General features: G+C 39.7%; 2 protein-coding genes across 2 annotated transcripts in view; both read left to right on the plus strand.

Annotated features, from left to right (window-relative positions):
- Positions 1–9,823: 9,823 nt before the first annotated feature.
- Positions 9,824–46,555, plus strand: CRISP2 (cysteine rich secretory protein 2; the record flags this gene model as incomplete). The annotated part of the gene is given in 9 exon segments (XM_058020863.1): positions 9,824–9,949; positions 9,951–10,014; positions 13,325–13,386; positions 14,721–14,840; positions 15,326–15,413; positions 16,524–16,669; positions 17,403–17,497; positions 19,081–19,169; positions 46,428–46,555. Coding segments are annotated over 9 exon segments (918 nt in total), but the record flags the coding sequence as incomplete, so codon positions are not given.
- An 11,993-nt stretch (positions 46,556–58,548) lies between these two features.
- Positions 58,549–72,089, plus strand: part of RHAG (Rh associated glycoprotein) — a 14,079-nt gene continuing 538 nt past the window's right edge. The window contains exons 1-10 of the mRNA XM_058020621.1: positions 58,549–58,681; positions 63,153–63,336; positions 65,098–65,248; positions 65,531–65,678; positions 66,433–66,590; positions 67,830–67,967; positions 68,192–68,313; positions 69,010–69,095; positions 69,952–70,025; positions 70,693–72,089. The exon at positions 70,693–72,089 is cut by the window's right edge and continues 538 nt beyond it. Of these exons, the coding sequence (XP_057876604.1) occupies positions 58,549–58,681; positions 63,153–63,336; positions 65,098–65,248; positions 65,531–65,678; positions 66,433–66,590; positions 67,830–67,967; positions 68,192–68,313; positions 69,010–69,095; positions 69,952–70,025; positions 70,693–70,770 (1,272 nt within the window). The 3' untranslated portion in view covers positions 70,771–72,089. The remainder of the gene's footprint in view (positions 58,682–63,152; positions 63,337–65,097; positions 65,249–65,530; positions 65,679–66,432; positions 66,591–67,829; positions 67,968–68,191; positions 68,314–69,009; positions 69,096–69,951; positions 70,026–70,692) is intronic.

A 72,089-nucleotide genomic window follows, 5' to 3' on the forward strand; every position in this document is an offset into this window, starting at 1 on the left:
TTCCTAAAATAATTCACTGTTACATTGCAGCTGAATGACACAAGGTTGGGCAAATAATTAAGTGCAGAAAGTGTCAAGAACCTCAGAAGAAAAGAGGGCATTTATCAGTGCTGGCAGGACTGGCATGGAAATGGTACAAACAGTGATTAGAAAAATGGTGAAAATGTTTCATTCCACCTGTAAATAACTATAAAAATTGTTGTCATTATTATTTAATATGAATGCGATTTTTCTTTGTTTCTCTGTTTACAGATTGTTTCATAACCTTGTTCAAAGTTTTAATTGATTACTCAGGAAAAAAAATTTATAAAAAGGAGTTTCATCTGGGTTTAGCAAAACCAAACAAAAGTACAAACAAAACCTCCCCAAACCTAAGTAGAAGGAAAAAAAATTCATTTGAAAGTTAAAATTTTGAGAGTTCAGAAGAAATTATGGTCTTTTACTTCAGTGATTTTTAAGACAGACATTTGTGTCCAAGAGCTCTGCCATCAATGTAGCAGTGCAAGAATTTCCAAAAGCAGTAGGTCTGGTCTTTAGCTGTCCAAGTGGGTTAAATCCTGCTTTAAATATGTCTTTTTCAGTCTTATCACTACAGGACATCTATATGATTATCTTAGACCAGACACCAGGCTTTAAAATAAGAAAGCTTCGTTGAAAAATTATCTCACCATTCATACCTAAATATGGTTATGTTATCCTTTGATATAAAAAAGAAAAATACCATCTGTTTTGCATAACTCTGATCAGTGATAAACGCTGTTCTTTTCTAAATGGAGCGAAAACTAATATGAAGAAACAATTTTCAGTGCAATTGTAACTTATTTTGAGTAAGGTAATTTTGGGCTGCATGTGCAGGTCTGATCAGTACAAAGAACCTATTGAATGGTGAGACAACAGCAAGCGAGATTACAAAAAAATTAATAATGAAAGAGCACACCTTTGTCTATAATTCAAGTCCCCAATATACAGCTATGTAGCAACATTAGGGCATGGTGAATGTGCTCTGTTATTTGCTTCACGGTGGGCTTTGAGCCAGGGAGTCATTCTGCCCGAGAGACAAAAGACACTCTGTCTGCACAGAGATCCTGCATCTTCCCGACACGTTTCCTCATACATTTTGTGAACTGTCTTTCCCCTCCCCTCTCCCTCTGTTATGAGAGCTGTGAACTGCACTGAAAATCTGTCTGTGACAGACACTTGCAGTACTTGGTCAGCTGTCAGACAAGCATGAGGTGAAAGACTTCAAATATGGCATTGGGCTCACAAACACACACACACACACACATAGAGAAACAGCCATCACTGGCTACTGCTCATGTCCAAGCATGGAAAAAACAACAGAACTCACCAAACCCCCCCAAAAACCCCAAGGGAGAGAGTGCTTCTATATAAGTCTGAGATCTTGCAAACAAAGAAGGCACATTTTAGGTTTTTTACAGAATCACAGACACAATGGGTGAGGTTGGAAAGGGGCACAATGGGTCACCTGCTCCAACCTCCCCAATCAAGCAAGGTCATTCCAAATCACTTTTTAGTTTGTGCTCCAAGTGAAATATCCTCTCTGGGCCCTGTACAATAACAAAAGGATGCTGTCTTCTCCTACAGCACCCTGCAAACACAATGAAATACTCAGAGAAACCAAAGGAAAGTTGCCAGGTTGATCCAGTCTGAGATCAGATCCTGAAAAGCTTTCTTTGTTAAAAATCTCACCAAACAGACCATTTGGGCTGGAGTATACAAGTGACACAAACTCCTTGGTTTCTTTTTGACTCTGAGAGAGATATTTTTGTCCCCTGGGCTGCAAGACTCTTTCAGTGTAATTTATAAATCTAAACAAAAACCATGGCCCACATGAGTATGTCTAATATTCAAAGCTATTCCTAATGTCTCTGGATGCCTGTAGAAAACTGAATTTTACTGTCAGAGATTACAGGAGTCAGGATATGTTCCTCAAGTGTGGACATTTACAATTAGGCATGTGAATTTGAATCCTGCCATCAGCTCACTCCCTGCCACTGCAGAGTTTAAGGCACCTGCAGCGGGTGGCTGATCCTTTTTTAAGATTGAGAAAAAACATGTCAAATATAAATTTGATAGAATTGTCTGAATTTCATCTTCATTGAGCCCTAAAGTGGACTAAATGGCTGCCATTTAGACAGCTGAGTGTCCATTCCTCTCCCTCAGGGTTATTCTTGGCTCTCTGAGATGCTCTGTCAAATCTGAGACAGCCACCCAGGGCTGTCAGATATTGCAAAAACATCAATGGGAAGTTCTAACTTTCTGAACCAGTAGCTAATGTTGAGGCAGAATATTTTACAGCATCTCAAGACAGCGCCAGGCACTGAAGTGGAGACAAATGAAATCAAATTTGTAGGAAAGTGACTGATTCAGACAGTGGGCTAAACTCAGCTGCCCAAACTTTGGTGTTTAGTATCATGTACCCCAAAAAAAAAGAGGAAGGAGGCAAAAACAGCAGAACAACTAACTCCTGGATATACTCAAACAGAAAAAGGAAGCAATTGGCAGACAATGCCTGGTAAATCCCCAGAGCTGGAAGCATTTGACTTACCACAATGAAATAATGGGAATGCTATTCATTTACCTCCACGTAGACATTTAGGGTTATTTTAAGTACTGCAGAATGTCCTACCTTGCCTCCATCTGACACTCCAGAAGGGGAGCCTCCCTGAAGTGCTGTGTAATACCTGTTAGTACCGTGCATATGTCTCAAATATGCTGCAGCAAAATTGGCAACAGACGTCCATGTTTCAGCAACAAAATCCTCCCTTGCGCCTGCAATTCCAATTTCCCGGAGCATTTGGAGACCCCCACCTTGCAAGTTGTCACCCAAATAGCACAGAGGAGTGTCAGCCAGTGATGGCACAGAGCAGTGCAGTCTGGTGTGCCATCCAAGATACCCTTGTTCCCAGGCAGTGGGAGCACATGGCTCCATGCATGGAGACACTTGTTCCTTCTTTTCCAGCCATGAGGGGGTCGGTTTCTTCTCCCAAGTAACCAGCAACAGGACAACAGCACATGGATTCAAATTGTGCCAGGAGAGGTTAGGATTGGATATTAGGAAAAACTTCTGCATTGGAAGGGTGGTCAGGGCTTGGAACGGGCTGCCCAGAGAAGCTGTGGGGTCACCAGGCCCAGAGGAATTTAACAGAGGTGAGGATGTGGCACTGAGGGACATGGTTCAGTGCTGGTTGTTGATCTGAGAGGTCTTTTCCAACTTCCATCACATCAATTCTGTGATTCTATGATTCTTGCAAATAATCCAAGCTTAATCAGTGTTCTCTACACCTGATGCTGAGGACACATCCAGAGAGGATGCTCAGACCCTTCTGGTGCATGTCCAGCATACAGGTTGAGATCTGCATCATGCAGTTCCCCATAATGACATTTTTTTCAAGAAAAGGTGAAAGGGAATCCTGGATTTGTGTGCAGAAGTTGAGTTCCATCTGTGACTGAGCCACAACCTTCCTGCATGCGACAACCAACACTTTTCCTCTCATTTCCTTCCATCTCATCCTGTAATGAACATTACTTCCCCTTTTCTGAGATTGCTTGGGTAGGCACATCCAGTGATTCTTGTCAAATATGTCCAGAAATGTCTTTGCCACTGAAATTTTTAGAATCCTTAGAGTTCTTGACAGAGAGATAACAATCAGTTTCCTCCTGACAGTGCTGAACTTCCTCACTTCTCTCCACCTCTCTGTTCCTCATTTTTCTTTGTGATGAGCACCAAGAAGCCCCAGTTCATCTCCACAAACTCAACCTTCATGTAATAATAGTTTGCTTTCTCTTCCACAATTTTGCATTTAGTATTCTCTTCCCCTTGCTCTGACTCTGTCTGAATTCTTATTTTTCTCAGCCTGCCTTTAAAAGTGATCACAGAATTTAAAAGTGTGTCTTTCCCCAGCCTGAGAAACCATACAAACCATGGAGAAGCTGCAGAATTTCTCTCTGAAGAGAAGAACAAAAAAGATGGATTCTCCAAGGATGTTCATGAGTTATTCCCTTCCTTCACCAAAATTTCCTCAGCTTCTGCTATACATTTAGCCCAATAAGGTGAGCTTTTAGTATCCTTTTCATTAATAAGTCAAATGCAAATAATTAAAATAAAAAGACAGAATTAAAAATATGTGGGACTTTAAAAAGGCCATTCAATAATCATAATTATGATTATAGATACTTCTAAGACAACATACAAATTTGTTTAGATGTTGACTTTGGGATCAAATGAAACATATCCCAAAAATACCTGTTAATTTTCAAAGTCTGTAAAAGGAGCCTTCCTCAAATGTAGATGCCCATGGTTATTTAAATTAAATCCATTTCAGGTGCATAAATGACCTTTAGAAAGTGGTCTTGATGGTCTTTGCAATGTTCTTTTCTTCAGAATGTCTTGTCATCTTTCCTAGCAATATTTGATTTTAGGTGGATTCAACAGGGATGTGACTATATAAACTATCAATGTAGGATATGACCACAGATATAGATTGCAAATACTTACTTCTTAAAAAAATCAAAATGCACAATTTGGTAGAATTATCTCTATTTCTTCCTTACATTGTAACCACAACTTAATTTTGACAGAAGTTCTTTAGATCTGTAAGTTGATAAAGTTTATTGCATTTTGTGTGTCTGTTAACATGGAATACCTGACCAATAAGTTTTATCTTTTGTTATCTTCATATGCATAGGATTTAGCATGACAATATTACTTCAAATATTACTTGGGATTATGTCCAGGTACTTGATAGCAGGATATGATTTCAAACTTATGAGAAAAGGGAATTAGTCCCAAATATTGTGGGATTTCTCTATGAAACTGGCAGTACATTATTCATAGAAATAATTATTAAGCTCCCCAACAGAGGAAAATTTGTGCATTAACATTTCCTGTGCATGGTGTTAAGGCAAGGCCTTTTTGTGGGAGGCAGATCAAAAAGATTTTGGGGGTTTCCCTTCCTGTAGCAGGCCACAAGGTGTAATTCTGCATTGGCATTAAGGAGGACCTAAATGTGTTCAGTGCCTGGAGAACCACAAGTACTGGGGGAAAACAGATTTGCATTGTGAACAAAATTCCCCCTGTTCAGTGCATTTTCTTCTCCAAGTCAAGGAGAGTTAAATAAAAACACACTGGGATAAAGCAAAACAGAAATACAGCTTGGCAACAAAATTTTCTGCCACTTAGACACCTTATCAGAGTAAATTTTTTAAATCTAATTCTGTTTTCTTTATAATGTACATCACTACTCTTAAACACGAGACACTGCTGCTCCTGTAAGGACTCTTGTTTTAGACTACCTCAGGGTTTGATCAGGCTAAAGACCTGAAAAATCACACTGGAAAGAAGAGAAACAAGGACTCCACTAATCCAGTGCAGTAATCAAATATGAAACTGAATTTTGGAACTTTTCCATGGATGTATTGCAATGATCCATGCTCAAAAAAGAGTATGAAATATACATCAGACATTTATAAAAATCCACAGAATGCTTCTATTCTATCTTTTTTTTTTCAGGCCCAAAAACCTTATCATAAACCTTGCCTTCCATGACATCTAACATTTTCTTCTTGACATTTTAAAATCAGAATTGGTAACAGCAGGCATGCTGGGAATTAACTGCATCAAAGATCTAAAGGAGACATTATAGAAAAGTGTGGTATAGTATAAGGATGTTACACAGCCTTGCTATGCTGCTAAGAGAGTGGCAAACAACATCTCACCCTAAACACAGAGACACTTCTTTCAGATAAATTATGCAAATTTAATTACATTTTTAGCTGCATTTCTCTTGTGATTGCCTGGTCGAGTCTATCCTTGAAACAGAATCCTTCTAAATAAATGCACTGTTGCTAAATGCATTTGCTATGGCAGAAATCTGAAAATACTGAAAAATTAATCTTCAGAGTCCTGCTGGCTTACAGTTACTGGCTCTGGGAAGAGCTACAGAAGAGCCTGGGGTCTGTGCCCTCTGTTGAAATTAGGGATGAAAGAGCCATTGACTCTTGGGAGAACCAGTGTAATTTTTAGGATGGAAGTACCAAACCTCAGTGATTGACTTTGCAATCTGTCTATTCCTAGAGATACACAGTGGAGCCTCCAGACTGCTGTTTTCCAAAGTTTTCAGTGTTTCCATCAGTTTCCTTGGAGAATTAAAACCCTGGGAAACACAAAACTGAGATAGAAATAAAAGCCGAGGCATTAAGTTTCTTTAAGGATTATTAATATAGTTTGGAATCTCCATAATGGACTCAAAATATATATCAAGCCATGTAATCTGAGGCTGCACTGAATTATCTCCCTGAGATAAATGCAGATGATACACAGGAAAAAAACACACTTTTGTTCAGACTAATAAAAAAGTGATATGCTCTAATAATTGAGAAAATTCTTATCATATGGAATATGAGAAAAGAATGTGGCTGATTATATCTCAAATTCCAGTGGGAAACCTGCCAAGAAAGTCTTTAAGAGCAATAAATTTATTGACCATCCCATTTGTGTAATAGGAATGGAACTCCAGCTGAGTATCTGGGTTTTCAGTTTGTGGTGGACAGAAAATGAGAAAACTCCACCTATTTAGGACTGAGGAACAGAAAGGAAGAATGCTGCTGTGAAGGTAAAATATTTCAAATGTTTTGGCAAACCTTTATTCAGGTTTCTGCTTTATTTAGTGAATGGGAATGTCACCCAAGGTTAGTCTCTAAGATGAACCTGGAGGTTACCCACCACTTTAAAGACTTAAAAATAATTTTTAGATTGGTAAATTTAGTTTAGCTTTATCCTAATCTATGATAAAAATTATTTTTTTCTACACTGGAAAAAAGCTGATTTCTTCTACCTCTAATTCTCTGTCTTCAGCCACGAAGCAGAAAATACCAGGAGCATTTAGATATCTGGAGATTGCCTCCCACATACAAAAATAAATTGTCAGAGTGGAGTTTCAGAGGCTTTTGTGACATTTATTGTAAGTCAGGGTCACTGCATGGCCAACAAGAACAGAACAATGCTTTCAGAAGTTAATTTACTAAGATGGAACTCTAAGACAGGAAAACAGAAAAGTGTCTCTGTCTATTGAATATTGAGGGAATCTGAACACCTATATTGTGTTAGATACATATCATTTGGATATCTAAAGATAGAGGAATGTAAATTGTTTATATAGTTTATTAGTGCTTTTCGTTCTTGCTGTGATAGGCTCTGGGACCCTGCTCTGGGAACTCTAGAAAATGCTGTAAAAATAAGAAGGAGCAGATGATTTTTCTCCTAGATATTGAATGGCTGGGTACAAAAGAAAAGAGGGATATAGATAAATAGGGATAGTAAATGGAGAAAATAAAAACAAAATAGGTTTGATCTTATATAAGACAATAACCACAGACTAGATCTAGCTTACTCAATGAAATATTTTGTAGGCATCAAAACTAAGAAAATACAGAAGAAACTGCAAATGTTTATTGATCACTTTCCCATAGCAAAACTAATGTTGAAAATATACCAGTTAACAGGTTAAATTCATCACCAGGTGCTGAAGGAGTCATGGTCAAAATCTGAAAACTGGGTGAAAGATGAATGTCAGGAAACAAAGAGGGGCTCTACATACCTGAGAAATGGGAACAGTAGCTTATGACTAATGAGATGGAGTTGGCATGAAAATTTAAAGACAAGGAATTGTATTCTTATTAGCAATGCCAGACAAAAAGAGTCACTATAAATGCCTGATTTATGCTTAATGGGATTTGCTGGAGGAATGAGGTTTACATAATCAGCCAGTTTGCAGGTGATGCAGACCTGAAAGGAGGGGCTCCTACAGCAGGTGGTGGAGCTGCTGCTCATGGGGACCTCAACAGGCTGCAGGAATGATCTTTAGAGGTCCCTTCCAACCTGAGATGTTCTGTGATTCCATGAAAATAAACTTAGGAGGTGTCATGACAGAATATTCACAGAAATGTTGCTGGGGGATAGGCTGTTGTTGTGAATCATTCTCTTGGGTTTTTAGGCAGCTCTTACACTTGAGTGGGGAGCTGATTCACAAGGTCTCAGTGTATATTAGGCAGAGGAATGACTGACAAACATAATAGGATACTGTCTTTACCTTATGATCCATTGCTCACTGATCACATGCATAGAGATTTTCATTAGCTATGGTTATAATGATTGTGCTAATTACACTTGTTTTCTCATACAGCAATTAGAGGTTCCCACTGTAATGTGTCGAACTGCTGTATCTGTCAATAAATAAAATAAGACAGGTCTCTCTTTGTTCCTCTCCAGTGTAAGCACCATAAAAATCACACAACCTTAGAAAAATTTTGGTTGCACAGGATCTCTGAAGCTCATCTGGTCCAACACCATGTTCAGCCTCAAGTCTGTGTTGTAGAAGAGTCAATCTCTGCCTTCTCCCTTTCCAATACAGCAGCCCTTTGCTGGGCTTACTCTGCTGAAGCCTTTCTTGTACTGGGGACTCTAAAACTGGCCACAGCAGTCCCAACACCATTTCAGAATTGCTCAAAATTGGGTTTAATCACTATTTTCAGTTCATGCACTGTGCAGTGGCCAATCCAGCGCGGTTCATTGTTCGTGATGACTCTTGTGCAGCTTCTCATAGAATCATTTACACTGGAAAAGACCTCTCAGATCATCCCTGCCCATGGTGGGAGGCTCAGAAGTAAAAGATCTCCAAGGTCCCTTCCAACCCAAACCATTCTATGATCAAGTCCAACCCCTATTGTATTTTTGTAGAGCTGTTCCCTCAATAATTGGTGTCTTTAATTGTTTGCTTTCAGATCTTATCTGTCAAACCACAGCTCTAGCTTTTTGGGATTCATCTGAATGACAGCCTTTTTATCCAGCATGTGGACTGCTCCCTGCAGTTTGGTGTCAACCCCAAACTTGCTGAGGGTGTGTTTCTCTCCACATAATTACAAACCATCAACCACCCCACAGTCATTTCATCTGGCAGAGCCAAGGTGCTGTTTTCCCAGGTGTGGAAAAGTAAAGGCGTGTTCTGAAGGCACAACCTGAGTTCTCAGGGAGGAGCTGAGTAACTAGGAAGACAGGAGATCTGAATTTAAATTTAAAAAAAAAAGAAACATTTGATATAAAAGCAGACAATGACAGCTGCTCTGGTCAGCAATTACTGGAGATTGAACATGGACACAAGCAATCAGTGCACACAGAAAATCCCTTCTGATCTGGCAGTGTTCCCATCCATCCCATCTCACCCCATGTACCCAGAAATGCCAAAACAAATGCAGGTTTTAATGTTAATGCACATGGTAATCTTTCAATCTTTATCCAATATTCATTAAAAAGATAAATTACAGAAACATCCTTGTCTCCTTTTTTGGCTTTTACACTATAGGACCAATGTAAAGAATCCATGGAATGAAAAGGAACTCGGCCCAAGGCTTTTTAAACTCCCATGGAAAAATCAATGGGCAAGATTCCATCTTGGTTACAACAATGTCAGTCTGGAGGCATTGTTAATTAGTAATAATAATAATAATAATAATAATAATAATAATAATAATAATAATAAAGTCAGTAGCTAGCTGAGTTTATTTGCATTGCTGGAGATCAGGATCAAATGTTACCACAACTGGTTGTGTCAATCATTAGCAGAGAGCATTGTACCTGGCCTCCCCATTGACTGCAAATTTCAAATTGAAGATGTAACACTTCCAAAAATAACTTCAGAGTATTCCATGTATTCCAGTACAAGAAGTAAGAGGAAATTAAAATGGAAGACAAGCAAACAACTTCCTTTTTGAATGAATTTAAGCTTGAAAAATATGCTGTTGTTCTATCTGGTCACTACATGAACTTTGTAATACTTGTGACGTTGAATCACTTTGTCCTATCAGGAAACAGAAGAGCTATAAATCACCCTCCAGTGAAGAATTCCTGCCAATTCTACAACTACCTGATGAAGGACTATTGGAATTAATACCACAACAAAGGACAGAAGAAACTTCTGATCTTCATGGAAACAAAAGGTAGGATTCGCCTTGATTCGTTGGCTTAAATTATTTTTTTTTTTCCTGTATAAAATACAACCTGTCATCAGAAGACTTCTTGAAAAATTTAGACAGAAGAGGATTTTATTCAGTGAAAAGTAAGGATTATATAGGCAATAGTGTAACACAAGCTAAAACAAAAAGATGGAGAAAATGGATGAACTATCAAAAATACTAGAAAAGCCATCTGTATCAAGAAAGCAGCATCTTAGTAAATTATTTATACATAGAGAAAGGGACAGAGAGACAGTCAAACACATTGAATGGGATATAGATTCAGTTTAGTAAGTTCTATTGGTTCATGTTTCTATCACCACCTATTTTCAGAGTGGGAAAATTACCACCTTGTTTAATTGACTCTTCTTCTACAAAGTAGCTGCTAAGAAGCCTTTGTGCAATAATGCTTTACAAGTGCAATGACAGAGACTTAATTCTATTTCAGGTCTTTCTCAAGGATAATAAAAAATAATTGGGATTTTTTTGTTAATGGTTATCCAATTAAATGAATAATTTAGGATACACCTTTTTATTTTTTTATTTTAGAAGGAGAGACTGGAAAAACATATTCTCATGAGTTTGCCAAACTCATACAAACTAGGGATGCTAAAGCACCATCTTTCAGTGGCAGATCCTGGTATACAGATGGATTTGCAGGAAAGTCAGTAAGACTTGGCACATGTCCTGATTTATGTTTGATTGAGGGGGAGCAGGGGAGGGGGAGAGAGAGACTGATTTTAGGACCGGTGCCTAGAAATTAATGCAGAGCAATTAAATTTACATCTCATAAACTGTAAGCATTTGGTTGAAATCAGTGGGATTGCCAAAAGTATGTTAATATCTTGGAGTGGGAAACCCACTGGGTCTTAGAAAGCATTCCAATGGCATTTTGAAACTCGTATCATGTATTAAATTACCAATTATATTTAATTGTAAGTTAATTCATAGAAAATATTACAGTGAATGAATACTTTGCCCATGTCTCTAAATCAGCTTCTTCAGATTAGTTTGCAAACTAGAAAGCTTCATCATTTCAGTGAATAATTTTTTTCCTTTAATATATGTTTTATGTGCAAAAAGGGTTGCCTTATACTTGCATCTCATAATATTTTGCATTCAAAAGACATATTTTTTGCTTGTAACTTGAGTACAGCTGAAAAGAGTCCAAATTCTATTTACTTTCTAGTTAGAAATTAAATGAAAACCATATTTTTAATAATATTGGGAGCATAACCTTTTGTTGCTAAACACCTAAGTCAGACAAAGTGCAAAGTTTTGTAACGGCTCTGAGAAATACGAATTAGAGAAATTAATAAGAAAAACATTCTGTGGTTCTAAAGCACTTCAAGGAGGCACAGGTGATGTTAAAATCTAAAGTAAGGGACATAAAACAATACTAAGAACAGGAGATAATGACTTACTCTGTTAATCATCCATATGTTTTCCCCTGGATCAACTGGATCTTCCCTCAAATACAAGTGCTTGGAATAATCCACCCTATTTTGAAGGCTGTGAGAGTTTAATTGGACAGAAGTGACCAGTCTTTCCGGTTCTTTGGCCTCTGAGCTCCAGCTGCCCACAGTCACAGTCCATGGGTTTTGTTGTTTAGCAGAGCTAGAGCAGCATCCCTGCCTCAGGCTGGGCATTTGGGTCACCCCCAGAGCAAGGTGAGAGCCTGGTGAAGAGCTGGGGCCTTGCTGTAACACCTGGAAAAGCATATTTATTCTTAACCACGTGTTCTCCACAAGTACCAATGCTCTCCAGAGCACCCTGTGTTTTATATAAACTGGTTGCCTCCAGGCAAAGGGGCTTTGCTGAATATGAAAGGATCAGCAAGCCCTACTGGCCTCTCCCCAAGAATAATTTAAAACTAAAATCAGCAGCCCCTCAAAACCAAACAAGGTAAGCTAATAATACACCTCTGTGGTAACATGCCCATAAATTCCCTCAGAGTGGGAGGCTGGGAAAATTGCCAGGACAAGTAAATTCCACTCTAGTCACCTGCTTGCCTGCCAGAGGTAGGTGAGCAGAAACCAGCTAAGTGTAACTCGTGTGGCTGATTGCAGATACCTGAACTTTGCAGTGACCTCCTTGGTCACTGGAGTGGTGTTTGAGCCTCCCAGGCAAGTGGAGTCTTGGAATCCAAGGTCTGGTGGATGCTTCTTCAATTAGAATGAGATATTTGTAGAATAACCTGAGTTGGATGGGACCCACAAGTATCATCAAAGTCCTACTCCTGGCCCTGCATGGGAAATACCAAGAATCACAATGTTAGAGAAGGCTTTAATTTCTGTTGTCATTTCTTATTATTGTAATATAGTCAAGACCTGTCTTAAAACAAATAAAAGCGAAAAAAATCTTCCTGAAACAGGTCTTTCCCAGTTCTGCCCCAGCTCACATGCAAGATTTCGTAGTGCTGGTCACTAAGCTTTGAGCAGGTTTTGAATATTGACTCCTACACCCAACAGTAGAGATCAGATGGGCTCAGTGTCTAATTCCCCTCTCAACCAAAGCACTCCAGTCAGAGCAGGCAAAGGGGAGCAAGGGAATTTTCAGATTCACTTTGACACAGAAACAGACTAAGAGCAGCATCCCATGCCATTCTGCAGTTTGAGAATGAGCAATAGGCTTCCTGCAGGAAGGGCAGCAAAAATACCTGTGAACACCTGTGGGGATATTCCATCAGTGTTAATCCAGGAAGTATGAGATGTAAAAAGCAGCTGATTCATAGAAATTTGGAAATAAAGAGGGAGAATTAATTTTATTGTCATAGTTCTAAAAATGAATGGGACGGAGGGAGGAGGGAAGGAGGGAAGGAGGGAAGGAGGGAAGGAGGGAAGGAGGGAAGGAGGGAAGGAGGGAAGGAAGGAAGGAAGGAAGGAAGGAAGGAAGGAAGGAAGGAAGGAAGGAAGGAAGGAAGGAAGGAAGGAAGGAAGGAAGGAAGGAAGGAAGGAAGGAAGGAAGGAAGGAAGGAAGGAAGGAAGGAAGGAAGGAAGGAAGGAAGGAAGGAAGGAAGGAAGGAAGGAAGGAAGGAAGGAAGGAAGGAAGGAAGGAAGGAAGGAAGGAAGGAAGGAAGGAAGGAAGGAAGGAAGGAAGGAAGGAAGGAAGGAAGGAAGGAAGGAAGGAAGGAAGGAAGGAAGGAAGGAAGGAAGGAAGGAAGGAAGGAAGGAAGGAAGGAAGGAAGGAAGGAACTTGAGCAAAAGCCGGAAAACATACAGGATTAAGATGTATTTTGTATTCAGAGAAATGAAAACTGTAAAAAGAAAATTAATTCCTCATTCTCACTTTTCAGAGATGATTCTGCCAGCAGTGTTCCTGTGTTTCACAGCTGTGCTGCCTCCGTCCACTGGACAGGTAGAATTTTATCTCTTATTTGTAAATAAGAGATATTTGTAAAATTTGGGTGAGCCCTGAGGCACTTGTGGACCAACTGAATTTGGCTTTTCCTATGCACACCAAACATATGCTGAAAGAGTCTGATGAGATATTTAGGATCTGGAAAGCATTTATTCTTGAAGTAATAGATATAGAATCTGGAAAGCACTTATCCTTGAAGTCTGCTTCATTTCAAAACAGTTTTCTGGTTCTACATTTGCACAAAAAAAAACCATCTAAAGATGTACTTGTAACTTGGCTCAGAGATAGCTGTATTTTCCAGAAGTTTCCATACACAAATCCAATAATCTGGACCTCCTAAAGATCAAGCACTTTTCCCATGAATTCCACACAGGTTTATAGATATCATTTACTTACCTCTCTTCCTTTCTCATCCCACAAGTCCTGAGGTATTGCCTCTCTCTTTGCTCAGAGTCCCATCCACTCAGCCCATATCCCTGATTTCCCTCAAACAGCTAAATTAACACCCTGAATGCACTCACAGAATGGTTCCTCCCAACTCAAACAGTCTGAAATCTGTAGTTTGCTACTTCTCCATCACATGACTGATGGCTTGACTGCATTTCCTCCTAATCCTTCAATTTCTCCTCTCAATGCTGCAGTCCAGACTAGTTGAGAATGGATGTAAAGAGGAGGCTGAGTTCCTCACATGGCTATTTTTTAATTAGAGAACATGTGAAAACCATGATAAATTTTGTCAGAATTATGACAGAATTGGGAGAAGATCTATGGCATGAAAGGTATAAACATTTTCTGTTCAGTGGGATGTCCTGATGAAGTACCGCAAGAAGCCCAAGATGATCCTGTGATTAAACAACAGATTTCTTCAATAGAAAAACATTGATAAAGAAGTTTAAAACTAGAAGAGAAACATATCATAAACACAATTAATATATTCTGATGATTTGTAGATCCTCTTTACACAAAACCTCATTAGGAAATTATAATATTGGTAAATAAGTCTGGTTCTGTTGCCTAAATGTGAGTCTACAGGCATAGAGGCATTCCAGAATATCCCAGTCCTCCACAGAGGGTTGGGAGATAAAATACAGGAATCTGTGTTATTATTGCTTAGCTTTATGCTGTGGAACCACTGAAATGCTGCTCCACATGGAAGAGACACTTAGGAGACAAAGAGGACCACAATCCTTCCTCCACCACAGGCATTATGTCCTTGGTTGATAATAAAATTTTGGTATTTCAATATTTCCTACACATGAAGCAGGATTTAGTAAAATTCAAATGAAACAGAAATATAGCTTTTTTTCTTTTTTTTTTTTTTTTCAATTTAGGAAACTGCAGCTCTCAATGCTCTGTCAAGCAGCAGAGCAGAGCAGCAGAAATTGATTGTTGACAGACATAATGCCCTCAGGAGAGGAGTAAAACCAACTGCCAGCAACATGATGAAGATGGTAAGTTGTGTGCTGTAAATTTATTTTTAATGAGTGGTGGACTATATGAGAGATACAGGACTGTATGCGGGGTCACATTATTTTATTTAGCCACAAATTCCTTCTCCAGACCTTTCCTAAGGATTGAGCACAGCCAGCACCAAGAGAAACATAAGGCTGGGCAGGTGGAAAAAAAAAACCTGGAAAATGTGGTGGTGTATTAACAGTAATGTCTCTTTTGAAGTAAAATTAAAAGGAGAAGAAAGATCCATAGCATAATTAATTTCTTTCTGATGCATTCTTCATCAGGCTTCACAGTTTCCATTCCCTTGGTGCACAGTAACTTTGCTCCTACCTCCCTCTCCCCTCAAAAAATGGGATCAAAAGGATTTTGCATTTGACTTTTTTCTCATTTAAATGTAATTTCTAAATGTTGCTCCTTTATGAGGGGTATGCATGAGGGGTTATTCATGGGTGTGTGACAGATATTTTCTTCTTTCATTAAGGAATGGTGTCCTGCAGCTGCAGAGAATGCCCAAAATTGGGCCAATCAATGTAATTTAAGGCACAGTCCTCCTAACCTGAGGAGAACCAGTAAGTGCAGCATGAGTGGAGCTGAACAACATCACAACTTATTGATGTGGCTACTTTGGGGTTTTGCTTGTTTGGGGGGAAATGAGATGCAATTTTAATTTCATACTGATTTTTTTTTTTGTCATGTGACAAATGGAAATTTCTAGGTAGAAATCTGCCCAGTGAGCAAGAAAAATTCAATCCCATTCTCATCCCAGTTTTACATAGTATATCCCATTTCTACAGCAGACGAAAAAAATTAAATCATAGTGATAAAGCATATTCTCCTAAAATATCCATCAGAAAAAAGGGAATCTAGAGATCTAGAGCCAGCTAATGCAGAAACCAGTTCACTTGTGCTGGTTTGAAATGTCTGGGAAGAAAAGGGCAAAAGGCAAAGGTGTAAAACTGGCTGGTGGTGCTAAGCATGGTTTCTCAGACCAGACTTAAGAGTTTTTAAATCCCCTGGCAAATTGCAACCTAAAACTGAACTGTCTCTGAGGTTCAGATTAATACTTAGTCAGTCACTGGATATTGAATTTACAGCTGTACCGTGTTAACAGGCCAGTGTGCTGCTGATTGACCTCTACCCGCACCACATATAAGATGTGGACAGTCCTGTCAATATTTTTTCCTAAAATACAAATCCTCTGATTTTTTGCCAGGGTGAATCCCATTTGAGGACCAATGCAGTGGTGTTAGAACTGAATAAAAACAGAAGATAAGGGCAGTAGAGACACTTTCTTGTGTGCCAGGAGTAAAATTTGGATTGTTGGGATTTTCCCAAGATTACTGGGTTGTGACCTGGATAATTATTGTTGGCAACTTCCAAATAGCAAAATTACAGCCATGAACCTACAATGCACCTGTGCAGGTGTTCCTGCAGTCATGCAGAATGTCTGCAACAACCAACCACTGGCCAAACAGGCCATGCTGCAAACTGGCCAAGTGACACCTTCGGTATTTAGAAAGGGTGATGTCACTCAGCTGGGGAAAAAACATCCTGCAGCCCAATTTAGGATGAGAATTTCTATGAAAATCATCCCACCTTTTGCTGGTTTGTTTTTTTGGGGTTTTTTTTTTCTCATGTGTGTATTCTCTGTGGATTTCTCAGCACCATTCTCTTTTCAGATGTTCAATGTGGTGAAAATCTCTTCATGTCCTCTGCCCCGTTCTCATGGTCAGATGTTCTTCAGACCTGGTACAATGAGGAGAAAAATTTCGAATATGGAACTGGGGCAAAACCAAAAGGTGCTATGTTTGGCCATTACACTCAGGTAGATGTGTTTTTAATATAGATATTTATATTTCAGGCTGAACAAATAAATGTTAGCTAAGCAAGTTTTACCCTCTCATCTTTAAAGGAAATAAATACAATGGAGACATGAGAGTTATTCTAACAAAACAAGATGAAAACTTTCAAAGGAACAGAATTAGAATGAAAAGAATATGTAAAGTAACAAGATTAAAATGAAAATAATAGCCTGAGTATATGTAGGAGTAAAGAGTAAAGATACTGGTATTTCAAGGCTTTAGGAAGCAGCAACTTGTTTAACATCTGGGAATTGCCCAGAAGGTGGAAAAACAGGGTTATTAAAGTATCAGCAAGGAAATATAAATAGGTTTGCTGCAGTCAACAGAGCTCTTTTGACTCAGAGGAGTTGGGCAATGGCTAATCCTTAACTTCTACAGTACCTGCACAAAAAACAGGATACAAAATTTTACATCATCATTCCTACATTAACAGTTGTAATTGAATGAAGACATAAATGCAAAATCAAAGTTTTTATAAACATGTGTCTTGAATTATTCTTGTTATATCCCCAATATTCTTTGGTTGGATAGGGGTGAAAGCAGATTTTCAGTAACATGGGGCTCATATTTTTACTATAAAGGGTAAATAAAGTGACTTAATCTCATTGCAAATATTTCTGTGATGCATATTGTATTTAAATGATTTTCAAACGTATATTTTCCATACTCCCATTATTTTTATTCTTATACCTACAGATGGTTTGGCACAATTCTTATAAAATTGGATGTGGTTTTGCTTTCTGCAGCAACACTACGTACAGTTACTTTTATGTCTGCCAGTACTGCCCCGTGTACGTATTGATTTGATTTTAGTACTTGTTACATCATCAAAATTAGTCAGGAGCTAGAGATATTTGTATCAGGGAACATCACCAATAGCTGAGAAACAGGTTGGAAGACTGTATTAGGAATATGAAAGGACAGAAACACACTTATGAAAAGAGTTGTCAAACAAGAAAAGCATAAAATATATTAAAGGGACACTGATTTTAAATTAAATGTCTCTTGCCTGAAAATCCTAATTTTCATAATAGTTAATTAGAAATAAATATTTTGCACATTCTACTTGAAATGTCAGTGCAGAAAGGCATACCAATATGTACAGTGAAGACTATAATTAATTCCAAAATACTTTAATGTGAATGTTAAAGTGATGATTTCAAAGAGTGCCTAAAATTAATTTCCACATTCACTATACCTTATTTTAGGTTGAACTTGACTGACCATCAGTAGCTCACCCAGCCTCTCTGACTCTTCTCCCCAACAGGATGGAGTAATTAAAAAATATTGCAAAAAGTTCATGGGTCAGGATGAGGTCAGGGGAGTTCACTCACCACTTACTGTCATGGGAAAAAGAGACTCAGCTTAGGAAAATTAGCTTAATTTATTACTAATCAAATCAGACTAGGATAATAAGAAGTAAAATCAAACCTAAAATAACTTCTACCAGCCCTCATCTTCTTCCCAAGCTCAGCTTGACTCCTCGTTTTCTCTGCCTCCTGCCCCTCAGCAGCACGATGGGATGGGACTGGGGACTCTGCTCAGTTCATCTTGTGCCATTTCTGCCACTCCTTCCTCCCCTTGCTCTTCCCCCCCTCCATTGTGGGTCCTTCTCACTGGAGAGACCTCCATGAACTTCAGTGTGGGTCCTTCCCACAGGCTGCAGTTCCTCCTGAGCTGCTCCAGCATGGATTCCTTCCATGCTTCCATTCCCTCAGGATTGGACTGCTGCAATCTGAGTCCCCCACACTGGTCACAAATCCAGTCAGGAGCTTGATCCAGTGAGGGTTTCCCAGGGGATCACAGCCTCCTCCAGGCATCCTCCTGCTCCACAGGTTGCAGGTGGATCTTTGCATCCCCATGGACATCCATGGGCTGCTCCTGGTGCCTCTCCATGGGCTGCGCCAGGGAACCTCAGCTCAGGTGCCTGGGGCACCTCCTCCCTCTCCTTCTGCACTGACCTGGGTGTCTGCAGGGTGAATTCTCTCACATATTCCCTCTCCTTTCTTCTGGTTGCTGTTGCATGCAGAATTTACCCTCCCTTGAATGTGTTATCCCAGAGCCACAATCTCCATCAGAGGGGTCCAACTTGGAGTGGCCAACACTGGCCCTGTCTGGAACAGAGACAGCCTCTGGTGTCTTCTCACAAAGGCCACCCCTGAAATTCCTGAATTCCTCCCCCTTTCTGCCCACTGTCAAAGCATTTCCAAATAAACCCAGCACACGTGTAAAAATTGACATATAACCCAGCATAAATGTAACAGTAAGTTACAGAAGTAACTGAGTGTAAATCTAAACATCTTTATAATTTATTTTTCCTCTTCAATATGGTGTAGTGACTTCATAGCTGATGTTGGTAACATTGATGTTTCAGGGGAAACCTAATAGGTTCAATGAAGACACCCTACAAGGAAGGAGAGCCCTGTGGGGATTGCCCCAATGCTTGTGAGGATGGACTATGCAGTAAGTTCCAAGCATTTTAATTGTGACATGGATAAAGTTGATGCTTAAAAAAACCCTAAACAGCAATTAATTTATGCAAACTAAATTAAAAAAAAAATTACTGAAGTACTAGGGCCAAAGCACTATCAGAAATCACATTTCACCATGCTGTCTGCTTTATCTAGGTGAGATAACACCTTTTCATGCCCAGGGGAGATAAATCTCATCCTTGAACCTAAGAAATTCTAGGGAAGGAGGGGACTTCTTTACCTTTTTCTTACTTCTTCATCTTCTAAACAATGGTGGCAGATTAAATGGAAGTAGCAACGCACTTGATAAGAGCAAGTGGCAAACCTGAGATTTTAGAATTCTGATAGGAAATAAAAACTTATGGGCTGCATCTCACAATGCAAGATTTAATTAATATCTTCTGTTATTGAATTAACCAAATTCTCATCACAGACTGTAACATAAAGAAAGAAAACTTTAAAACACCTTTATGGATAAGTAAGAAATCTTGAAAAAGCCACTTATTTTCTGTGTGTGGTCAAATTAATGGTTGGGATGCTGCTGGGGAGTAAATGGCAACAGAGAAGAAAACAAAGAGAAAATAATGTTGATGAAAAATTATTCTGAAAGGACATGATGCAGGTTTTCACTTCCCACTCATGATTAATTTTGTGTTTCAAATCGTTTTCAGCCAAACCTTGAAAGTTTGAAGAGACTTTTGTCCAACATTCCTGGCAAAGTGTCCAGTGTGTGCCCAGAGCTTGGTCAAGTCCAATGCTCTGTTCCTGTCAATGCAAAACTGGAATAAAATAAGAGGCTCAACATTTACCTTCCTGGATATTCATCTCCTTAATGAATTCTTCCACAAACACAAACTTCCATCCTGCCTCTCCAACATATACAGTAGGACTGACTTCAGTACAGTGACTCATACAAAAAAAATCTGTAGGTGATGTACATATTCTATTTATATAATGGTCCAGAACATGGTAGAAATCGTAATTTAAATTTTTTGTTTCTTTGCAAGATATATCTAATATATATTAGCTATTATTATTAGCTACTTTAGATAGCTAACAGATAGCTAGATATATTATTAGCTTTTATCATCTTATTAGCTTTTATCTAGCTAATAGACAGCTAGATATATTATTAGCTTTTATCATCTTTCTTTTCCCAAAATGTTATCGAATAAACAATTTTTAAAGGTCTGTCGTTCCATATGTTTATTTTGTTCTTGGAATAGATGGATAGTGCTTGGTCATGTAACTGCTTTTAACTTGATTGAAAATTTAAACTATTGTACTGTTAACAGGACCAGAAGATAAACAGGATTGCTTGAAATATGTAATTCTTAAAAGAAATTAGGAGAGCAGAGCAGTTTCCTGTAGATCTATTCTGGTTTAGAATCTGTTGCTGACATATGTTCTACTGTAAAATGCTCAGTTGTGAAAAAACCACAAAAAAATACCCCCAAAAAACACACCAAATGTAGTTAATTTAAATTAAGAATCCTGTTTATAGTGTAAGATTGCATTTAAATACAGGTAACCAAACCTGCCTTGTAAAGAAAAAGGACTGTCTGAGAAAAGAGCTTAATTCACAGTAACAGATAGTCAAAAGGGGGAAGGTCCCTGCATTTGGGAACTTTCTTTTTCATAACAAGTAGACGTGTTTTAATTTTTTTTAATATGTTCTTTCACTGTATCAGTCATTAAATTACTCATTCCTCACTGACCAGTTCATCGTAATTTTCATTCTTTCTTATTACCATGAAATAAAATTCTCTAAACTTCACCAAAGTTGTGACTTTATTAGCATTAGGTGTTGAAGGGAGCCTAAATATTTAGCAGCATGAGCAGAATCAGGTTATGTGAGAAGATTTCCTAAGCAAAAACAGAAGTCAGGCAAGCAAGCCTCCATCAGACTCCCTTTCAGAGAGAAACAACAATTAGCATAAATAACCTGCAATCCCCACTTGGTGTCCTTTGGGATACAGGTGTTTTTCTGTGCAGTTAACAATGGGGTTAAATATTATTTCAGTCTCACCTTAGAAAGGTTGCACATTCTAGTCCCCTTTTAGTAAGGAAGCTGCTGTCATAATTAGGATTGCAAGTCCCAGAGCCCTTGGCACAGAATAATTTCATCACACATTTGACTGCTTCTAGTGGCGTTTCTTCTAGTGTGAAAGACAAGTATTAAGTTAAAAGTTCAATTTCACAACTCAAAGGGCTTATTATTGGGGTTGGGATTTTTCCTCATTCATCTCCACCACTTTTTCCCCTCCATGGCACACTGCCTTCTCAGCTGGAGACAGCTCTAAAAGTAAATTAAGCAATGCCAGGGCAGAGGTGTGAGTGCTGGAACATGACTTACTATGCTCTGAAATAATTAGCACAGGTCCAAGTAAGAATGATTATGTTGCAATAGTTAGTCCAGGGTTGTTATCAATAAGGAAGTGGGCAAAAACATTGCCCTCACTCACAAAAGACTCCTTTACCATGAATGATGGGTCAAGAAATCATAGAATCACTAAGGCTGGAAAAGACCTCTAAGAGCGTCAACTTCAAACATTTACCTATCACTGCCAGGTCCATCACTAAACCACATCCCTAACAACCAGAACTGTGCATTTCCTGAGCGCTTCCAGGGGTGGTGACTCCAACACTTCCCTGAGTAGCCTGTTCCAATGCTTGACAACCCCTTCTGTGGAGAAATTTTTTGCCAATGTCCAATCTAAACCTCCCTTGGCCCAGCTTGAAAGCTTGAAGCCATTTCCTCTTGTCTATTGTTTGTTACATGGGAGCAGAGACTGAGCTCCACATGGCTACAATATCTTTATAGGGAGTTGTAAAGAACAAGAATATCCCCCCCGAGCCTCCTTTTCTCCAGGCTGAGCCCCTTTCCCAGCTCCCTCAGCTGTTCCTCCTCAGACCTGTGCTCCAGATCCTTCCCCAGCTCTGTTCCCTTCCCTGGATATGCTCCAGCCCCTCAATGTCTTTCCTGCAGTGATTTCTGCAAGCCAAACCACAAGAATTCATTTCTCAGTCACTCATAAGAGGAAAAAAGTAGTGCAATAAGGTAAAAATCAATAATCATACATCTGACCCAGGGCATAAAGGTCCATAAGCCTAATTTAGATCTCCAGGAAGATAATTGAACAAATTTCTTCCCGGTCATTATGTAACCAGTAGAGTATTAAATATCAGCATGGATCCTTCATGAACTGATCTTGCCAAAGAAAATCTCATCAGAGAGTCACTCAGATGAGAGGATGTTGTGATGGCGTAAGTAACAAACTTGGGACGTGTGGTACAGATGAAACTACTGAAGCATGGCACATCCATGCAGCTGGACACACATCCATGGATGCTCCTGAGCTGGGGGAGGAGACAGAGACCTCTGGCACCTCAGGGTCCTGGTGGATGACAAGATGTCCATGACCCAGGAGTGTGCTCTGTGAGCAAGGAGACCCAGTGAGGCACATCTGGGGTGCTGTGTCCAGTTCTGGGCTCCTCAGGACAAGAGAGACATGGAGCTCCTGGAGTGGGTCCAGTGCTGGGTGGCAAAGATGATGGAGGGACTGGAGCATCTCCCTGATGAGGAAAGGCTGAGGGAGCTGGGGCTGTTCAGCCTGGAGAGGAGGCACAGCTGAGAGGGGCCCTCAGCCCTGGGTGTCCCTGTGTGCAGGGAGGGGCAGAGCAGGGCCCAGGCTCTGCTCCAGGGCCCAGCAGTGGCACCAGAGCCACGGGCAGGGACTGAGCCCAGCAAGTTCCACCTGGACAGGAGGCAGAACTTCTTCCCTGTGCAGTGACCAAGCACTGAACAGAGACCAGAGAGAGATGGAGTCTCCCTTGCTGGAGATATTCCATAAATGTGTGGAGACACAATCTTGTGCCTTATGCTCTAAAACCACTGCTTTATGTGAGGCCCAGCTATTGATGTTTCTAGGGCATGAGAAATAGTTAGTGACTGACTATGACACCAAAGGGCCATGTTGCAATCAGTGCTGATAAAAGACTTAAAAGTCATTATAACATACACTTCCTAACATATTGGAAGGCAGTTTTCCTTGTCTCTGACAGCTCCTGTCATCCCTGAGATCTGAGAGCAGTTTTCCTCCTAGCACATCCTGTTCCTGCTTCCTTCCACCTTTCTAGGAGAAACCTTTGATAACCCTGCCTACCTTTAGCAAGGATCCAGAGCAAACAAGGGCATGACATGGGAAGGCTTCTGGAAAGGGATTATTCCTCCTTCCTCCTCACCTACTCCTGAGGGAGCTCCTTGCAGAGAGCTGGCTGCTCTGGGACAGGGCCTGAATTATGTCCTGCATGATGGACTTCCTGGTTCATTGTGGTAAAGAACACAAGATGGATAGGATAGGATAGGATAGGATAGGATAGGATAGGATAGGATAGGATAGGATAGGATAGGATAAATTCAGTTAGAGAGGGCCTGACTGATGCAACTTCCTGACCAAAGATTAGTTCAGAATAAGTTCTTCTCTGAGTGCAAGAAGCATCTCACTTGTGCAGTGGTTTAAGAGGAACACAGTGATATAGACAGCTCAGCCAAGGCAGTGTCCTGTCTCTTGCCATTACAAAGAGAAGGTCCCTTAATGGCAGCTGGAAAAATCTTGTGGCAGGCAGACCTGAATTTCTTCTTCCTCTAGATTTGGTGTCCTTTACAATGACCTTAAAAAAATGTGACTGTTGCACTTGAAATATTAATCACCTGAGCAGAAAGGTGCTGCCTTTTCTACTTGTATGGAGATAATCCTTATTGATTTTCTCTGCAGCATTTAGCCACAGATAAGCTTTTCAGACATGTGTTATACAATGAAGAAATGAACATTTTACTCACTCTAACTGGGCCATTTTCAGATGAATTCCCTGTTCATCTGCTCTGCTGTATCAGATTGCTGAATAGGTAAGAAAGATAACATTTAAAGGAAACAGAAATAATCTATAGATAGTTTTATATGTTTGTAGCTTATCGTTTTATCATTTTGTAGCTGGTAAAGAAAACATCAGGTTTCTCAGGAGATGCATGTCAAGATCATAGAGGGGCCTAAGAACATTTGTGCCCCAGCTGATACAAGAAATCCTTCAGAACCTAATGGTTTGCACCCTGAAATCCATCTGTGGCACCCACAATCCTCTGTTTGGCACCCAGGCTGCCCACACAGTGATTTACACGTCAGGAAAGTGTCTCCAAATTAGATGCTAATTGCAACAAATGACTGAGCAAGAAGTGACCTATTTCAATTTAATAAGAATCAAAGTTTTAATCCTCCTCCTCCTTCCATGCTGGGGTAGACACAAGGGTTAAAGATTTCCCTAGGCATGGCAGAGTGCTATCAGAGGCATTTAGGACCACACATTTGGATTTAAGCAGCTGTATTTCTCCCTGAGCTGTCTGTAGGGATCCTTTAATCTTACCCTCAGCCTGTCCACAAACCAGCACTTGCTGTAATATGTTAATAAAAACCCTCTTACTTTCTCAGCTTAAAGTGTCAGGAACTGCCTGTTTATTACTCTGCCTATAACACATTTGCCCATAGTTTGCTGGGATTATCATTTAGTATCAAAAAATTGCTCTCAAATTTCCCATAAGTTTTGCTGTTATTGCTCACCATAGAAGTGGAGTTACCTGAGGTATGTTGCACAGGTTGGAAGAGGATCATTGCCAGTGCCACCACTACATTTCCTCCTTAGTGAATTGATCTCACTTCCTAACCTGGCAGAAAATGATCCCCAGCCTGGCTGGTACTGAGGCAGCCAGCCACAGAAAGAAATAATTCAGGACAATTCAGGACAAGAGCAAATGTTGTCAAGTTGTACCAGGGTAGGTTTAGATTAGATATTGGGAAAAATTTATTGACTGAGAGAGTGGTCAGGCATTGGAGGAGACTGCCCAGGGAAATGATGGAGTCACAAAAAATGTGAAGATGTGGTGCTTAGGGTCATGATTTGGTGGTGAACATAGAGCTCTCAGGATCAAGAGTACAGCCTCCAGGATGAGGGATATACCTTGAGTCTTTGGCCACACAAGACTCACACCGTTGCCACCAGTACTAAGAAGATGCTACCTTTCCCTAATCCACCCCTTTTCTCCCTCCTCACCAAATCCATATCTGATGGATAAGTAACCAAGGCAGTTTTATCTATCTTCAAGAAAAGTGTCCTTGTATCTCATTAACTCTTGCTGACATAAACCAGGACACTAACCCAGCAGAAAAATATTCATCTGGTCAGTTTTCTTTTAGAGTGGGTAACTGCTCTCCTCTCATCACAGCATCAAAGCTAAAAACAGGAAAGAAAGAAATAATTCAAGACAATTCAGGACAAGAGGAAATGTTAAGTTGTAGCAGAGTAGGTTTAGATTAGATATTGGGAAAAATTTCTTGACTGAACGAGAGGTCAGGCATTGGAACAGACTGCCCAGGGAAATGATGGAATCACAAAAAAGTGTGAAGATGTGGTGCTTAGGGCTATGGTTTGGTGGTGAACATAGAGCTCCCAGGATCAGGCACAGCCTCAGGATGAGGGACAGACCTTGAGTCTTTGATCACACAGGACTCACACAATTGACACCAATACTAAGAAGATGCTACCTTTCCCTAATCCAGCCCTTTTCTCCCTCCTCACCAAATCCATATCTGGTTGTGATAAGTAACCAAGGCAGTTTTGTTTATCTACAAGAAAAGTGTCCTTGTGCCTGATTAACTCTTGCTGATATAAACCAGGACACTAACCCAGCAGAAAAGGGATTATTCTCCATTCCTCCTTCTCATTTACTTCTGAGTGAGCTCCTTGCAGAGAACTGGCTGCTCTGGGACAGGGCCTGAATTATGTCCTCTGGTCAGTTTTCTCTTTGAGGGGTAACTGCTCTCCTCTCATCACAGCATCAAAGCTAAAAGCAGGACCTTAGGCAACTGGATGTGCTTGACTTTCCTGTATCATATAGCTTCTGGAATTAAATACCCACATTCACACAAAGATACACTTCCTGAAGTACAGGGAGCAGCTAAACAAGATTGTGTTTCTGGTTTAAACGTGCCTTAAGATCTGCAGCTGCAACGCTTGAATAAAATAGAAAGCAGGTCAAAAAAGCACTCGTTAGATGAAGCACCTCTACAGAGCTACTGCTAAGATTTTAGTGCCAGGGGAATACATTGCAGGGTCTGTCATGTGTTTATCTCTCAATTTATCAGAGGAGGGTGTCAAAGGAAACAAGAAGTAAAAGATCAGCTAGTTTGAGACTGACAAGACCATGTTGTCTAGGTTGCCTGAACAGCGACACAGCAAAGTGTTAACCAGCATCGTTAGCAAAATCAGGGATGGGAATTGCACGTCTGATGGCACTTGTGAGGAGCAGCCACCATCTAATGAGTGCCACGGGTCTCTGCTTAGTGCTGAGTACTGCTGGCTACATCTGTGAAACAAGGTGGAGATAAAATATAAGGAATAATAAAGTGGGATGTCATTAATCGGCTTCTACAGAAGGAGCGTAGCAGTAGATAGCATTTAATAATGCATCGCCCCAAGCAGCTCGGTGTCTGAGCCTGATCTTATCCTCTGCATAAAGCATCTCCCCTGAGCCCCTGCTGGCTTTGTTCACTTCAACAACTGCAGCATCAGACCTGGTTTGCTGCCAGTGGGTGGGAGCAAGAGGCTCAGCCTGCCAGGAGGAGATACACAATGCATAGGATGCCTTTCTGCCCAATTTAAGGAAATAGCAGCAAATGACAAGGCCATTTAGGCTAAACCATAATTGCCATCTAGCCCACCCATTGCCAGTTAACAGGAATGAAACAAGATTGTACAGGTTGAGCACTGGAGGCTCTGCTTAGCCAAGATGGAGCACACAGCTGCTGGATTCAACCAAAGCAAATGAGTTTGCCCATGTGTCACCGTGATATTTTATGAAAAATCCCTTCACCAGGATTTCTTCTCCTGGGAAGCTGGGAAGCTTCAGCTTCTCACTGTTTTGCTGCTTTGGAATGTGATTTGGAGAATTTACCTTGCAAGTGAATTGTTTTAACTTAATGACCAATCCCAGTCCAGCTGTGTCGGGAGTCTGGCCAGTCATGGGTTTTTATTATTCATTCTTGTTTAGCCTTCTGATGTAGTCTTTCTCTTTTCCTTAGTATAGTTTTAGAATATAATATAATATAATATAATATAATATAATATAATATAATATAATATAATATAATATAACATAACATAACAACATAACATAACATAACATAACATAACATAACATAACATAACATAACATAACATAATATAATATAATATAATATAATATAATAATATATCAGCCTTCTGAGAACTTGTCAGTCAAATTTTCATCTCTCATGTCATCTGGGAACCTCACCACACTACACCCATGAAAACCTCAGGAATCTCAAAATGAATGAGTGTCTCCACTCATTTCTGGGGAAGCAGCAGGCACATTTCAAAGACAAACCAGCAATTGTGCAGCATGCTTGAATGTTCCACATATATGGAATACATATGGCGTGTGCACTGTTGACCCTCCTCATGACCAGAAAACAGGTCCAGGATTTGTCTTGTGGGAAGCTGAGAAGCCTCAGAGAAAAAGGAAAAAAATAATCATCTGATTTGCTTCTCCTGTATTTTTCTGCTTTGGAATGTGTTTGGACATTGTTTCCCAATGGGTGATTGCAGTAGGACATGTAAATGCTTTCTTCACGGCATGACCTGAATCAATTCCTAATTTCAGGCTTTTTTTAATAGGTTTTCCTCTGAAACCTTTCCATCCATTCTTTTTTTCATGTCTGTCTGTAGTGACAGGTTACACAGAGTCAGAACACAGGTCTGAGCACTGAAGAAGTTTTCTGTGTCTTTATAATCTTAGTCCTTGACACAATTTTGTCTTAGACCAAATAGCATTGCCTTCCAGAAAAGCCTTGGTATGTCTGACAGGTTAATAATGCCAAGGGACCTTTAGCATCTTTGAAAACATGGTTCAAGAAGCAGAGTTCAGCTCTCCTGATCAGAGCCAAACCAGTGGCCTTAAGACCCAAAAAGTTATCGTAGACAAATTGTACCATCCATATTATTACATCTCCCCCAACAACTGTTTTCCTCAACCTTACCTGGAAAGACATATAGAAGAGTGACTGACTTGACTCATATAATGCTTCTTAAAAAAATTCTTGATGATGTCAAGGCAGTCATTTGCCTTATCTGCTCATCCAGCCTGTCTCAGGTATCTGCTCTAAGAAGAAAATGTGAAATATAGAGCTACAAATGTAGAAGTACCTCTATTACCTCTAAAGGCAGCATAAGGAGAATGGCTTTGAAGCAGAGCTTTGGTGAGATGAATGCCACTCTAGCAGTCTGGATCATGCTCTGGCAGTGACAGTTTTTCCTCACCATCTGCAGGTTCAAGAGACCTGTGGCTATAGTGAGGCTGGTTTTGATGACAGCAGGCCTGGCTGGGGTGGAGCTGGAAGGTGAGGGGTCTGCAGAGAAAAAGGGTTCTGGATCAAAAGCCAGGAAGTGAATAGTGGAGATGCAGTCAGTTAAGCAGTGAGACATTCTCTGCAGTGGGTCAAAAGAAGTTTAAGAAGGATTTAAGTAGTCACGAAACACTGCAGAGAATTTAAGTGACTGGTCCCATTAGATCAACCAGTTTCCCCACATTCAAAACCTGAAGGCACAGAGATCATTTGCTACACCACATATTCATAAGAGATCCATATTCTTGATCTCTGATTACATTAAGAATGATGGATTTGGCCAGAGAAGACAGCGGCTGATGAATTTGCTGGAGCACAGGGGAGAGGAGTCACCACAAAACCAGGCAGGCAAAGTCACCTTTATACAGCCATGGGATGCAGAGCAATAATCAGCTGGAGGGGAAAAAAACCAACTGTGGCAGACAAGGACCATGCCAAAAGCATCCATAGGAAAAATACAAGTGAGAAGGAAGGATTGAAAAATGACACATGCTTACACCTGAGTTTGCTCAGCCTGGTTCTGCCCTGAGTTGCCTCACCTGGTGCAGTTTAACAGAGATGTTTCCTTGGAGCAGAGCTGATTTCAGGCTGTTCCTCCTCTCTGACTTAAGAGGAAGGGAAAAGTGTTTACCTGATCAGTTTATGAGTAGCTGTGAGAATCTGTCTCTTTTCACATGGTGCTAGAACCTCTAAACTGCTCAATGCATCATAACCCCAATCTCTGTTTACCCTGTTCATCTATATTTTGGTCAGATTACCAGAAAATCTTATTTCCTCCTTAAACTGCCTTTTCCAATTATTGCAGTAATTAAAGAATGAATTTGACTAAATACATATTTAGGAAGTAATTCAGACTTGAGAGAGCCTATTCAGAAATTTGGTTCACTCTGTTATGCATAAATAAAACAAACTAATAATTTTCTGAAACATTTTATTCAGAGCCTTGGTTTTTTGTTATTATCTCCACAAAATCGTGCTTCCTCTTCTTTCATCAGAAAGAAAGAGATTTCTTTTCTCTTCTTTCTCTTTCATCAATAAACAAAGTGCTAGATTTTCTTCATTTGAGTACATTACCTTAATTATCAAAAATCATTCTAAGAAAGCTTAAAAAGGGGTTAAAAAGCCCTGTAATATATGATAGGAATATATACACACACGGGTATACATATAATATATATGTCTGACAGGGACACAGTCCAGCATGTGAAACCAACAGATTCTTCAGTTTTTACAGATTTGACTGCAAATAGTTTTTTGCATTGCATTTTGATGTAAATTCCTGAGTACCAAAACCACACAATCAACCCAAGCACCATCAGCTGTGGATATGATTTAATTTTTATAACGTGTATTTTTATGAGTGAAGATAAAACCACAGGACTGTGTATGGGATGGAATATCCCATGGAAAATACTGAAATCTGGTATCAGATCTGGTGACACAAGTGGCCTTGTTGTTCCTCAGGAGGAAGACACAGGTCTGAGCACTGTGTCTTAAATCCCTTAACTAAAACTGGGCCATATCAAACACTGTGTGTGTGAGCTGGTTATTTATTTTTTGTGCATCAGCCTGACACACACAGAGGGCTCTGAAGCCTGGCTGTGCCCCATCAGGTGGCACTGGAGGGTCCCAGATGATGAACAGTGCTGGCAGATGTGCAACAAGGTCATTCTGATCCTGCATTTTTCCCGTTGTCCTGTCACAGCTGGAATTGTACTGCACACACAAAACTGCTCAGTCCTGTTCCCAAAGTTGCCTTCATTGAAAATATAGGAGTGCCCTCTGGTGGAAAACTGAGCAGATGAAGCTCTGGTGTCACTAAAAATAAGCAATTTCCTCAAATGAAAATGCCAGCTTCTTGCTGGTACACCAAAAGGTCTTAATTACATAACTGAATATTCCTAGGCCAGATTAATCATTTTGTGCTTTGCCATTCTGCTAGGAATTCTTCAGAGCCCTGAGGCTCCAGGTGTTCCAGCCAGGAGCGGTGGTTTGGTGAAAATATCAGAGGAATGGTTGGGGTTGGAAGGGGCCAGGAAGATCACCTTGTTCCAACCCCCTGCCATGGGCAGGAACACCTTCCACTGTCCCAGGCTGCTCCAAGCCCTGTCCAGCCTGGCCTTGGACACTGCCAGGGATGGGGCAGCCACAGCTGCTCTGGGCAACCTGTGCCAGCTTTGAGTTTTCCTCTAAGATTGAGTTTAATTCCATTGCTCTGCAATCTGGAGCTCCATCCAGATGTGGGTCAGAGCTTGGCTGCCTCTGTTGCTGATTCCCAGGGCTCAAGAACTCACACTTGACTCCTACTACAGGGAAGGAGAAGATGGAAAGTGTGGCATTCGCATTTTCTGGAAAAATCCCTTTGCCCAGGCTTATTCTCCTGGGAAGCTAAGAAGCCTCAGAGAAAAAGGAAAACAATAATTATCTCATTTGCTTCTCCTCTGTTTTGCTCCTTTGGAATGTGTTTGGAGATTGTTTACCACAGGTGATTGTTTCATTGTTTTCTACTGTGAGTTGTTTTAACTCAATGGCCAATCAGTGCCAAGCTGCATCAGGACTCTGGAGAGAGTCACGATTTTTCATTGTTATCTTTTTAGCATTCTGTAAGTATCCTCTCTGTATTCTTTAGTATAGCATCCTTTAAAATAATATAATATCATAAAATAATAAATTACCCTTCTGAGAACATGGAGTCAGATTCAATCCTTCCTTCATCTGGGGGGAAACCCAAATACAATAGAAAAGTTTGCGGAGGGTCAGCAAAGTAAAAACAGAGAAATTAAGTACTGTTGAGATTTGTGTATTAGTAGCTCAATGATTTAAAAAGGAAATGTAGAAAGGAAAAAGAAATATTTTAAAAGCCATGAAATTGGATTAGGAGCTAATAGGGAATCCCCAGGTTTTGGGGTGTGTTATCAGAGCCATGTGTGTCCACAGAGATGGTAAAAAATGGTATCACAGCAGAGCTGCTAGAAAGAGAGAGGGAAGAAAAAGAGGAGAGGAGAGGAGAGGAGAGGAGAGGAGAGGAGAGGAGAGGAGAGGAGAGGAGAGGAGAGGAGAGGAGAGGAGAGGAGAGGAGAGGAGAGGAGAGGAGAGGAGAGGAGAGGAGAGGAGAGGAGAGGAGAGGAGAGGAGAGGAGAGGAGAGGAGAGGAGAGGAGAGGAGAGGAGAGGAGAGGAGAGGAGAGGAGAGGAGAGGAGAGGAGAGGAGAGGAGAGGAGAGGAGAGGAGAGGAGAGGAGAGGAGAGGAGAGGAGAGGAGAGGAGAGAAAAGAAAAAGAGAAGAGAAGAGAAGAGAAGAGAAGAGAAGAGAAGAGAAGAGAAGAGAAGAGAAGAGAAGAGAAGAGAAGAGAAGAGAAGAGAAGAGAAGAGAAGAGAAGAGAAGAGAAGAAAAGAAAAGAAAAGAAAAGAAAAGAAAAGAAAAGAAAAGAAAAGAAAAGAAAAGAAAAGAAAAGAAAAGAAAAGAAAAGAAAAGAAAAGAAAAGAAAAGAAAAGAGAAAAGAAAAGAGTAGTAATTTGCTAAAAAACTTAGGCTCTCAGATGATGACGTTCTTTCAAGGTAAATATACATTAACTTGATTATTTGATAACCTAAACAGAGCTTTTGATTTGTTGCTTGGCACTAAAAGTATCCTTGGAGCTGATGAAAAAATGTCCTGCTTTTGCAATATGGAATATTAAAGAAAAATTACTTTGGCAAATGGCAAGTTTCCTGGTAAACACTCCCTGGCTCTGTGGGAGTGGTACTTCACTGACCCAAAGTGTTTGCTTTCCACAGAGCCAAGGACAAGCAAGAAAAAGGTCTGTGAGACTGAAATCTGCAGGTCTGTCATATGAGAATGCCACAATGTAAAAACTTTTTAATATTTATCTTCTAAAGCCACACAGACATGGAGATAATCCAGGCAGTGAAATTTTAACCTCTTTTTATACACAGGGAAATGAAATAAACATCCATGTAAATGGTTTTCACTACAATAGAACAGTGGGATGACAGAGGGGGAGTCAAGGCTGATGAAATTCTCCACCAATACTTAAAGAAGCAATTTAATAAATCTTTGAACCGTGATCAAGGTTCAAGGCAAGGCTGGATGAGGCTCTGAGCAGCCTGTTCTAGTGGGTCTCATCCCCGCCTATTGGAACTATATGGTCTTTAAGGTCCCTTGAAATTCTGTGATTCTGTGATTCTAACATCCACCTTCATGAGGACAATCATCACACAAAAGCCATTTAGAGAACTGGGACGATGGATATGGAACTTCTGCCCAAAAAGGGAACCAAGGGAGCATTTAAATTACGGACCTCCTCTGATCCAGGGAAAAACTGTGGATCAAATTATTGAAAAAGTAATGCATAAATCCATGGAAGCTGTGCTGATGGCAAAACACATCCAATATTTCAAACTTCCATCAAGCAAGCCTGTGAGATGAAAAGGCCTCATGGCAGCAAAGTCCTTAAAAGGGAACTTTCACATTTCTCTTTACATACCCAAAGCAGAAATGTGAAACTGTTACTCTGCTGCTCTAGTATGCAAACTGCTGCCAAACTTCTTGTGTTCAGCTGAAAGAATCAAGGCTGAAATAGAATAACTGCATCAATTGGCTGGGTATGGTAAAGTAAATAAAATAAATATGGCATGGAAAATGGCAGAGCAGGTTTGGGTTGCAGTGACTCACACTTGCTGTGCCAGTAATGCCATTTATGGACAGGATTGCCACAGGAACACTCAGAAATATGATGGTTTGGATAGACTGGAAGCAAAACTAGGTTCAGAGGGGGATATGGAATTAGGAAAGGAGATAATGGGATGAGAGGGTAGGGAGGGGATGGGCTGTAACTCAGAAAATGGGAGAATGAGGAATAGAATCAAAGAACATTACGAAATTAATCATCTGGCCATAAGAAAGGGGACATGCACAGATACCAATGATGCCAACCTTTGGACAGCTGAGGGTCACCCACTGTGAAATCCAACATCCTTTTCATAAGATCGGTGTCTGGGTGAGGGGAATAGAACTGGGTCACAGTATTTATAGAATTGTATTTGAAAGTGGACCTAAATCTCAATTTACATTTCAGAGATATAATTAATAGCTTCATGGTTGCACATAAATGCCTGCATAGCAGCAAATTAATACATCAAGAATCACAGAATTGCTGAATCACAGAATGCTTTGGGTTGAAAAGGACTTTAAAGCTCACCTCATTCCACCCACTGCCATGGGCAGGGACACCTTCCACTATCCCAGGTTGCTCCAGCCCTGTTCAACCTGGCCTTGGACACTTCCAGTGATGTGGCAGCCACATTTCCTCTGGAGGCCAGGGCCTCCCCACCCTGAGTAAAGAATTTCTTCCTAACATCCAATCTAACCCTGCCCTCAGTCAGTTTGAAGCCATTCCCCCTTGTCCTGTCACTCCCTGCCCTTGCCCAAAGTCCCTCTCCAGCTCTCTTGGCTCCCCTTTAGGTGCTGAAAGGTCTAAGGTCTCCCTGGAGCCTTCTGTTCTCCAGAGTGAACAACCCCAATTCTCTCAGCTTTTCACATTCCTCAAAGCATTTAGTTCAGTTGTGAGTCTGCAACTTCCTGACATTCCCCAGGGTATCCTGCCAGGGCTCCAGATAAAATCTGGAAAGGCACAACTCTTCCACATGCACCTGCAACCTCCCTGGCACTGCAAAGGTGTCTTGGTTTATATGAGGTGGTGCCAAGTGTCTCTTTATGGACTGCTAATGTATGTAGAAAATGTAGGAAAAACCTACATTTCAGGTACCCTCTTTTAGTTAGAAAACAGTATAATTCAGTTGTGTTTTATGACTTACCTCAAAAGAGTTTGTTCATTGATTCATAAAGAACAGCACTGTATTTGCTTTTCCCTGACTTGACCACAGAAAAGCACCAACACAGGCATGCATACTGAGATACCATTGATACTCATGTGAACAACTGGATACTTTCCAAAAGCAGAAAGCTGTAAAAGTTGTGTATCAGTTTCAACCAGGAAATATTTTTTTCCTTAGCAATCATTTTTCTGCTGGTCATTACAGAACAATGTGTTCTAGGTTCATCTTTCTGGACTGTGTGTACATTTTCTATCACATCGCATCAATCTCTCTAAAGGGAAAAATATTGCAGGATGCAGAAACCAGGAATCTGTGTCTGCCTTTGTAACACTTTTTTCTCAGGGCCTTTCCCAGAAAATAAATGCCCCCTCTTCCCTTTGTTCCCATCCAGCAGCTCTGGAAGACAAGCTATGGAAAGGCTCAGCATCACCAAAGTGTGGGGAAAGCCCTCTCAGTCAAGATATGCTTTGAATGGGTATTTAAAATACCTTCTGGTTGTGTAGCTTCAATTCATCTTCTATCAAGCAATTTCCAGCTTCAGACTGTAAAAAAAGTGAGAAGTCACTCCACAAAGAAGCTTGGCTGTGGCCAATGGCAGCTGGTTCAGCAATTATTTTGAGTCAAAATGCATTTAATCAGCAATATAAATCCCAAATGATTCTTCAAGCTAGGAGTTCAAGTAGAGTTTCTACAAAAACCTCTTTTTACAGCTCCAAATATTTCTCATTTACTTACTGCAGACAGTCCAATAGAATGTTCTGTGTGAGACTCACTGACTTGGAAATCAGGATTTCCTGTTTTCTAACACACTTTAACATTACTTGTTGCAACAGGTTCAAAGTATTTTTTACCAACTGGACACCATTACAAAAAGATCAACCTTCCTTCTGCATCTTCTACAACTCTGGTTTATTTTTATGCCAGATGCATGAAAAGACTAAAATGCTCATGTATAAAAATTTAAGAAATATGAGCATTTTAAGGAATTAATTTCACACCCACACTTTTTAAAATATTTCACAGTAAAAGGCCCCACACTGTCACTACTGCTAAATTACAGAAAATCTTTTTCCAGCAAATACATGCAGCAAACAAAGGGGTGTTCATGAAAAACTTCAATTTGTGTAGCCTGTATTTCTCAGACAAGTATGTCTGAAGTTATTAACCATGTAAATTGAACATAAAACCTGTTTTATCCATGAGTAATAAACAAATGCCTCCAGGTGATCATTACATTTGAGATATCTGTGATAGTTTGAGTCTGCTTTGCTTTGTGTCTTTCACTGTTAGTTAGAGAGGAAGGGGTGTATTCTCACTTCCTTTAAATAACAATAAAAATTAATAAATCACCTATATCAAAAGCCAGTTTGAATTCTAAGAGAAGTCATTATGGTTTGTTTGCTCTGTTTCCTGTTGGCCAGATTTAGTTCAAATAAGGAATTTGTTCTAGAGAATCAGCTGGGCTTTGGTTTGGTTACACCTGACTCTCACAGAGAAAGACATATCTGAAAAAAATTGTGTTGTTCTAAAGGTTTCCACAAAAAATTCTTCTCTGTTCTTCTCTGTTCACTTTCTATATATCTTTCCACACTTACAACAGGCACTGGTTTATTTGATTTATGGGAGAAATATGATTGGAGGGATAAACGTCATCTCTCTCATGGACCTGTATCTGATATTTTCTCTTATTCTAATCTAACATTTTAAATATATTAGATATGTTGCTTCCCAAAGGTGACTTCAGAGGTGTGTTTTATCTATTTGCAAGAAGAACATGAGCTGAAATGCCAGTGCTTTCACTATTGGGTTGTCCCAGGAGATGGAATGAAATTTACCCCAGATTTCTTTTCTGGAGTCAGAGTCTTTTGTTCCATAGCAGAGATTTAGAAAATGTTTCTAGTGACTTACTAGATCTAAAGGGAAGCTGAATTAACAATTCCTATATGCTTAAAAAAAAGACAATTATGCATTTTTACAGTGCTCAGCTTTTCCACATTTCTGCAAAGATTGAAAAGAACACAGGCACGTATTGAACTTTATGAGAAGTGTATGAATGTTCTGATTGAATTATTTGCTAATCCATTTTGGGCTTCATGAGAATGACTTTCACACAGATACACAAAATCCCTCCTGCAATTTTATGTGTTAGACTTTAAAAGCTCTCTGGAATAATAGTACCATGAAAGAATGATATTCATCACCTGAGGAAACCATGAAATCTCCTTGTTGCAAACTTTCTAGAAACATATAGCAAAACAACTCTAAGGAGCAGCCTATCTTTTACAGATCAATTTCTAGGACCACAAGAGAAGGACTAGGCCTCTAAAAGTTTCTGGATGACATTTTTTTTTTCATTATTCCATTGTACTCTGCTTATGTACAGTCACTCTGACAGCAAATTTTTGATTAATTGACTCTGTTGCTTCTCTCTCTAATAATAATAATAAAAATAAAAATCTGAAGTGAAAGATGAGTTGGGTTGTGTGGAAGAAATCAGTAATGTTCCTTTTAGCCAAACAAAGTTACATTTGCAAACTGTTCTGACAGCCAAGAAAAAAATCTGTTCAAAGTTCTGAACCACACAGAACTGCATGGATTTTAATCTAAAGTGCTGCCTCTACTCTCATTAACTTCAGTGGGAATAAAGAATTGAAGAAAGTGGATTTTTGTCTTCATGGTTTGAGATAAATCAGATTCCTGCAGTTCACAAGGCCTGGAGGAGAACTTCCACTGTCAAATTACTCAAGCTGATCTTTTTTTAAAGAACTTTCCATAGATTTATCTTTGAAAATATACAAACATTTGCAGAACTTAATGGAATAAATTCTTAATTTATTTTTTTAATTGAACTTCCCCACCCCTTCAGGTAATCCAGATGAGGAAGTGGGAATTGCTATGCTAAATTGTTCTTTGTACCATGGATCCGGATGTCAGTTTTATTAATCTTTTCTTTCTTCCCAATTATTTCACCCACAGACCATGAAATGTAACATATCTGACAGTCATTCTTTAGAGAACAAATTGTTTTTCACTATTCAAACAGGTGGGGCACGCTTTAAAGAAATACTTTAAGTATCATAATTTCATTTTAATAGTACAAATAAAGCTCAGGTGACTGTAGTGAATGAATGAATGATACTTCCATTCTTTTACCTCATCCAGCCTACTCAAATTGTTGAGTAGGGTGGATGAGGTAAAAGAATGGAAGTATCTCCCAGGACATTGGGAATCTGGAGATGCTAGACTGCCTCCTCTCAATATAAATGCAGTCAATAGCTATGGTAGGTGTCTCATGAGGCTTTCTGGTGGTGATAACCCTGGTCTCATCAAAATTCAAGTGCCACAAGCACTTCAGATAAAAATCAAGTGCCACAACACTTCAGATAAAAAAGTAATTGTGCCCTTATCTCAGAACATGGAAGGATATGGGAGACCTTATCAGAAGCAACTTCCCGTGAGTGCTGCCCGCTGTACAAAGGAAGAACAAAGGCAGTTTTGTTTTCCAACAGGGGTTATAATACAATATTGGAGTTCTGGCAACAGCAGGCAGCTGCAGGAATTCTGCAGAATTCAGGAAACAGTGAGGCAATATTGACTTGCAGCATGGGCAGCACCCTGCACCCAGTGTGGTGAGGAGGGTGCTCAGTGTGCAGCACTCCACAGCAAAGGCAAGGATGGGGAAGGGAACCAAGACAGGAATAAGGGATGTGCAGATGCTTTATGCCTTCTGATAGCCAACAGACTGCATGGAAGGAAGCAAGAAAGGTTGTATTTGAGCAATGGGGACCTGTAGAAGCTGCCTTTGTGATATTTTACCTTATAAGAAAGTGCAAACAAAGATTCTGCAAGAAGGAAGGATGAGCAGAGAGTGATGCCAGGTTGGATAGGGCTTAGAGCAACCTGGAGTAGTGGAAGGTGTCCCTGCTCATGGCAGGGAGTTGGAACTTGGAGATCTTTAAGGTCTTTTCCAACCCTGACCATTTTATGCTGCTCTAGAGCAGAGCACATGCCACACATCTCTCCCCACTGAAGACATGAAACATCTGCAGCCATTCTGCAGTAACTTAATCTTGAGCAACATCTGGGGTGAGTTATGTGTACAATAACCACAGAATCACAGAATCACAGAATCACAGAATCACAGAATCACAGAATGGTTTGGATTGTAAGATCACCTTGTGTTTGGGCAGCGACACCTTCCACTAGATCAGATTACTCAGAGCCCCATCCAACATTTTCTTGAACATTTCCAGGGATGGGGCAGCCACAGCTTCTCTGTACAGCCTCTTCCAGGGTCTCATCACACTCATAGTCCAGAATTTCTTCCTAATATCTATTCAAAACCTGCCCCCTTTCAGTTTAAAGCCATCCCCCTTTGTCCTGTCACTACATGTGCTGGTAAAAAGTGATGACCAGTGCCACAGCCTCAGTGAGCTAATGGAATAAAAGTTTTATTCAGCAAAAGGAAGTTCAGGAACAACTTGGAATAAAACAACACTGGGTTGCTCACAGTAGAGATCATTCTGTGTACAGATAAGATGTTGACTTATGTCTCTGCCTCAAAATATTTATCCCAGTCTTTTGCCAGAAACAAGAAAGACAACTGCAAAACAACCAGCTCAGAACTCAAGCTTTTATTTTGTGAGCACATTAGCACTGTAGCTAGATCAGACTAGAAATTGAAGCTCTGCAAAAGGACAGGTGTTCTGTCTTCTCTTTTTCCTTACCCTGGAGACAAGGAAAAAAAATCCAGAACAATTGAGCTGGATTGGTTCATTTTCAGTCACCTGTTCCTCAAGGAAAGTTCTTCTTTGCACAATGGGCAGCCCCAAAGCTGATGTCATTTATCAGCAATAAATATTGACAAGGAAAAAGAGGAAATGTATATATATACAACCCTGGGCTGGGGAGAGCCTTTCACTCTCCTGCCACTTCCTCAGGTACAGGAGGAGTCTGGTGGATGAAGGTAATGTATGCAGAACTGAATTTCAGCCTTAGAGATTTTATCCATACAGTCTCTTGTTCATTGTGCTACAAATTTTAGTGGAGTTAATAGCTGAATTTTACCAATAATTGATAATGTGATAATAGAAAGAAAATTTATGCTTATAATATCTCAGAGAAAGAATGTAAAATAAAACATATCTTCTCTGAAAAACACCTTCCATTAGTAGGGATGAAAAGTTGATTCAGTGGAGTCTAATTCTTGTATTTCTTTAGATCAAAATGTAACACTTGGACCCACTTGCTTCTTCCTACAAATGTGAACATAAAATAATTTTTGCATTTTGCATGGGGTTATCAGTCATGGGAAATGCTTTTCTAATGTCTTTTGAATTGCTTTGGTGTTAAATTTATTTCACATCAGTATTGGGATCAGTACAGCTGAACTCAGAATTTTGTCATCTCGAAATGTGAACTATCTGTCCCAACTTTCAGGTATATATGCTGCTGAAATGTCTAATATATATTATAGTATGTAATAAGCTGATTACCTTTTCTTAATGGACAGTGAATTTATTACTTTAATGAAATTTAAAGAGGCAAAGTCAGACAAGGTAGAGGAAAAATATTTAAAAATAACTGAAAAGACAAATATTCCCACTCTGCTAAACTTTCATACTCGCTATGCCCTGAAAGCTGTATCAGATGGCAGGAGAAAGGTTCTACTGAGGAATGAAACACCAGGATTAAACACAAAGACCATATTTTTCAAGTAGAAATTTGTTTACACTTTTAAAGCTATCAGTGTATTATTTTATTTTACACTCAATCAAATTTTCATGAAACCTTGGGTTTTCAAGTACAGCTGCCTTAAAGTGCATTTTGTTAGCAAAATGTTGGCAAAATTGTTGGCTTTTTTTTTTTCAGTAGCATAGAAGTGATTTAGTGGATTGAGCACTATTGACAGAGAAGGATAATTCTACCTGGGAAACCTCATCCTTTGATGATGGTTCCAAAACATTTAGTCCAAGAGACAGATTTGATGGTAGAGTCTGCAGTTGAGGATGTGCAGTTGTATTTAATCCACTTTAACTCTGGATCTAGAAATATTTTGTTTCCTGTTGCAGTATTTAATCTGGGAAGTCCCAAAAGATTTTTTTCCTGTGTGCACAGAAGGGCAAGACAACTTCTCTGTGTCTAAAAATATCCCTGCAGTTTAAGAATTTATTCTTCATTGATATCAGTGAGATCTCTGCCTCTACTTCATGCAAATGATTTCCTTATGAAATCACAGGAAGACAAGATAAAGACTGAATATCTGAATTACATGATAGAACAAGGGGAAGTGATAAACTAAATAGGGGGACATTTTTTTTTTTCAATGATAGTTTCCCTATCAAGCAGAATTTCCTAGATTTTTATTGAGCTGTCCTGCTCACACCATGGATTTTTCTGAGAGGCCAGTTCTAAAGCATTTTATATTTGTTGGCTTTTCTTATCTCTATTTCCTTCTTGCCTGTCTGGTTTAATGTAGTCTTCCTTGGGATTTTGCCACCTCTTTTTAATAACCAAAAGACCTTTCCCCCCATATATCCTCATCAATACAAAAATTTATAATTTTTGATTCTTTTGATGTGCTGGAATAGCATCCTGTATATATGAGTCGATTTCAGAATGTCTGTGTACACCTGCATGAGGTGCTTCACGAGTCAGAGTGCAGTAGTCAACATTATTTGTAATAACATCATATTTGAAGGTTTTCTTTATGTCTAGGTGTTAGATGAAACATGAGGTGTTCACCACAATTTGATTGAGCCATTATGATGCTCATTTAATGAGGAAACAGGGAAGTGGGAAAGAAATGGAGACTATAGTTCATGTGCTCCACTGCAAAACACCAAATCTCATTTGAGAAGCACTCAGATGTGACAGTACTGAACACATTAATGGGCTTTTTTATATACAGGGAGGCAGACATGAAGGAAATGCTAAAAATGTAAGATATCTTGAATAAAGGAGTCAAAAGGAGACTGATCCATCTATTCCAAATGCCACACAACTTTTTGCTATTTGCAGTCCCTGCTTCCATGCAAAGTGGAGTCTTCTCTCTGCAGGAGGCAGGGGTGCCCATGCACAGTTTCAGCACATCCATATTCAGGATCAACTAAAATAAACTTCTTTGTGCAGGCTTTACTTTGCAAAACTTTGTATCTTTCTCACATATCACATTCTGCCATAAAGTGTATGCAACAGAGACTAATGGATTTTGGGGGTTTGGTTTTGGTTTTTTTATCCCTGTAGAAATGGATCTACTAACTGCAATTATTCTCCTGGCTGCTTTGTTACACCAATCTGATGGACAGGTAGGATCATTCATCTTTGCAAAGCACCCATATCTGACTCTTTTGTGTAGAAATCTGACCTGATATAGTCTGGTCTTGTGGTCTCTAGAGATTTAGAATTATGGGGTGAAACTATTGTTAATATGTTAATCTAAAATGTTGAAGATGAACTCTAATTTTGTGCAGATATTTATTATTATTATTGTTATTATTATTATTATTATTATTATTATTATTATTATTATTATTATTATTATTATTATTATTACTATTACTATTATTACTATTACTATTATTACTATTACTATTATTACTATTATTATTATACTGGTTGAGCAACCTGGTCTAGTGGAAGGTGTCCCTGTATAAGACAGGGGCTTCAAAGCTACTGGCCCTTTGAGCTTCCAACCCAAATCATTCTGCCTATCAAAATACTCTTAATGGAGCTACTTTAAAAAAAAATCTTTTTCATAAATAAATGAATAATTTAAGATTCAGAGATATAATTCATAAATCTCCTAGAGAGGATTAGGTTTCTAAGATATCTGCTGTGCAGGTACTTGAATCAGAGTTATTTATCAAGATCTTCTTATTAATGAATGAAAAGAAACAAGTACTTTAGGAAAAAAAAAATTCATTTTCTTCAATAAATCTGAAGTGAACCATGCTGTAAGTTGATACGTTCCTTTATCTGAGTATAGCTGCAGCCTAAAACTACTGGCTGAGGTGTTATTTCTACCACCATAAATGTCTTCAGTTAAACAAGATTTATGAGACCAATTATTGGGGTTGACCAAACAAAAGTGACAAGAAAATCATAATTTATCTTGTTTATTATACTTCTGTTAACTGGGACCTTCACTGTTATTTTTTCCAGGGTCTTCCATTTAGAAGTGTGAAATCTTTCTCCTTTCCTCATTTTAAGTCTCCAAATGAAAAACAGATCGTTGAGCTGCACAATGACATCCGGAGATCTGTAATTCCCACAGCCAGGAACATGCTGAAGATGGTGAGCTATGAACTGCAGCCAGCCTGCTTTTCCCTTAAAGGAAATGATGGGACAAACCCAGCATCAAAGGAAGCTGTGGGATGAAGGGATTAAGAGCAGCCTGATGAGAAGGACTTGGAGAGGTTCATGGATGAGAAACTCAGCATGAGCCAGAAAGATGCTCCAAGGGCTGGAGCCAGGCTGGGAGAGCTGGGAGTGTTCAGCCTGGGGAAGAGAAGGATCCAAAAGGACTTTGGAGCCTTTTCCAGGGCACTAAAGGCACTATAGGAATGAGGAAAAACACTGTATGAAGGCCTCTTGGAATAGCACAAGGGCTAATTGTTTTCAGTTAAAAGCAGGTAGAATTAAATTAGATATAGGAAAAATTTATGATGAGGGTGGGGAGGCCCTGGCACAGGTTGCCCAGAGAAGTTGTGGCTGCTCCATCCCTGGATGTGTCACGACCAGGCTGGATGGGGCTCTGAGAAACCTGATCTGGTTGAAGATGTCCCTGCTTGTTGCACAGGGTTTAGATTAAATGACCCTTCAGGGTCCATTCCAGCCCAAACTATCTCTGATTCTCTGAATCTCAGAAGAGAAACAAACCCTGGATGAAGGAAAGAGCATGCAAAGCAAAGGGGGAGCTGCATCTTCTGAATCTCACACTGTCAGGAAGGCAAGGGAGACCTAGATCTGCGAAACTTCTCCCATCCCTGTCTCCCCTGATGTCCTGATTATCCCTGTCCCATGAGCAGCTGAGCTGGTCAGTGCTTTGTGGTTAAAATCCTGCATAGCAAGGCCTGAAACATTCCCCAGGTTCAAAGCCCAGCTGATATTAATCACCACAGCTCAGCTTCACCTGGGCTGAAAATCAGATTTATACCACTTAGTCCAGTGCACCCTGAAATGTTCATTCAGACACAAAGCTGAAGGAAAGCAGTAGTATGTAATAAAAACCCTTTTTAATCAACACCATCTGGAGATCAGGGCTGTGTGATAGAACTGTGCAGGATAACCTGCTCTGAAACCTTTAAGAGTTGAAGAAATGTGATTTCTGTGCCCCAGGACAGTAAATCAGCACAACTCCTTTCTGTTGAGGGCCATGGGAGCATTCAGTGCTCAACACCCGAGCTATTCCCGTTGCAATTCCCTATTTCCATTTTTTTCCTTCTCATGGGCTGCACTAACCTATCTGTGACCTGGATACTTCTTCCTTTGTGTCTTTCAGGTGTGGAGTGAGAAAACTGCCAAAAATGCTCAGAAATGGGCAAATCAGTGTGGGATGAAAGTCAGCCCAAGAGACAAGAGAGTTATTAATGGTACTGACAAGCATGGAGCCTGAGCTGATGGGTTAATGGCAGTTTGCAGATGACCCCTGTGAATGTGAAATAGAAATAAGCATGACTTTAATCTGTTGTAGAAGAGCTTTTCAGGATTATTAGATGGAAGGTGTCCCTGTACATGTCAGGGGGGTTGGAATAAGATGATCTTTAGGTCCCTTCCAACCCAAATCAATCTATGATTCTGTGATTATTAAACACAAAAGCATCATTTTTGTCAGATGAACGCTCTGAAATACAACTTTTTACAAGCCCTTAAAATCACAGGGCAAAGTGAATGGCATCATAGGCATATTTTTAAGCATATAGCTACAGCCCCTCTGTCCCACCCCTGCCCTATACTTTGCTTCTCTCCTAATAAATTAGATTTACTTCTATTCCAGGTGTCGCCTGTGGTGAGAATGTGTTACTGTCAGCCTACCCAAGGACATGGGCTGATGCAATTCAAGTGTGGTACAGTCAGTCCTCCAATTTCAAGTATGGATATGGAGCAATCTCAAAAAATATCAATGTTGAGAGCTACACTCAGGTATGGAGACTTGAAACAAACTGCAGAGATACAGGAATCACAGGAATACACTTAATCCAGCTGGGAGCTATTTATAATCAGGAGAAAATTATCAATGTCATCAAACTATTATCTATAATTCATATTCTGATCCAAAAATGAATTATAAGCTAAAAGTCTTCTCCATCTAATTAGGAGGCAATGGAACTAGTATTTTGGAAGAGCTGTCCAGAAAAGAAATATTAGTCTGTCGAGAAAACTTTAATTTAGAAATAAATATATTCTATACAGAGATAGAAATATCTATTAAGAAGTGTCAAAGAAGTGATTAAGAAGTGTCAAAGCATAATACCTATGATGAAAATATTTGAATTTCAATTTCAGTGTCCTGCCAGAAACTGTGTTCAAAAACATTTGGAAATTGGAGGAAATTCATTTTTCGATGTATTGTTTATGATAGATAAACTTTAAATTTAAAAGCTGACTAGAAAACCACATGAAAGAAAAAAAATATTTCCTGGTTCTGTTACTTTTGATTCTTATGAGGTGCAGAAAAAGCATCTTGTATATATGAGTGGGTTTCAGAGTGTCTGTGAGTTTTTGGGTTTCAGAGTGTCTGTGAGTTTTTTGTGAGTTTTGGGGTTTTTTTTTAACAAGAATTCACCCTGAAATAATGTGCTTGTTTTTTGATCTGCAGCTAATCTGGTACAACAGTTACAAGGTGGGATGTGGAGTTTCCTACTGTCCCACAGGCTCCTACAAGTACTTTTATGTTTGCCAATACTGCCCTGCGTACGTACTGCCTTCTTACTCAGCTATGGTGATTATGGATATATTACCAAAACATCCTTGGCTATAGGATAAAATAATTGCCATCTACTTTAACCATTTAGATTTTTGAAAATCGCAATGTGAATTGTGGGTTTAGCAGCATGCTGAATATCAATATTTGTTTTATTTCACATTGAAAGAGATATTAGGGAAATTTTAGCAGATGAACAAGGGCTTATCTCTGTCAGAATCAGGCATCAGGCACAAATCATGCTGTAGTTTTGACCACAAAGGAGAAAATCAGATGTAAAGTGGAGCCAACAGCAAATTAATATTCCCAGAGGTAAAGAACTGCATTTCAGAAGGGTTTTGCTGAGGTTTGGAGCAACCTGGTCTGGTGGAAGGTGTTGGAGCTAAGTGATGTCTAAGGTCCCCTCCAACCCAAAGCAGTCTGTGATTACCTCAATCAGTTGAAATCTATCAGAGAAGCAGAGTTAGGAAGCATATACATTTTTTTAACAGATAATATTATACATATACAATCAATCAATTCATTTTGTTTCTCTAAACCTTATTGTCCCTCTTACTTAAAATCTTTTTTTTTTTTGTATGCTGTAAATATCTGAAACTAAAACATGACTGCCTAGGAAAATATTTTTATCCAAAAACTTCTGGATACCTTTTAGTGCAATAAATAACAAACTGCTGTAAATGGCTCAGAGCTTCATGTTGATCTTGTTTTGTCTTGTAATTCTTTCAAATTTCAGAGGAAATAACCCAATGCAAATAGCTATGCCTTACAGAAGTGGACCAAAATGTGCTGACTGTCCTGGCCACTGTGACAAAGGACTTTGCAGTAAGTCACTCCATTCTCCTTGAAAAAAAAACCCAACATTCTATATATATTCAAGCCATTTTAATAGCAGAGCAAAAGTACAAAGTTTATATAGACATGGACAACAGGAATTTCTGGAAAATGCAGAATCATCAAACCAGAGTTTCCACATAATATTTCATGTGTTTTCTTCTTTCTCTTTTACTTCAGCCAACCCCTGCAAGTACCAGGACCTCCTTGGAAACTGCAAAAATTTGAAAATGTTGTTTGGCTGTAACCACTCACTGGTGAAGAAGAAGTGTCCTGCAAGCTGCAAATGCACCACTCAAATCATCTAAAATCCTGCTGGGTGTCATTATAGCTGCTGAGAGATTATAAGGAAAGTGTAGAATCCACTGTAAAGTATATTGTGTATTCACTCTCAGTGCATCAGCTCAGGTTGACCTGTAGGTAGGACCTGTAATTTTATGTGAAATCTGACCATTATTTCAGTCTTAAATTAGACTAGCAGCTCAAAATAACCTCTGATGTTATTTTAGGTTTTGTAGAAATCATGTTTTAAGCTACTAATGTTTACTTTGTGTCTTTCCTAGGAGTGGATCTGCCACTGATTTATTTCTTTTTAATAGAAAACCCACTTTTGAAACACTTCAGGTTTTTTTGCATAATTCCTTAGATGCCACTAAATTTTCTTCTGTAAACTTTTTTTCATTGTTAATGGAATGTCTTCCTGCTGAATAAACACATGATCTACCACCAGTTCACAAACAGAGCTTTTAATTAAAGTTCTTTACAAATAAAAGGATGGGAGTTTTTTGATTTGGAAAATTCCTTATGGATATTTTGAGGTTCTTTTATACTTCATGTGAGAGTGGATGAGAAAGAAAAAGAAGTACAAAGCACAAAGGGAAGCAATTTTTTATACAGGCAAAAATAAGAGGCAACTTTTCCTCTGACCTAACCACAAAAATCCTGCTACATCTGCCTGCAGGTGATAAATTATAACTAAGGTGATAAATGATAAATTTATTGCTGTAGCTCTTTCCCAGTGACCTTGCACCACACTGAGTGTCCCACCAGAGCCCCAGCTGCTCCTGAAAGAATCCAGGTTTTCCATAGCCCTCTAATCACATAATCCAGCCTTGAGCAGGACTGAACTCACTTACCAATTTCCCTTCTTATTTCAGACCAGTAAAAATAATTTTCTCCACAAGACTGCAGTTCTAGATAAAGACACAAGAGGGTGAGCCATACCCAGACATGAACCTGCATTATTTTTTCAAATTTCTACCAGTATAAAGGATATTCATTTTTATTAGATATTAAAGTTCTGAGACTAGTCTCACACAAAGCTTGCACAAAGTTTCTTAGCTAATATTGGCTCAATAAATAATTAAAACATATAGAAAGAGTTTGGCAGTGGTTTTTTCCCCTCTATTGTTTCACCCTGTTTCTGCTGGTCAACTTACCACCATGTTAAAACAATTGAGAGTGCCGAATTAGGGAAATTTATGGTTTCCAGGACATAAATTAATTCTGGTAGCCTTGATTTTGTACCTTCCTGCAGCTCAGTTTCACCCTCATGACCACTGCCACTGTGCAAGGCTCCAAAGAAGCTGGAGAGACTTTTTACAATGGCATGGAGCAGTAGGACAAGGGCAAATAGCTTCAAACTGAGAGAGGGCAGGGTTAAATTGGATATTAGGAAGAAATTCTCTGCTTTGAGGGTGGTGAGGCCCTGGCACAGGTTGCCCAGAGAAGCTGTATCTGCCCCATCCCTGGAAGTGTCCCAGGCCAGGCTGGATGGGGCTTGGAGCACCCTCGGATAGTGGAAGTTGTCCCTCCCCATAGCAGGGGGTGGAACAAGATGATCTTTAAGCTCCCTTCCAACCTAAACTTTGATTATATTATTTTTAGAGAGTAATTCAAACTAAAACCAGTGAAATTTTCCTTAAAAACCTGTGTTTTCCTCAGAAAACACTAACCTGTAAAACCCCAATCCTCTTATGGAGAGGTGCAATTTTGGCAAAACTCTCATTTTTTTTCTGGGTTATTTTGCAAGTTTTTCCTCTTTCCTCCCCTTTTATCTGGGCCAATGAATATATAACAAGGAATTAGTTTATTATCAGAGATTTCTGATAGAGTTCCCCCCTTCCCCCCCCAGAGAGCCAAGTTGCATGCTCTGGATATCCAGCTATGCTGTTTGAACACGGCATCAGCAGGAGCTGGAAGGGATCTCCTACAACTTGAGTTGCCACCCTGGAGCACCAGGCTCCCTTCTGGGTTACTGCAGGGTATCCAGGCACAACCTCTGTGCTTTTGAAGGAGATTTCAAAGGGTTCTGCTTCCCTACTGATGTGGAACAGAACAAAGAGGAGGTGAGATGAAATGCTGGAAATGCGGCCTGGCTGTTCCTGTTTCTCAGAGCTGGCATCAATAAGTGCTTGAGATACTTCATGGCCCTGTGAAAGCTGAGATGCTGCTGAATATGGGTTCATCACACTCAGATGGGGTAAAAGCAATACGACATTTTCTGGGATCCAACACGTCAAATGACTTTTCTCTCTGTTACTTGCCTGTGTTGTCACAAAGTTATTTTTCATACTGATGTCTTGACAGGGGCTTCATTTTTGACACTAGGATGTGCTTTTTGGTTTGTGCTGAATTGTGCTGCCTTTTAGGTGTTAGTCCAGGCCAGTAGCAAATAACAGCAGGAATTTCTTCAATTTCTATTCTGGTTCAGAAGAAGCACATGTGCTGAGAGATGATAAGAGCAACTACTACAGAGCAAGTCTAGGCCTTATCTGTGGAGAAGGGTGTAAGAGCTCTTCAGCTGTTAGCTCACATGACAAGAGCCTTAAACACAGTTTTGAACAAAGGTTATGAAGTAACCTAACAGTCTAACAGTTTCTGAAGAAAGAATATTTTTGATATTTAAAATGCACCAACTGCAGCAGTTCCATGGCCAAATTTGGCCTCAGGGCTAAAGGGAAGGTCATCACTCTCAGTATCCCAATGTCTTGCTGAGTGTCATAGGCCAGTATCTCCTCTGTTTTTCTCCATCTATTGCTATTTTAGAAGAAATCTTTCACAAAACTACCCTCACTTTTGTTCTTGACAAATCTTACCAACAGGTTAACATGAAATTACAGAATTATTAAGGCTGGAAAAGACTTTCACCATTAAACCATGACTTCCAGTGCCACTTCCACATGACCTTTTAAACACCTCCTGGGTTGGTGACTTCATCACTTCCCAGGACAGTCCATTTCAATGTTTGACAGCCTCTCCCATGAAGAAATTATTCCTAATACCCTATCTAAACCTTCCTTGGCACAACTTGAGGCTACACCCTCAAAACCTCATACTAAAAAGAAGGCAAGAGTTGGAAAGCTTCACATGAAATTAGAAATTTGTATTGTCATAATATCCAATTTATTCCCATAGAACAAATTCATGGCAAGATGTAGAGCAAGCCCAAGCAGAGAAGGTCCATCAGAGCAGGGACAGGAGAGGATGTTCCCCACCCCTGGGCTGCTCCCATCACTCCAGGCCGAGCTGCCAAAAATGGGATTCCTCTAAATGTAAAGGCCATGGCTAAACTGTGAAAAACAGGAGATGAACTCTGATTAAGAACTTTCTTGACAGCTCCTGTCTCCACTCCAGGCTGTGAGCAAGACTTTTAACCCCCAAGCAAGACATTTGACCTGCGAGCTTCAGCCTCGCCAACTGCAAGGCAGAGATAAACCCACACAGCCAGGGCAAGGAAGATTAATTAGTGAGCGCTGAGAAAGAGCCCACAAAGCACTAGGGCCTGTAAATTATAATATCACATTTGATAGCCACACCTCCAGCATAATTATATCTCAGTTTAACCACGAGGCAAAGGGGACAGGGGGCAGTGGGAGATAGAGGGGAGGACGTGACACTCCTTCCTGATCCACGGTGATGTCTGAGGTTCATGGGCTGGTCACTGGCCCAGCCCACTGCCCTGGGCTCTGTGAAATGCCAGCCCCAGGCTGCTCCCCAGGACTGACAGATACTCTGGCACCAGCATCAATAACAATGCTGGAAGAAAAGCAAATTTTAGGAAAAGTTGAGGTAGCAAGCTGGCATGGAAAAGGGCCATGTTAAATATTCCTTAGGTCACTGATGGAGCATCCAAAGCTCAACATATGTAACTGGAAATTACTCTTTAAAATCATTATCATCAGATTCTTGGATTTTTCTCCACAAAAATGACCATTTGAAATCAAATTATATTTTTCACTTGATGTTTTGCATCATTAACAATCCTCTACTTTCCTCTCTTTTCCCACTGCTCCATGAAGTGCTGGAAGTAAAAGAGAAAAGCCCTGGGTGCCACTCTAAAATCAAATTGGGATTCTTATTTATTTTGTTGAATGAACCAGAAGATTTTTTTATTTTAAGTACTGACTTTAAACCCCCAGAGTTTTTTAGGGCGCTCAAAACCATTCACCTACTTTATTTAAAAGACTTTTCCCAAAGTAAACAAATTCTACAAAACTACACTAAAGATAACAAAGGAAATGTTATCTTATATCAAATGTGTTATTTTTATTTAGTGACATACAGCATTCTTTGTGCAGGCACATATGATAAGCTTCCCACAAAGTGATTGCTGAAGGGTCATAAGAGGCTTATTTTGGCAAAAATGGAACTGTAGCCCTTGTGATTTTTGCACAGGACTGACACACTGAGGAGTCAGGGACATTTTCTGAGCACTACTGCTTCTGAAGCACAAAAATGACAGAATTTCTGCAAATTCAAACCAAGAATGGATTCACCTCTTCTGTAAATGTAGCTGTGCAACTCCAGTCAGATGATGGAGGTGATTTTCCATGCTCACTCAACAACATACCAGAAAATGTCTCCCAAAAGAGACTCTTTAAGTTAATATCTTTTTCTAGGACATGCTCATATGCAGGTGCCACTGTTTCTTATGGCAGGAGATATTTCTCAACATCTTGCATTTTATTCTTTATTTCCTGCACAAAACCAAGATATATATACATATATGTGTGTGTATATATATATATATATATAATTCATTAAGAATTGTAGTGAGGTCAAATTTAGTGAAGTCAATTTCTAAGCATTAAAACTGGAAAGGTCAGCAGCAGCCTTCCACCCGAATGAAGTAGGACATAAAAATTTTACAAATAGAGAGCAAAATATTTCTTGAAGGTATTATGTGGTAACCTACCTACAATTGCAGGAAAAGTCCTCAATGACCTAAAAATTCCATGCTTCTGAAGAGATAAATGCTGGATGATTGAAGAGACAAAAAATGTCAGTCACAATAAATTAGGTGTTGGAAGCAGTGATCATGCTTCTTCCACAGATAGCAGTGCTCAGTGTTCATGAGGAAATCAGTTTATAAATGGGAAAGGAGAAAAATGGCAAAGGAAAAGAAATGTGTAAAGAACCTGGAGGGAAAAGGTGAAATGAAAATGAGATGTAGAGTGTGAAGGCAGGGAGATAAAACTTGTGATAAGGGAGAAACCACCCAAAGATGTGGAAATTGGCTGGGCAGGTAAAAATAGCCAGAAATATCAACAATTATCCAAGCCTACTATTTAACAATGAGCGCTGAGGAGGTTTTATCCTCTTTGAAACCTCTCCCATCACCTGTCCATGGCCCAGGAGCACCTTTTTGGCTCAATCTGCCTCTGGTCTTGCTTTTTGCCATGCCTCCTGGATAAGCCTTGGACCATCTCTTCTGTAATCAATAAATATAAGAATGGGTGCATTGGAAACAGAAAATCAATCCAGACCATTTTGGCATAATATCATAGTATGTCATAAACCAAGCTTAAACCTTTGGGTCTTAGGTTATTCCAGTAGCCTTGCACTAAGAGTCATTGCAGATCTAGACAGATCAGTTGTGCAAACCAGTGTAAAGATTTTTATCCAGCTTTATATGAGTTATTTAACATTTTCTGCATATTTTAGTGGTAAATGAGAGGTATTTAAGGAGAATGTAGCATCTAACGGGCTATAGCACAAAAAATTGTACCTCTCACAGCTTGCTATGAGCGTTTCAGAGACTGGATTTTTCCACTGAGGTAATTTTCCCTTCCCTACTCATATTTATTTGCTCCCAATTCAATGTAGTACCTCCTGTGTTGGCTTGTCCCGGAAGGGGTGTTGTGTTTTAGATAGTAAGTTGAGTTGTAGTTGTTCATTGAATTTGTCCTTGGCCCATTGTGAGGAAATAATAAATTCATCTTGTCAGTTCAATAGCACAGGACTACTTTGGGATATTCAGTGATTTAGCACCTACTTCCTGACAATTAAAAAACAGTCATGTAAATTAATAATGAAGGTGACAAATCATGTCTTCCATCAGGTCAGCATTCAAGCTGCAAACAAAGATGTCCCCACTTGCCTAACCTCCTCAGCCAGCTGGAGGAGATGTAATTTGTACACAGGAAAAACAAACAATATGGGAGTTTCTTATAGGAATTTGCTATGTACTAATTGTTCTACCCACATTTGCAACTGGTGCCAAGGTCAAAATTATCAGAATTTGTGGGTCAGTGTGAACACATGGACAAAAGGCATGGTTTATGTTGGGGTTTAACTTGTGCTGAGGCTCAGAGTTTACAGCAGAGTTTACTCACTGAGTTTACAGAGTTTACTCACTGAGTCATAGAAATTTTATATTTACTGTCTCTCTGGCTTGACAGATTTTTGTGTGGATCAGACCAACTATTTCATGCTACCATTAAACCACCCCCTGATGCTGTACCACTGAGAACATCCCAGCTCAGCCTCCAGAGGCTGATTGTTGTACAAATGATGGAAGAGCCACTCTTAGCAGGAGGTTTTCCAGGACTGCTCAGATTGACCTGTATTTGTGCCTGCTGATTTAAGTAAGGAATGCATCATGAAAGGTCACTGAGGAACAAAAGGCTTATGGCATCATAGAATCCCAGAATGGAGTGGATTGGGAGGGACCTAAAATAGCATCTATTTCCAATGCCTTCCCATGGGCAGGGACACCTTCCACTATCCCAGGTTGCTCCAAGACCTGTCCAACCTGGCCTTGGTCACTTCCAGGGATGGGGCAGCCACAGCTTCTCTGGGTAACCTGTGCCAGGGCCTCACCATCCTGACGGGGATCAATTTCTTACAAAAACCCAACACAATTCTCTTCACCTTCTGTGGATGCAGCAGCCTGATGAGAAAAACAGAAAATGGGCTTTGTTTTCTCACAGAGGACTTGTGAGACCTTTTAGGGAGCTGTAGAAAAACAATGATAGCTTGTTAGTATAAACAACCTGCAGGTAGTGTTTTCCTACTCTGCTTTTCTACTCTTCTCAAGGACTGTTTGTGAGAAAGATGTTTTTGTTAGCCAATCAAGTAGAATGTGTTGAATCTGTCTATAAAAGAGAGGATTTTTCATATTAAACATGCTTCTCCTGCAAACCAGCCTTCTAGTCAATTTGCGTCATTTCTGGCTCAAGGGTGACAATCTTCCTTTATAAGTGTTCTTTCCTAGTGCTCTTCTGATGTGATGCACAAATCCAGGAGTACTCACAGCTGTGGAGTGGATTTTAAAACCTAGAGGCAGACACTCCTCTGTAAGGAAAGACAACTGAGATGATTCCCTGCCATGTCTGAAATCATCTCCTTGTGCTTTTTCAGACACTTAAGACCAGCTTGCCTTTAGAACCAGACTCTATGAGGGATTTCACATAGGCAGGAACAGCCACTTCAAATGTCCTGTTACAAGTAAGCACAGGGGCGTGTTGGGGAGCAAGAGAAACACATTAGCACAAGAAAAGTCAATAAAAATATATGATTCACCACTTACACCATCTGAGACGGAAACACAGACATCTAATTATTTCTTATTGCTTTCATAAAATAATTGGTAGAGTTTCTAGGTGTTATGCAAAGCATCCATCTTAGCTGAGGTTCCTTTTTATCACAAGAGCAGTTCAGACAGGCCCACTGGCCCTTGCAGAAGGGAGCAGAACCCTGTTATCTCTACTAAACAGCTTTCTTGCAACTTTGGGATACACCTCCATCAAAAGTTTCTGTTTCAGCATTTAACCCCTGTTTTGCAACACTCATGCAATAAAAGCAGAAATGAAAGAGTGAAGTTTTTAAGTGAAACATGCTCCTCTTCAACAAGTCATGCTTTAGCTGAACATAGCCTAACTGGATGTAATTATTTGGCCTATTCTATTTAGAGGAAAGGAAAAAGCTCATTCCTTCTAGTGTTACCTTCTATTGATGTTCTTTGTGTACTGGAAAGATTCAAAATACTGTCTAGTAATCAAGTAAGGTCTTAGAGAACAAAGTCTGTGAGATTTCAAATGGAAAAATAAAACACATTTATTTTAGAAAGAGACACTGCAATATCAACCCACATTTACAAGAAATCAGCTAAGAGGCTGGTGGGGGTGATTTGGATCCAGTCAAGGCAAAGGGGCAATGGGCAGAAATGGATGCACAGAAAGTTTCACATGAACAGGAGGCAGAACTCTTTCCTGTGCAGTGACCAAGCCCTGAACAGATTGTCCAGAGAGGCCGTGGAGTCTCCCTCACTGGGGATATTCCAGAATTGTATGGACACAATCCTGGGTCCATACAATTGGGATGACCCTGCTGAGCAAGGAAGGAGGGACCAGAGGAGCCACTGTGCTCCCTTCCAGCCTGACCCATTCTGTGATTCTGATTGTTGCTATCTAAGGAGTCAGAAAATCTACTTCTGTCTTAAAGGTGAAGGAGGCTGTTTAAGGACTGCATGGACAAACTGTGTTTTCTTGGATGAGCTTTTAACTTGAGGAGAGACAGGGGTCTGCTGACTTAAAGAATTAAGGTTAATGTTTAAAGAAAAAAAATGTTTCTTCCGCAACACTGCAGAAATGGGATAAATGTCAATGTTCTCAAGAAACACTGCAGAAATGGGATAAATGTCAATGTTCTCAAGAAACACTGCAGAAATGGGATAAATGTCAATGTTCTCAAGAAAACTTGGCTAAAAGTTCAGGAGATCTAAGAAATATTTCTGTCCTAGTGTGAAGGCAATATGCATCTTATTCCACCTCCCTGGTCTCCACTGCTGTGGCTACAAGAAGAGCACACACCAAGGAAGAAAATTGAAGATTAATGTGCACCCAAGTCATGCTTTGTAAATCCACATTGACTGAGGCACCCTTGTAGCTCAGACTTCAGTGAACTGAGCTCAGAGTCTTAAATAATATCAGCCTCTTCTGGGAGACATCCTAGCCCTGATTTCACCTGTGTCAGCCAACGAACATGACCAAAAAGGGCACGTCCATTCACCTGGCCTATTTAGCCAGGTATTTTAGGTAACTTACTTTAACATGAAAACAATTGCTCTTAAAATTTTCTATTTCTTCTGGAAAATAAATAGAAAACACTTTTATATATGGTGCTGAAGGATTATAGTTGGTGGTGCTGGTCTAGTGGTGAACCTGCCAGTGCTGGGTTAATGGTGGGACTTCAGAGTCTTAGAGGTTCTTTTCCAACCTTAATGTTTCCCCGAGTCCATGATTTAAAAGGAAAACATTGCAGGTTAGATCAGGTAGAGAAATATACAGAGTTTGTCTGTCAGTTGAATGCCATTCCTAATGATGCTTGAGGTCATTCTGTAAGAAGATTATTAAATGAACATTCTTTCTCATTCTTTAGGTGAAATACTGCCCAAGCAACCCCTTTATTTCTTATTTTTATCATTTCAGAAGCTCAAAACTCTGCCATAACTGTTCACATTTATTTACATAAAGTTTTTGATATGTCACCAACACCTTATTTAGATGGAAAGTTGCATTAAAAAATCCAACAGCTATTTAAATGACAAATAGGTAAAGTTATTTAGTAGACAAAGGTGTGCAACAATATTTGTCAAACACCCTCACTCCTTTGCATTAATACTCTCCAGGATTGGGATAAAGCAAATAAGGAGACATAAGGGAATTTCCTAAAGAGGAACAGTTCAAGATGTGTGCATTTTGATTGCCCTATGCAGCAGCTGGATGGACACACAAAGGCATTTGAAAGGAGATGCTGGAGGTGGCCGTTCTCCATCACCTGGAAAGCCTGTGTCAGAAACAAGGCAATCAGGAAAAAAAGGGGAATGACCTCAGGAAAAAAAAATGGGAATAACATGGCAATTGATTCTGCTGGGAAATATACCAGACCAAAATGTAGGACCTCCTATGTACAAAGTTTCCACTGTGATGTAGGGCTGAAAGATCCAGATCTTGTTTTCATGATTTAACAGGACAGATATTCTGTGCTCTCCACAGTGGTGTGGCTGGGTGTGTGTGTACCCAGGGTATGGATATTCACAATTCTTCCCTTGAAGAGCCTTGAGGAGAATATCCAAATCACTTGTCATTTCCTGAAGCAATGCCCAGACCCAAATATGATACAGCCCAAAGCCCATCTCAGCAAGCAAAAACTGAGACAGTAAGTCAGACCAAACTGGGTTTTCCCAAAAGGTCCAATGAGGAAAATAGCCCAGCTCCACCCCTTGGATAAGGCATCTTCTTCTTGGCAGTTTGTGTTGTCAGTCCTTTTAGCTTAAAGTTTGCAATATCTGAAGATAATTTGTGACAGATTCAGCCTTGTTAGTGGGGAGAGAGAAATGTTTCATTTATTTAGAAGAACAAATATTAGAGCGCCAAAATATTGGAAAATAATTTCTTCAGTATCCCTATTTGTGTGTAAATCACCTGTACATGTCTAGGGGACTGACACACAAATAGGGATACTGTGGCTGCTGGACCTCACTGCGAAAATGGATAAATACTCTTCCAATACAGATTGTGTGCCTCTGTGTGTGTATGTACCTGCATGAGATTTAAGACATAACATCGTCAGAAAAAGTCGTGATTAAATGGACTTGACCCATTTTGAATTCCAAACACTATTAAAAGGCTCCTTTCCTGCTAAGATTTCGGCAAGGAAACTTTTCTGCACCCCTAAAATCCTTATTAGTGTGCAATAAGGATTGCACGTATGTCATGTGGGATCTTCACTAGGAAAACCTCTATGCAATAAATACACAGGATATTCGTGGCTGAGCTATGAGTAAAAAAAAAATCTAAGGAACTTTGCTCATGAGTTTGTCCTTTTTAATCACCTCCTTAGCAAATGTAGGAGCTCACAGGTTCTCACAATCAAAGCTGGCTGTGTGTCCTATCCTGTGGTGCAAAAAGGATGAATGATCACTTTTTAACAAAGCTCTGTTTCCTCTCTTTGAGCTGCTCAGATGAAATACAGTTGCTATGAAGGAAAAAACACATGTATGCTTATTTTAGCTTTGCCACTCGCAGGCTTAATTATGTGATAGACAAGAGTTTTCTTGCTAAATACTTTGGTTTCCCTTCCAAATGCAAAGACTAATTTTCAGGGAGAAAAAGCTGTGAGAACTTTGAACTTAGTTTGGATAATGGTCTAACTCTATGTTAGAGAAGCAATTAGACTCTCAAGAGCAAGAGATCATCCAACAGTAAACTATGTGAAATATAATTTTCTCCTCCATTTGTGAGAAAGTTTACAAACTAAACTTTTTAAACCATATAATAGATTTGGTCTCCAACCTATTTCCATTGTCTGAGCTAAGGGGAATGTTAAAAAAAAGCACTCATTAAAAATGAAAAATGGAGTTGCTCTCTTCAAATTCCTCTTTTTAGTAATTGCAGCTTTCCTTTTTAAGAACTATGAATATCCTTTTTACATTTAAATAAGTACTATAATTTCCTTTTTAAATAAAAGTTTACAATGAGAACTTGTGCTCTGAGAATGAGTATTTCACTGCAAAATAAAAAAAAATGTATTCAGGTTGTTGAAAGAGATTCTCTTTGCTTATCACAGCCTATACGAAGAGAGGTGATTTTCCATGTTTTATTTGCAATGCAAAATTATTTACTTTTTGGAAGAAAAGTTACAACTTGATTCCAGGCAACACAATTGAAAGTCACTGCTCCTTACTATGTGCAGCAAACCAGGATCTGTGAGATTTTCTTAAATGCTTAAAATACATATAGGCAGTGAGAAATACATCTGTGGTTGAATGAGCTGGTTTGTATTACAAACTGGAAAAAACCACATGCAATCCAGTATTTCAGACACAGGAGCACCCTGGGAAATTGAAATCACTATATTGACCTGTACTTTTTCCCTCCCATAGTGGGTGGGACGGTGTGCTCGCGTCTCTGTTTCTTTTTTTTTTTTACTATATCACCCAGATCCACGGAATTAGCCAGCTCCTCTGAAGGCAAACACCCATTATCAAGCTCCCACAGCCACCTGCTCTCCAGCAATGCCTCCAGACTTTGACACCAACATGAAGTTCAAGTTCTCGATCCTGGCACTTCTTCTGGAAGTGATTGTCATCATTTTGTTTGGGATATTTGTGGATTATGACTCAAATCCTTCTAGAGCGTTATACCCACGTAAGTATTTCTGTCTAAGATCTATAGAAGCTGAAATTTCTTTAAACTGATCCTTAGCAAGATTTCTGAATAACCTATGAGACCTACTGATAAAGCTGGAAAAGAAAGTTGTGTTTTGGGGCAAACACATTTTTCTGAGGTGTGAAAGCAGCAGGCTTCAAAGACAAATCCAAATTGAGCAGATACAAAATTCTGCAAGCACCTCACTGCTGAGAAGTTTACTTTTCTTTGAGAGAAGAGCCTGAGAAATAGTTCTGGTGTTTGCACAGCAGGTTAAGACTTGGAGCACTGTGAATTGCTTTGAAAGAGTCCAGCATTTTCCAGAGACAGATGGGGGTGTTTCTTGCCCGACCTTCTATCCTAATTGATGTATTAAATAATTAAAATTAATAGAATGTTTCATTGCTACCATCCAGGTTTGGAAAACGTATCTTATGAGAACATGGAAATTGAGATGCACATGCACCATTGCTATAAAATATTTGTGAAACCTGGACTCCAAAAGGGCCATAGTTTTTGTGACAAGGTGAATAAGCCCCTGCTATCTTCCAAAGCAGTGGCTCCATTAGGGGGCAATGGTTTAGCCTGAAAATTCTTCTCTTGATTCATTGCTCTGCAAATACTTGGTGAAGATCAGAAAAAGCTCCTGGCCTGAGAAGTACTTACTCACTTCTCTCGTGCAAAGACTATTGTGAATTAACAGAAAACAAAGTTTGCAGAGCTGCAAACTGTGTTTTCCTGGTGATATTGAAGGTTTGCTGTTCAGTTTTTTGGCTCTGAGGCCTCAATGACTTGTAGCCCTGATTGCAATGTGCTTACTGAGGATCACAGAGTACAGAACTCCCTGCCTGCAGGTAGCACCTGTGTAATTTTGAATGTAATTTTATAATTTTGAACCCTCTTTTTTCTCTCATCCTAACTGTCCTCTCAGTGGCTGTTACAGGCGCATGTGAAATCAGGTTGGAGTAGTCGTGTATTTTGTATTCTCACAGACAACTTCGTCTGGGTCAGAGAACAGCAAATGAGAGTATTATTCAGCTCCAGATGCAAGTCTGCTGATGGACATCAGGGGCTAATTACTCACATTTAGGTTAGATCCACTGGATGTGGCAGTATCCCTGAGCTATGGTACCTTGGGCTGTGGCCACTCTCTATGACACAGTTTGGCCATGTCAATGATGTTCATAGAGCCAAAGGAAAGTTTGTGTTGGAAGGGATCTTACAAATCACTTCATTCCAACCTCCTGCCACAGGCAGGGACACCTTCCACTATCCCAGATTTCTCCAAGCCCCATTCAACCTGGCATGGACACTTCAGGGATGAGGCAGCCACAGCTTCTCTGGAAAACCTCTACCAGGGTCTCTCCACCCCCACAGAGAAGAATTTCTTCCTAATACACAATGTAATTCTCTCATCTTTTTAATTTAAAATTTTTCCCTCTTGTCCTATCTTTATCTGCCCATTTAAGAAGCCACTCTCCCACTTTGTCATAAGCCCCTTAAGTACTACAAGGTGCTTTAAGGTCTCATATTAAACTATCCCAGTTGTACTGAACTATCCAAGTTCCTAAGTTAAGTCTAGACAGTGTATTGGGAATTACTCTTGGTCCACTGTCACCCAGGAGGTGATTGTTGGCCTAGGCAGAATTATGCCCAAACCCACATGAATAATTTGACAGCACAGGCCATTGTAGTCACAGTACAATACAGATCTTCAAACGTAACCTGCACAGTTAGAGATCACCTATGCTTATTTCTTCATTAGTATCAGTGTCTAAAAAGTGTGGGAGGAATTTCCTGCTGTCTCCTATGCCTCCCTGTGTGTGACTGTGTTATTCCTGCACACTTGTCCCTTGGCTGCCCACACAACTGACCTGTGAGCAGCCTTCTGGAATGGTTTGGGCTCCTGCACACTGGCCCCTTGACCTCCTGGCAGGCATGGCTTTAGGAATAGCATGAATAAGGGACTACTTTAAGGTGGGAACAGTGTTTTAGGAGAGAAAAACATATATTTCTCTTGGCCTGGCTGTTCAGATTACCAGTAGAGACATAAACCAAGCAAACACCACTGATGTCATATTGAATTTTTAGATGCTGGCCTCACAGAGGTCATTCCCAATAAAGAGTTGAAATAAAAGTAGATTCTCATAATACCTATATTTTCACTTCTAGGACCCCTTACTCTCAAATTTACCTGTACAAAGTGCAAACAAGTATACAGTTTGCCTGAGAACTTGGCAGAAATTTAATGATATGGTTGTATAGGTGTATTAGAAAGTACCTTGAGCCAGGACTTCCCTTGAGTCCCTAAAATGATGGGTTCAAACTGCTTCCCATGCTACACCTTAGGATGTTATCCCATCTGTACCTCAGAGATTTAGTTCTTTCATCTCAGTACTGCAGTGCAAGGTCTGATTTTGTATACCTTAGACACCACACAGCACCATGAATTCAAGCCGTTTTAGTGGTTTTGGACAGAAGAAAAAAGAAAATAATAGTGGAGGATCAGAATAACTTTACACTCAGGTAAGGAGGGCTAAGCTGAGATCATTCCCAAAGCATAGCTTTGCATTTTATCTATTTCTGGTGCATACAAGAACTGACATGGCAAATTGGATGGACAATTTCAGGTGTGTTGTGCCACTGGAATGGAAGAACAAGGAGGTGTGATGGTTCTTAGAGCACTGCGAGAGTATTTCTCTTGTATTGGCATCCTGTTTGCATCATCCTGTGAGCATCCATGACTCCTGGCTTAAGAAAACTTATGCATCCCTCTTGTTCAGGGTTCTGTGGTTTACAGCTCTAGGCCAAGCAAGATCAGTTCTAGAGTATGTCACAAGCACTTTTGTGTTGAGACTGACCACCTTGCAAGGGAGGTAATATCCTGGTCTTGGCCAGCCTTGCAGAATTCTGTGTGGTGGCTTTGTCCAGGATCTGCTGGAGTGCTTTTCCCAATCTTTATTTTCCTCCCTCCCAGAAGAGAGATGCTTTGCCAAACACAACTAGTTGTTGAAACAGTTCAGTTCAAATAATCTGTTTTCTTCATTATTTAAAGTCACTCCAGACCTTCTCTTTAAAATCATGCACAAAAGATAGTTAAAGTTCAAGGTACAGGATAAACTAGAAGGAATTTGTCCTCAACACCCATTAATTCACCTAGTTTTAACCCGGACTTTAAAACATTTGTGTGAATAATTCCAGACAGCTTTAAAATGTCCAGCCTGAAGAGGAAGAAAAAGGGTTGGAGGTGCTTGTGAACCACCTGCATTTCTATAGAATCTCAGAATTGGAAAGGACATTAAAGTTGATCATCTAATCCCAAGCCAACTAATGATGCTGTTTCTTAAATGCAAAGTAAAGGCTCTTACTGCTATTTCAGTGCTAGTGCAGGGCTGGAATATGACACTGCAAATATAAAAGTATTTATTAGGAATCCCCAGTAAATTCTTATACTTCTGGGCCCTCTTTTGGCCAAACCTGGTAATGCAAAACTGAGGAACACTTCAAGTAATGGGAATTCCAACTTCAAGCCAAATGTTACACTAACCAGATCATGTTTTTCATGCTTATTGGCATGCAAGAGCAATTAAATACAAATTTTTAAAAACAGTATCTCTACACTGGAAGTTCTTACTAATAGTGAAATCAGAAAAAAGTTGCAATAGAAAAAAGTTGCAATTAAAAAAATGTCCTGTAATTAGATTCAAACCTGTCTGGTTTAGAGTCAATTAAATCACATAAAACTCAAAAGTAAAACAATACTTTAAAATATAAAATACCCATGTTGTGATGATAGACTCAGTTATTAAAAGGATAAAAATCAAAATTAAAGTAATAACTTTAAAAAGTAGAAAATGAAATAACCATATTTTAACAAAATTAATATTTCAGAAAACAACCAAATATTTGAAGAAAGACGAATGGTATGCTGACTTAATATATTCATTCTAAAGTTTAAACTTTGCCTTAAAAGTAACTTTTCTCTTATGCATGTAAAAAAGATAAATGTCTCAGACAGTAATTTTTAGGGATCCCAAGGATTCCTTTGCACTGGGACACTTAGCACTCACCCAAACAAATCCCATGTATACTTTTGGAGTCAGTCAGAACACACTTCCTCTGACCACCTTGACTGGAAGAGGAACAAAACTTTTCTGTAAGGACATGAAGCTGTGATGATGTTCCAGGTAGCTGCATAAAGAGAGGACAGTGCCAGACACAAGTAAATTTGTAAGTATAGAGATCCAGTGGCTTTCCATAATGATATAGGAATCAACATAATCAATAATTAGGTGTGGCATTTTCCAGACATTCCATTTTCAGCTGGTAGACTTGTCATGAAGTGGGGAGAATGGATCACATGCATGACTGGAGTTTGGAACTCTTCTCTACTCAAGCTGCCTTCGTCCCCAGATTCTCACCCCTCTCAGCCACTCTTCGCAGTCTCTACATAAACGTGTTTTCCCTTCAGACTTTCAGGATGTCCATGTGATGATATTTGTTGGATTTGGCTTCCTGATGACCTTTCTGAAGAAATATGGATTCAGCAGTGTTGGTTTCAACATGCTCATTGCCGCCTTCGGTCTCCAGTGGGGAATCCTGATGCAAGGATTTTGGCATATGGAAAGTGGGAAAATTTCTGTTAACATTGAAAGGTATGTGTTAATTCACAAAAATTGTCTTATTTCACAAAAATCCCTAAAGATACCAGGAGAAGCCATAAATCACAACATCTATAGGGTCAGCCTAAATTTAACCTAAATTTCTTTAAGCCTTACTGTCTACCTCTCTTCTATCCTTCTGCCCTTCACCTCTGAGAGGGCCACTCCTGGTGCACTGGGCCAAAGTTGGTGAAGAAATTTGAGGTGGTACCTTGTGTGTGGGAAGTGTGGGTCCTGTAGAGAGATTGCTCTTAATCTCTGAAGCTGGGGAAGCTGGAAGATGCCCAGCAGTAGCACAGCACATCCCGCACCAGCAGGCATGGAAGGATCTGTCTTTCCATGACACATGGGGTCACAGAAGAAAGGCTGGAGCAGCATGTCTGTGCACTCACAAGGTTTTTTCTTACTTCCCAAGGAACGATTTCCATGACCATCATTCTCCAGCAGGCTCTGAACACCAATCACAGAATAAGAGACCTCATGGCAATGTCTCTAAGCACATTTAATGCCCCTCCTCTTCACCTGTCCTGCCTCTACCAAGGTCTCAGAGTGTTTTCCACATCTGCAGTTCTGCTTTCTGAGACAACTTGTAAACACTTTTGAAATGAACAGCATCCAAACATTACTGAGGGGAAAGCATGAATGATACAAGTAGCTCCCTCATGCTTATAGGCAGGCACCTTAAGAGGGACCCACAGGTTAGTGCCTCTCTGTGCTCTAAGTTTTTGATCAATTTCTGGTTTTATTTACCTTTGCCAATCCCCAAAACACATTAACACTGGTCCTGCCTGACAGCTCATGCAAAGATGATGCACAGACAGGTGTGCAAGGCTTCCAGGATTACATAAACCATCTGACCAAAGACCTCTCTGTCATCTTTGAAGCCTAGGTGGGAGTCAGGGCTGGAAATTGAGAGGCTGGAACATGTCTAGAGGGCAAAGGAGCTGGGGAAGAGTCAGGAGCACAGGTCTGAGGAGGAGCAGCTGAGGGAGCTGGAAAGGGGCTCAGCCTGGAGAAAAGGAGGTTCAGGGGGGACCTTCTGGCTCTGCACAGCTCCTGACAGGAGGGGACAGCCAGGGGGGTCAGGCTCTGCTTCCTCTGCACAAATGAGTGACAGGACAAGTAGAAATAGCCTGAAGTGACAGGAAGAAATCACACCAAGGTTGGATATTAGGAAAGATCTCTTCACAGAAAGGGTGGAAGGGTGGTCAGGCATTGGAACAGGCTGCCCAGGGAAGCTGTGGAGTCATCAGCCCTGGAAGTGTTTTTAAAAACCTGCAGAGGTGGCACTGAGGGACTTGGTTTAGTGGCGGACTTGTCAGTGAAGGGTAAAATGGTCTTAAAGACCTTTTCTAATCTAAATGATTCTGTGATTGGACACAATGGTCCTAGAGACCTTTTCCAGTCTAAATTATTCTGTGATTCCATGACATTCCTGCACATCCCCATACACTTCTCATCTGCCTTTTCATCATAATTCCAACGAGCTAAGCACATATATGATGTAAGCAGAAGAAAACCTTCTACACTTACTTTTCACTAGCTGGGAAGATCCTTACAAATCCATCTGGAAAGGTTTGATTTAATTTTTATCCATGGAGATGAACTTGATAACATTTTATCAGAAGAATTAAAGCTCTATAATTTTAATGATATCATTTAATGGCATGTTGGATATTAAACAGCTTTTAAACTGATTTTCTTTTATTTTTCTGGTTTGGGTTTTTGTTTTTGTTTTCTTTTTCTTACCTTCAGCATGATAAATGCAGACTTCAGTACAGCAACTGCTTTGATTTCATTTGGAGCACTCCTGGGGAAAACAAGTCCCATTCAGATGCTGATCCTGACTCTTCTGGAGATCACCATGTTTGCATGCAATGAACACCTAGTTACCAAAGTATTCAAGGTACAACTATTTAGCAATCATTGTTTTCTCTTTATAACAAATCCTTTCACAGACAGGCAATGAACACCTAGTTACCAAAGTATTCAAGGTACAGCTATTTAGCAATCATTGTTTTCTCTTGATAACAAATGCTTTCACTTGTTAATACTTCCAGTTTGCTTAGTCTAGGCTTTGATTTATACCACAGAATTAAACCATTAAGTGCTCCAGACTTCTCATTCATCAGACCCTTGTCTTTATGCTGTATAAAGTCTCTGGCATTATTTTGGGTCCCTGTTACAGGCCACAGATGTTGGAGCTTCCATGACTATACATGCTTTTGGAGCTTATTTTGGTTTGGCTGCAGCTTTCGTCTTGTATCGTCCTGGTCTGACAAACAAACATGACAATGATGAATCCACCTATCACTCAGACATGTTTGCCATGATTGGTAAGTGAAGTAATATCAAAAGCTGATCAGCTGTTCATCCCTCTCCCATCCCAATTTTTTTCTGATTACTTATTATTATGCTACATTAATTTTCCTGAGTATAATTCTGGAGGCAAATTCCTTTTAGTCTCACTAATTAACCACATTTTCAGTGGCACACATATTTTACAGTTTTTCCTTTCTTCCAAGGATGGAAAGGTGAAATAAAATATATGTTTTCACTGTGCATTAGTGGCGACTTCCTTTCTGCTAAATCTTGTACTTTTCAGCAGTACTTCCAAAGCAATTGTCCATAATTAATGGATTGAGTTGTCCCTGTCAGGGTAATGAATGTCAGAAACCATATATCTATCTGTCCATGAGAACGGTTCATAGACCAGTTCACCAGCTAAAACTTTCAGCTGTATTGATAGATGATAAAGGATTTGCATGTTAGATGATAAAGGATTTGCATGTGAATTGTGTTGCCTGTGCCTCCTGCTCTGGCTGGGGTTTCACTCTGCTGGTGAGCTCTGACAGCGAGAGGGGCATGACAAGGGGTCATTAAAGCCTTCCAGTAAGACTTCACAGGAGACCTTGCATCAAAATCCCAGCTTCCAGTGTCAGAAAAGCTTCTGCATATTCTATTATTTCTTCCAGAATTTTGGCTATTCCATGTTTCTCATCAATCGTCGTCCTCATTTTTTTGTAGCTCTGGTGCATTTGCCCTTGTGACTAAACAGCTTTTGCTTTGTTTTGACTTCTACTCATGCAGGTACCCTGTTCCTTTGGCTTTTTTGGCCCAGTTTTAACTCTGCCATTGCAGAAGCCCAGGTTACAGCCATTATCAACACTTACTACTCCTTGGCTGCCTGTACCATCGTAACATTTGCCCTCTCCAGCTTGGTGGATAAAAGAGGCAAATTCAGTATGGTAAGAATCACACCATAACCCTTGTTAAATCGAGTCAACCCTCTGCAATAAGGATGAGTAGGCAGATTCCCAGTGCCCATCTATCTGTCCAGGCTATCTGGAGTCTTTCCCCATACTATCCCCAGAATTAGAGGTATTATACTTGTAAAACCTTTAAAGTCTGATGAGAAGTGGCTGAGAGAGCTGAGGGGGCTTAAGAGAAAAGGAGGCACAGGCAGGATCTTCTCACTCTCTACAACTCCCTGAGAAGGAAAGGTTCAACTAGGTGGGGCTTGGTCTCCTCTTCAAATACCAAATGACAGCATGAGCCTCAATTTGCATCAGGGCAGGTTTAGACTGGATATTAGGAGAAATTTCTTCACAGAAGGGGTTGGAAAGCAGTGTAATGGACTGGGAACATGGTGGTTGTACTGGTTTGATGGTTGGATTTATTAACCTCAAAGGTCTCTTCCAGCCTTAATGATTCTGTGATGATTCTCTCTCATTCACAGAACCTGCTGGACCACAGAGACATTAGTCCAGTGTTCAGGTGGATTTTTGAATCTTATTCCAAAGTTCCTACTTGAGTTTCCTTATTACAGCAGCCAAAAATAGGTCTCTCAAGGAAATGAGCCATTCCCTGGAAATCTCAGTGCATCTCCACTGTGGTGGTGTTCTCAAGGGTCCCAGGACGAGAGAAGAGACAAGAATCTTGACTCCATGTTTCAGAAGCCGATTTATTATTTTATTATATATATTATATTAAAAGAAAATGATATATTAAAACTATACTAAAAGAATAGAAGAAAGGATTTCATCAGAAGGCTAGCAAGGAAAGGAACAGAATGATAATAAAATCTTGTGACTGACCAGAGAGTCCAAGACAGCTGGACTTGGATTGGCCATTAATTAGAAACAACCACATGAGACCAATCACAGATCCACCTGTTGCATTCCACAGCAGCAGATAATTATTGTTTACATTTTTTTTCTGAGGCCTCTCAGCTTCTCAGGAGAAAAATCCTAGCAAAAGGATTTTTCATAAAATATGTCCGTGACACTCCACAACAGACAAAACCAAACCAGCTTCTGTCCCCTTGCCCTAAAATCCAGCTCATTGTGTACCCACCCCTTTCCAGCAGCTGCAGTTATTTGTCTGAGCCCAGCATGTGCAAGGGAGCCTTTAGAGGCACTCAGCCCTAAAACAAGACACTGCTCCTCCTGTGCCACCTCTGCCTTGCTCTGTGTCCCCCTCTGCAGGTTCTCATTCAAAATGCCACCCTGGCAGGAGGAGTGGCAGTGGGTACCTGTGCTGACCTGGAAATCCACCCTTTCTCTGCCATGTTCATTGGGGTCATTGCTGGAATTGTCTCTGTCCTTGGGTTCCAGTTCCTGACTGTAAGTATTGGGGACCCAGCTCTGCTCCCATTTTTTATTTCTCTTTGGCATTCCTGGAGCTCCCTTGGTTTGCTACAAAGGGAGGATAGATACAGTAAATCCAGGTAATGGTGACTTTTATTAATTATTTGATTCTCGTACTTCTGCTCTTTCTTTTGCATACCATCTAGAGATCATGGAAAACCATTAACTCACTGTAAACTTCCCATTTCCCCTCGTTTCAGCCTGTGATGGCATCCAAGTTGAGAATTCAAGACACTTGTGGAGTTCATAACTTACATGGTTTACCTGGAATTCTGGGGGGTATTGCTGGCATCGTAGTGACTGCGATAAAAACAGAAACTAGGTGAGTTATAGAGAGAAGAGAGAAAAGATTTTTTATTTTTGAAGGTCTATTATAATTTGCTACCTAATTTGGATTATGACTTTTTCTCAGAAATGCATCATGATTTGATGTCAGGCATTGTATTCTCATTTAATTTGGGTTTTTCTTGATCTTCTGCCTTTAACACACTGTTTAAATGCCAAGCGTGTTAGACATTAAAAGCTCAAATAAAAATAAATAAATTAAAACATCAAAAAGAAACAGCACACTGAACCATTCAAACATAGAACAACCCTTATTATGACTCAGCAATTGCACTGTTGGTATTTGTAAGATTTAAAAAAAAAAAAAAGGCAAAATGGCTTTTTTCCACTATTTCCTAAGACTCTAAAAAGATAAAATGCTGGTTGTTTTGACAAAAGGGAGTATTCTCTAATGGCTTACAGGACATTAATAACCTTCTCAAAGAACTTGTTTTCAACTGTAGCCTAAAAGAAAGTTAAATTAAAGTCATGAGTTCCTTCCAGTACACAGCAATGGCAGGATTTGTTGGACTCGATGTTCTTGGAGATCTTTTCCAACCATAAAGATTCTAGGATATTTTCCTATCAGTCCCCTTGTCCAGCATGCAGCAAGTACAAGTTGTAAGACTGATCATCAGTCTCAAAGTGTAGCAATTTTTTGATGGGCAATGTTTTTGTTTTTTACTCTTTTCAGGAATGGTCACGTGCTGACTCCTGCCATGCAGGCTGCTGCCCTGGGAAGTACACTTGCAATTGCAATTGTGGGAGGAGCACTCACAGGTCAGTGTGATGCTTATAGTGACTAAAAAGTATATTAATTTAGCGGTTTCTCCATGGAGAACTTGAATGTATCAACAATTTTGTGTGAATAATAAAAAAATTGAAATAATGGGACCCAATGTCAGAAACTCAAATATGGAAAAACATTTTTCCAATGTTTTTGTCTTCAAATTAAGTTCAGGTTTGTCAGGAAGAATTTCTTCTCTGAAAGGGTGGTCAGGCATTGGAAGGGGCTTCCCTGGGAGGTGGTGGAGTCCCCATCCCTGGAAGTGTCCAATGAGTTACTGGATGTGGCACTCAGGACTCTGGTCTGGTTGACAAGATGGTGTTTGGTCTAGGATTGGACCTGATGATCTTGGAGGTTTTTTCCAACCTAAATGTTTATGTGATTCTGTGATTCTGTATATCTCACTGTAAACATGCTCCAAAGATACTGAGTTTTATACCTATAGGAACAATAAGGTGTTGTTTTGGAAGGAATTCTTCTCCAGATTCAGACACTTCAAATTCTGAACAGAAACTAGTCTGAGATCAAGACCTACTCAATGAGGTGTCACATGTTTCCATGCGTTTGTGAAAACTTCCAGACAAACAAACAGAAAATGAGGCTGAAACAGAAAATTTTGGTCTGAAATCTGGTCAATTACAAGCAAGCTCTTATTTATGCTCTTATTTATGTTTGTATGAAGAAATCAGCATCACCTCTCACAATAATTGACCTGATATCCCAGGATGGTTGAGCATTTCTGTAGATGAGGAAATCAGTCAGAAAACATAGCTGGATGTCTAGGGCACATCTGAGAGACATTAATTTGGTAATTTTCTTCATTTTTTTAAACCTCTGGTTTTCCTGCAGGTGCTATTCTAAAGATCCCTTTCTTGGGACAAGTATCTGACCAGAACTGCTTTGATGACTCTGCCTATTGGGAGGTAAGATGCAACTCCTTTTATTTTCATTGTATTGGAGGATGTACAGCCACTGCAGCCTCACTCTCCTGGGCTTTGTGGTTTGCACACATGAGTCAGAAAGGCTGCCTGTTCAAAACTCAAAAATTCAAAATCCTGCTCTACCTCAGGCTGTGAATTTATCAAGGCCAGGCCACCTTCAGGATAATTTTTGGCCTTGTTAGGTAATCATGCCTGTCTCATTGGACTCACATTGAACAAAAAGAAGAAAAAGACACAACAAATTGATATCACAGTGGAGGCCTTTATCTCTCTCTTATGTGCTCACTGTATCAGGTATCCTCTTCCTTATCAGAGACTGATAGCATATACTTAATTTAGTCAATATGAACTTTATTGTTTTATGCCAGGACAAACCCAAATAATATACCTTCCTTGTAAATAAAATGTGAAGTTAAAGGAAATTTTATTCATTTTTTTCAATAAATTAAACACTTTTTCTATTAAGAAAACCCTGAGTTCATCCCTCAGTATACAGAACTGATGGCTCATGTCAGGCTGTGTCAATGTTAATAAACAGACGTACATTATATACAAATAGAATTCCATTTTTGGCACATTTTAGTCTTCTTTTATGGCAAAAACAAATCTATATATCCTTAATTGAGCTCTTCTTTGTTTTTCATGGCAGGTTCCAGAGGACGAGACAGTACCTGAAATTCACTCCAGCCACCATGATGAGCACAGCAGATTTGAAGCTGCCATGTAGAAAAATTATTAATCTGCAGTATTTGTCCTAATGATGCTCTTTTCTGTTTCCAATGCTAAGAAACAACATCCAAGTATTGTCCCAGCCACACCAGGTTTTCAAGAAAAGGCTGAAGATGTGTATATTTTTGTAATAGAAAACAAGTATGATTTTAGATTACTTAGTCATTATGCCAAGCTCAGGTGAATAAATTAGGTTTTTCTAATATATTTGTTCATCAGAAAAAGGCACCACAAATTGCTCTTTAAAATTATCTATATTTTATCTTTTGTTGTCACTGACAACAATATAGCTGTTGTAATAAATTTTGAGTTTCAAGATTATTACAGGACAATATATTTGATTGAGAGATTTCTGAGTTACATACTTCAACTGTATAGGGGTAATAAAAAAGAAATTAATTGATATTTTTTATATGGATTTGAAAAAACTTTTCACCAGAGTACCCCAGCTTAAATTTTTGAGAGAGTGTGTTGTCCTGTTTTCTGATGGAGGACAAAACATGCTGTATTTTGAAGCTTGATTATGACAGGAAGCAAAATGTTGAAATAATTCTTATGGCAAAGAATGGAATACAGTGATTGATAAGGTAATATGAGTATCAAGATTCATTGTTAATATGTTTATTGAAAGAGAAAAGAAAGTGAAATTGTAAAAAATTCATTATTGTCATAGACCTATTTATTTATTGTCACAGATTTAGTTAGTTTCAAGGACATAATAAGGGAACTGAGTAGGAGCTATGAAAACCAAGTGATTGCATAATAGGTCTTATTCTATTCAACAGTAATAAGTGGATTGTAGCAATGTTAATTGTGGTATTCACATGCCCTCTGAACAGAGAGAAGCTGTGAGACAAGCAGAGAAGAAGGAAAACACAATTCTTATCTCGCTTGCTGTGCCTGTTTTGTGCTAAAGTAGAATGCAATGTGGAGATTGTTTACCCAAAGTGAGGATGTTTTGTTCCCCGGGCCTATCAGGGCCAAGAAATGTGTGTGTGTGTCAGACTGTCATGGGAGAGAGAATCAGAGATGAGTGCAGTGTGAGCAGTTGTGAGCAAGAGTGAATGCATGGCAGATTCAGTTTAGATGAAGTGTACATAGTACAGCATAATAAAGCAATTCCTTAGCCCTCTGATGATGGAGTTAGAGGCATCATTCTCTCACCCCCTCATCGGAGTCACCTTTGATTTACAATAGTTAATGGCAAGAAATAAAACCTGGACTAATGCCAGCTCCGGAAAAACATGAATTGTTTGGAACTGATTGGAAAGAAATTATGTTCAACCTGCAGAAGGCTTGGCAGAGAGCTTCCATGGG

Source organism: Melospiza georgiana, chromosome 3, assembly GCF_028018845.1.
Source record: "Melospiza georgiana isolate bMelGeo1 chromosome 3, bMelGeo1.pri, whole genome shotgun sequence".
Classification (NCBI taxonomy): Eukaryota; Metazoa; Chordata; class Aves; order Passeriformes; family Passerellidae; genus Melospiza; species Melospiza georgiana.